This window comes from Pagrus pagrus (genome assembly GCF_965226575.1).
Source record: "Pagrus pagrus genome assembly, chromosome: 4".
In the NCBI taxonomy this organism is placed as follows: Eukaryota; Metazoa; Chordata; class Actinopteri; order Spariformes; family Sparidae; genus Pagrus; species Pagrus pagrus.
In genome coordinates, this window is record NC_140188.1 from 22,004,265 (window position 1) to 22,065,212 (window position 60,948).

General features: G+C 42.4%; 5 protein-coding genes across 7 annotated transcripts in view; 1 reads left to right on the plus strand and 4 right to left on the minus strand.

The window, feature by feature from the left end:
* The window catches only part of kcnab1a (potassium voltage-gated channel subfamily A regulatory beta subunit 1a), a 115,667-nt gene extending 114,425 nt beyond the window's left edge, over positions 1-1,242 (minus strand). Inside the window, exon 1 of the mRNA XM_084351133.1 lies at positions 859-1,242. Within this exon, the coding sequence (XP_084207259.1) occupies positions 859-1,145 (287 nt within the window). The 5' untranslated portion in view covers positions 1,146-1,242. The remainder of the gene's footprint in view (positions 1-858) is intronic.
* Positions 1,243-18,216: 16,974 nt separating this feature from the next.
* vmn2r1 (vomeronasal 2, receptor 1) lies at positions 18,217-25,397 on the minus strand (the record flags this gene model as incomplete). The annotated part of the gene is made up of 14 exons (XM_084350673.1): positions 18,217-19,089; positions 19,571-19,770; positions 19,845-20,089; positions 20,175-20,370; positions 20,452-20,612; positions 21,519-21,642; positions 21,757-21,984; positions 22,070-22,190; positions 23,133-23,317; positions 23,503-23,628; positions 23,755-23,946; positions 24,027-24,269; positions 24,373-24,664; positions 25,174-25,397. 14 exons carry the CDS (start codon positions 25,395-25,397, stop codon positions 18,768-18,770), a joined length of 2,859 nt encoding a protein of 952 aa, XP_084206799.1. The 3' UTR covers positions 18,217-18,767.
* Positions 25,398-27,303: 1,906 nt separating this feature from the next.
* gmps (guanine monophosphate synthase) lies at positions 27,304-39,708 on the minus strand. Of its 2 annotated transcripts, none has more exons than XM_084350927.1 (16): positions 39,434-39,708; positions 37,731-37,903; positions 37,500-37,614; positions 36,914-37,011; positions 36,100-36,203; positions 35,637-35,830; positions 34,738-34,903; positions 34,161-34,312; positions 33,832-34,005; positions 32,744-32,849; positions 32,456-32,571; positions 31,566-31,691; positions 30,428-30,543; positions 30,166-30,296; positions 29,484-29,656; positions 27,304-29,364 (listed from the first exon to the last, which is right to left on the minus strand). In XM_084350927.1, exons 1-16 carry the CDS (start codon positions 39,458-39,460, stop codon positions 29,263-29,265), a joined length of 2,073 nt encoding a protein of 690 aa, XP_084207053.1. In that variant the 5' UTR covers positions 39,461-39,708; the 3' UTR covers positions 27,304-29,262. The 2 variants fall into 2 exon arrangements, with proteins under 2 accessions (XP_084207053.1, XP_084207052.1); XM_084350926.1 differs by lacking the exon at positions 39,434-39,708 and adding an exon at positions 38,700-39,024.
* A 4,270-nt stretch (positions 39,709-43,978) lies between these two features.
* On the plus strand, positions 43,979-51,039 carry slc33a1 (solute carrier family 33 member 1). Of its 2 annotated transcripts, none has more exons than XM_084351880.1 (9): positions 43,979-44,061; positions 45,297-45,739; positions 45,836-45,989; positions 46,070-46,265; positions 46,355-46,557; positions 46,648-46,832; positions 46,913-47,030; positions 48,180-48,395; positions 48,483-51,039. In XM_084351880.1, exons 2-9 carry the CDS (start codon positions 45,339-45,341, stop codon positions 48,648-48,650), a joined length of 1,641 nt encoding a protein of 546 aa, XP_084208006.1. In that variant the 5' UTR covers positions 43,979-44,061; positions 45,297-45,338; the 3' UTR covers positions 48,651-51,039. The 2 variants fall into 2 exon arrangements, with proteins under 2 accessions (XP_084208006.1, XP_084208007.1); XM_084351881.1 differs by having other exon boundaries at positions 44,004-44,214.
* Positions 51,040-51,085: 46 nt separating this feature from the next.
* rps6kb1b (ribosomal protein S6 kinase b, polypeptide 1b) lies at positions 51,086-60,110 on the minus strand. The gene is made up of 15 exons (XM_084351882.1): positions 59,915-60,110; positions 58,374-58,417; positions 58,154-58,274; positions 57,941-58,009; positions 56,464-56,611; positions 56,233-56,290; positions 55,872-55,972; positions 55,168-55,258; positions 54,966-55,056; positions 54,759-54,866; positions 54,593-54,655; positions 54,160-54,237; positions 53,812-53,919; positions 53,195-53,307; positions 51,086-52,465 (listed from the first exon to the last, which is right to left on the minus strand). Exons 1-15 carry the CDS (start codon positions 59,981-59,983, stop codon positions 52,210-52,212), a joined length of 1,518 nt encoding a protein of 505 aa, XP_084208008.1. The 5' UTR covers positions 59,984-60,110; the 3' UTR covers positions 51,086-52,209.
* Between the last annotated feature and the right edge of the window lie 838 nt (positions 60,111-60,948).

Sequence of the window (60,948 nt, forward strand, 5' to 3'; positions counted from 1 at the left end):
GTGCATGCATTTGTTCTGATTTTGCATGACCATGGTGTACTGAGGTCAGTTACTGGCATATTGTCCAAGATAATGCAGACAGGTCAAGCACCCTAGCTTGTGCCTTTTGATTTTAAAACTAAAATTCAAGTTTGTGTGCATATGTTATGAAAACGTGTTCAAGTTGATTTTGGACTTCATGCAGTTTGTTGACATTTAACGGCATTCAACAATTTGTCCAGCAAAAGTGTGTTTTTCTTCTTGTTCCTCCAACTGAATGTGTAGAATGATGTACTGTATGTGCAGAGTTTGACACTGGAGGGCTGTTTTAACATTCAAACAGATGCCTTCAGAGGGAGATCAGTCAACTGGTGAGTTTCACATTGAGATCAATTGTCCCCATGCTGCAATCGCCGTTGCATAATGTAAAAAGGCTGACCCTAAAATTGATGGAAACAAAGTGGGCAAACGTGCTGGTCTGGATTTGAGATCAAAACTTCTCTTAGGGCTTTTTTAACACCTCCGATTTCCATTGTGCTACTATTCAAGTTACACAGGTGCAAACTTTTTCTATCTCCGACAAAACAAGAAAAATGTAAACGTAACATCCAGTAAACAAAATGAAATCATACAAACATCGCAAACAAACAGTGGTCAAACAACTACAAGCCCCACAACCAACACATCATCTAAATAACCAGAGCAACAAATCCCTGATCCACAACAGGTAGAAACAACATCTATCCCTCTGAGCAGTGATGCTGTCAGGGTTGCCATGGCAACAAATTAGCCCGTAGATGTGAGCCTTAGAGTACTGCCACAGAAAGTCTTCAGGAGCGTCCTACAAACATTCCCACACTCACACACCAGTGAGGTTACCTGTAGAGCATGCCTGTCTGACTCTTCACCGTGTCGTGCAGCGACAGCGAGTGGAAGTTGAGGAACTCCTCCAGCTGTTTGAGCTCCGCCACACTGTTGTTTTTGTTTGCCGTCCACAGCATCACAGGAGCATAGGGCCGTGGCCCCGTCCCTGTAGACATCTGCCTGTTGAGCCTCCCCTGGCCCAGGCCTTGGGCCTGGACCCCACCGTGACCTCCTCCCTGACCTCTGGTCCCCTTCTGCTTCGGGTTGGGGATGTCCGGGCATGTTGCTTTGTACAGGTACATCTTCCTACTCTCCGCTTCCTCACTTTATCCTCTCTTTCAGTCTCTCCCGTCTTCTGTGAGTCTGTCCCACAAACATGTACGCTCAGAGTAATCCAGGTAGGCCCCCTCGCCCACGCAGCGCTACACGGAGCAGTGTGTGATTAAAGCTCAAAGGAAAGTGAAGTATTCCTCTGGATAAAACTCCACATAAAGCATATTCCTCTTGTTCAAAAAAACAAAAAAAAGGAAATGCAGGAAAATCCGACTTAATTTGAAGAGAGAAAAAACGGCATTCAGGAGTCCAATCTGTCTGCAGGCTGCACATCCACGCAGAAAAACAGGCTTTTTTTTCTCTTTACATGTTCTCCTCCATGTGGGCTGTGCCTCATATGTTGTCTGTACACATACACACATGCAGATAGAAAGAGAGAGAGAAACATACACACAGATATCTCCCTCTCTCTCTCTCTCTCTCTCTCACTCCCCCTCTCGCCTCTGCTCTCTCTCTCTCACACACACACACACATTAACGCTGTCACTTTGCCCCCTGCTCAGCCAGTCTACATTATAAGCTCAGTTTGGTTTTGCTCCCTATTAAATGGCATGGGAATCTGGGACATTTTTCCCGCCCTCCCTCCCTCTCTGTGTCTGTTTCTCTCTCTCTCTCTCTTCCTCCTTTTACCCCTTTTTCTCTCCAACTCCCTCTTATCCTTTCTCTCACTTTCTCCATCATCCCTCCTTTGTCTCTCAGTATTCCCCTTGTGACAAGCCCTTTTACTTACTACTTACAACTGATTTCCTCTCTTGTCTCTTTTCCAGCGTTTACGTCTCCTGCTCTTATTTTTTTGTATCCGACGCAGATACACGCATCACACTGTGCATGCTTCATGTTACTTTGCTCACTTTCCCTCCCCAACCCCCCTTTAAAAAGCCCTTTGAACCTCTTTTGTCTTTCATTTCTTACCCTGCCCTCTCTTTTCTCCTCCGTCTCTCTCTAAACAAAGTGTACTCTGGAGTTTTGCCCGTAACAAACACCTAAAATAAACACACACTCTCTCTCTCTCTCTCTCACTCACACACACACACACACACAGATGCACACAGCCAACAGCATGTTATGCACAATTGCACCCGGTCTGAAGGCAGTGTTTTTGTAATGAAGTGAACCACAAAATAAAACTGGGATGCCTCTTTCTCTGCTCTGTTTTCTCTCTTTCTCCTTCCATCATCATCATCATCACACACACACACACACACACACACACACACACACGCACACACGCACACACACACACGCACACACACACACATATGATGTCTCACCTCTGGCCTCCTCTTGGGAGCTTTCAATGACATCACGTCTGGTCCTCCAGTGGATTGTGGGAATCATGAGGAATGCCATTCTACCATATCGGGAAATTTGAGTTTAGACACACACTGTCACTCTTTCTACAAACACACACACACATGCACACACGCATACACACATAGATGTTGAACTTGGATCTCCATTCCTCCATTCATCTTTGGTATTCAGCAAATCATTTTTGGCAGCTGCTTCTTGGCTACAATACCCAAACGCAGATGTGTCCACCATGTACACACAAACTGAGCCCAAGTGAACTATGAAACCCAAAATATTTGCCCATTACAGTAATTTGCCCTCACCCAATTGCCAGAATGAATGTTGGTCATGTATGTTTTCATAAACCACTGATGTGCTGAAACTTTAAATTTTTTTAGGTTCAATTTTAGATTCTATGTTGGGACAACACTGTGCCTATGATCTGGTTAGGTTTAGGCCCAGAAAACAACATGTTTTGGCTTGAAATACCTGCTTTTGTCCCCACAAACCAGGCTGGAAACCTTCCCAAGATTTAGTTTCTTTCTTCTCTCCTGCAGGTATCAGGTACCGACTGCTTGGTCAGTCTTTGTTTCTAAAACTTTGGGTCCAAACCCAAATCTATCTATGCTATGAGAGTCCCAGCCTGACAAGAGTGCTACTTCATGACTTTGTTCAAGTGGGACATTTTCCCAGAGCTGACCACTGTCAGACTCCCATACAAAGTTGACTGACGTTTTGCAACTTACAGCAGAAGCTCATTAGATTAATGCAAAAAAAAAAAACGACTGTGTACATGCACACACACCCAAAGACATAGACTTGGGGGGGCAGGTTTGCAGAGGGGCAGCTGTGTCCATTGTCCGGCAGGATGGGTGGAAAAACTGATCCTGCCTGGCAGCAGGAATGTCAGCTGAGCTTATGCAACGGCAGAGTGTGTTTTTACAATGTATTTATAGACACTGGACGCACACACATAGCTCATACATGCACACACATTTTATACATACATATGTTTGCTGTAAGATTCACTAATAATTTTAGAGTTGTGTAACTTTTCTCTCTTTCACTTTTGTGCTATTTTTTCTCTTTTATTTTGGCCTCTGGTGTTGAGAACACTCACATTCTCCTTTGAGCCGCTCAGCATGTGGGCAGGTGAGTTACCGACAAGAATAAATACAAAAAAAAGAGGGAGAGGAGAGATGATGTTAAGCTTTCACCTAATTTTTATTCTCGACTTTTACCATCAGCTTCACGCTCCCTGAGACTAATTAGCCATCTTTTTCTATCTTTAATTCTGCCCCCACACACACCCCTTCCTGTGAGTGAGTCCCTATATAATGATTTCATATGTCTGATAATTATCCAGCGTGATAGAAACAGAACAAGTAGAGCAGCATTTCAAACCACAACACTATAAACCTTTATTGTGGATCATTTTTTTATAAAGATTAGATGACTGAGGTTTGTTTCTACGTTGTAGCCTCTCACTTGCAATCTTCAGTGCATAAAACAATATATGAGCATTGTTTACTTGATGGAGGAAGCCCGTTCTGTGCCATCTGACTCTATGGCAGCAATAATTATGCCAGTGATCAGTCCCCAGCCCTCAGGGACTGTCCTGCTCCTGTTTAACACCAGTGTGTTGGCCTACATTTTCTACTAAATCCCATTGTTATTATCATTGAAAATCTAAACCCTGCTTAAAGCTGAAGGGTGAGAGCAAAGAGAGGATGATAACATTATATTACATTAACTGTGTAAAATATATGGACATTATAGCTGTCCTAAGGCTCCTCTCTTTTTAAATCCTGCTGTTCTTGCATTCATCTAAAAGGTTTTAAAAGATGAACGAAGAAAAGAAAACACTATTCAACAGCGTCATCTGTAGGAAATTGACATAATTCAAAGGTAGCTCCAAAAACATAGGGGGAATGAACCCAGTGGCCCCAGAGTTTGCCTGGACCAAGACCTCGGATCACAGGGTGAGTTTTAGCTAGCTGGATGGGGCCAAGATGAGTTAAATAACAGGAGAAACAGTATGGAGGTGATTTACAGTGGCTCTGACCAAGACTCGGACTTCAGACAGATAAACTGAGGAATTCTTTCGACAAACCAGAGGTGATTGCGGAAAGACAAACTAGGACTGTTTTAATTAAGTGTGTTTTATGATGTGTTAATGAGGCAAATTAAGCTCGTCTTACTTCAGAAAAAGGGAAACTTGAATTCAGAAGGTTTACAGGTAAATTTTTCTTTTCATTTCTTGACATTTTGTGAGATTATTTGTTCCTTTATGACACTCTCAGCTGGCATATATCTCCCAGCTGAAACTACGGGGGCTTTAAGACTATTGTCTCTTGCCGGTACAAAGTGGTATTACTAGACAAGACAGGATGTGGCTAGCTGGTTAGCATGCTAACCGCAGTAGACATATCTGCAACACAATACATAGACACATTCGACATAATGTCAACACTGTTGTATCTCCGTACTCTCTTGATGAAGTTAGTTCATTTTTTGAATGTTTTAAACTAAAATTCTGGCCATGTCTTACACATTGCTCCTTTAATATTACAATATTTAATTTAGTGAGGGTTAGTGGATACTTCTAGCATGTGAAGAGTGGCTGTGAATCAAGCCGTCTATCTTGGCAGCATCCCCATGGTTCACCCATCCATCAAGCTCTAATGGAACATGTGTTTTTGTTCTCCACGCAATAGTGTCATGTTGCCACGCCTTTGTCCCTGGTGCCAATGAGTGTGAGGAAATGTAAAACCAATACCTGGTTAGAGAGGGGCAGTGATACTGTTGGCTGTCATCGTTTCAACCAATCAAGTTTCCTTATCTGCTTACTTGTTGTAGGGGGAAAAAAACACTTAAAGTGACTATTTTTTAATAACTGTGTGTAACAATTCTTACCATGTCTCCAGAGAATATGAGAATAACAGAAGATTAGATAAACAAATACAGCAAGAAGATCCCAAGACAGCACACGATACCATACATACAGTAATAAGCACCATCTAAAGGAAAATGCACAGAGATTTGTATTATTTGGCAATACAGCTAGAAAGACAGTGGTGTAAATGTTCAGTACCTGCATAATGGCAATTAAGAGGAGTAGTTTAAATGCTCTGTCTCTATTGAAAAAGCATTAGCATTACATTAATTTGTAGCAATGAAAAAAAAAAAAAAAAAAAAGGTTATTTTTAGCGTGGTTTTAAAAGCCGGGGTTTTCTGTGGTCATATTCTGCCCCAGTTTTTATGCAGGATCACTGGAGAGCTAAAAATCGTAGCAATTGCTTTGATTCAAATGAGAGGGGGAGATATCCAGCCATCGCATGCTGTTTGGCATCCACGACAGGGGCTCAGAGAGCAGAGCTGGCAGACAGCGTGTGTGTGTGTGTGCCTGAGAATGTGTGTGTGTGTATGTGCGTGTGTGTGTGTGTGAGGCACGAGATGGCTGATTGGTGAGACTTTTGGAGGGGTTCATCTCATGCTCACATCTTTTCTAGGTCAGAGTTGATCGTTGATGATGATGATGATCAGTATTGACTTTTTACAGGGAATGAATTGTAAAATGCGTGGTCTGTGTGTGCGAGGACAACATGGTATCAAGGCAGTTCGTCAGATTGTTATGAAACAATTGTTATTTCAGCATGAAAGGGGTTGGATGGCCTGCAAAGTGCAGGACCGCCATCAGTCAATGGTTCGATTTAGGCAACAAAAACACTTTGGTTAATAATTTCAGTTTGTAAAACAGTCATGACATTCAAACTATTGGTTAAGTTAACCTGTGACAGATGGACACAAAATTTCCATTTTAAACACTTCATCTTTACCTGACAATCTGTCCTGATACTGGATCTGTGAGTGTGTGTATGTATGAAGGTTGTGCTAATCTTACAGTGATTCACACATTGTAGTCTTTTTTTTATTGTCGGTCCATTGAGCTCATCACTTTGGAAACATATACCTGTTAAACACACTCACACACTTCCTCACCCTCCACATGCACCTGTCAATCTGTTCGTCAAACCACGAGAAGCTCTCATCGCATCTTTATGAGCCTGTAAATAAAAAGCATGTGAAGTGCGCAGCTCTTAAATGGCATTAGAAGCCACGTCTGAAATAACAACCTGAGTACAGTATTTGACACGTGTTTTGATTTAGAAAAGAGAGACCACACTTGGTAAGAAGTCTCTCTCATCAGTTTTCAGTTAAAATGTAGCTCACCATTCTGTGGATTTAACATAGCTAAGGTGTTCATGCTAAAGCTTCGTGGCTTGTTACCCATTAAAAATACATGACAAGGATTAGGGGAGATTTGAAGGATACAAAGGGGAGGACGTGGTTTATAGAAGGATTTTGTGGCACTACAGTCCAACGCGGTTCAGGCTAAGTGGTGATTGTTAGGTAGAGAAAGGTATGGAGGCAAACACTACAGTGCCGTGATGCGATCAAAGTGCTGTATTGATCGTATGCCTTTCCTTACTGCTCAAATTAGTATTCAGGACAAATAAAAATACATTTACCCAAACCTAAAAAATTCAAACAAACTCAGAAATTAGCCCCCTAGATTAGTAATTGTAGCTAAACGCTCGTGGGGCAACCAGCCAGCTAACCAAATTAGCTGATAAGCCTGCTGGTTGGTTGGGCAGCTAGCAACCAATCTGTTGTTTCTATATCTGCAAGTTTCTCGGAGAGGTTACTCGCAGTGAATATTGACACTGTACAAGTCATTGGAAAGTGGTTCCAGAGGTGCTACAGAGATTATAAAACTACAGTGGCGATACACACAGCAGCACAAGCCAAGCACCTTTTTTAAGTGGCTGTGTGACACAATGTATCTGATGTAACCTGATGTATTTTAGACACACGATGACCACCATCACTTTTAAAGATAACTTTTTAAATGTCGAGGATATCTTGGACATACATTCTGTTACCTCTGATTGAAACAAGGCAGCAAAAAGAGCTCACGCAGCCCATTGTAGCTGCCAGAAAGCAAAAGTTACATGAAACATGTGTAACAAAAATATACTTCAGTTCACAGCTGAGCTGCACATACAGTGATTCTGCGACCGTCTGCCAAATACATTTTCTCTGAGTGGTGAACAAACAAATTGGGATTATAAAAATCCCTTTGAATTGTGAAATCTTCTGCCTTGTTGCTCTATGAAATGAAGGGATCCATAAACATTTGGTAGACCTCGACAATTTGTCTCCACACTGCGCCCTCGGTTCTCAGTCATCCTCGTCTCTGGTCTCGGCTCTGCTTTGTTTTTCTAAATTAGAGAGCGAACAGAGCCAAGACCAGCAGGGAGGCTGGAGAGTAAAGACCGAGGGAAGAAGAGAGGAGAGGAGATAAGAGGAGAGGAGAAAGGCTGGACTACAGACCCATGAATGTGGAGCTTTGGGCTTGAATGATTGGAATGGGACACAGACGGATTAGGCAGAGTAAAGCGATGAGAGGGAAAACATGAAAAGGGAAGGAGGGGGTGTAACCCTACACTGAAAATATCCATGTGTGAGAAAAAGGAGACGCGGGATGAGACAGATGGGAAAACAAGATCAACACCACTTCCTGCACTAATATTCTTACTTCCAAAAGTGGAAATGGTCACACACTCCACAGCCTGGAAACCAACGACACTGGTGCTCGCTGTCTATCAGTCACACAGACAGGAATCAAAACACTCCCTCCTGCCTCCATATGTTTTGTCACCATGGTGTTAGAAGATGTCAACACAGTCTAATGCAGCAAGACAGATGCTGGCTATTAGCATTACGGCCAGATCAGGTGACACGACTGTAAGCCGGTGGTCGTTATGAGCAGCGTGACTCCTGTGACACACAGCTCACAAATGAAATGACAGGACAGGAGGGGGAACCACTTGTCATCGGATGGCTCTGATGGTCCAGCCCAAAAATAACTGAATATTCAATCTGTGCACAAGGACCATGTATACATAATGGTATGTTGCACACACATACACACCAATTTACTGATCCTAGTGCTAATGATGTGAAGCAGCAGCCCATAAAGTTCCCATGGAATGACTAATGGAGCGATATTTGCTTCAGCATATTTATGTGTTTTCTATCAAAACAATGCTAGAAATCCGCAAACTCTGCCCGGATTGGCAGCTTCCAGGGAAAACAGGCTGGGACAGAACAACACGGCTGCAGATGGAAGATGGAGGCCAGCATGACAACAGGGAATACAGTATTGATGTGGTTTTCCTGCCAGGTTTGTCTCCTTATCCGCCCATCAGGAAACTCAATAAATCACCTCAGTTCTGCAACAACTGGCCGCAGTCGTAGGCGTAGGGCCCCATTCTGGAGGTGTTCATTTGGAGAGTGCTGGTTAGCACAAGTTAGCAGCTGCTTTAGCAACATGTAAAACTGTCTGTCAAGAGCTGAGGTAAAACAGCCTGAAGACATCAGAAGGACAACCAGAAAGTATTTTCTCTATAAAAATATAATCACCAAATCAGTGATTCAAGTTATAAAGTTGTGTTTTTCTACAGTAATTCATCAGAGCTGGCCCCCAGAAATGCAGCCTCCTTCTTTTCATCTGTGGCAGAGTTGTAAAAACAAGAGAGCATTTATTTAACAATTTAAGTAATTGGTATACACCCCCATGTGCAGGGTGAGTCATCAACATATTTTTATCATTTTCCAGGAAAATACAAACTCTAAAATACCATTAGTACCTACAAAACAACTTTTTGCCATTGTTTCGCCTGATACCAGTTTATAGGTGAAGTAGAGCAAGACACGATGTTAATATTTAGACTTCATGGGAACTTAAATACTGCTGTGTGTGTGTGTGTGTGTGTGTGTGTGTGTGTGTGTGTGTGTGTGTGTGTGTGTGTGTGTGTAGGGGTCAATGAGCACTTCTCAGGTACATTTGTCCATGGAGCCAAATGATTTTGTTCATCAACAAGCAGCTCCGCACAACACATTAGGCCTCCAATCTGTTTGCACTGTGTCAAGTGTGGCTGCATGGGCACCATTTAAGCTCTCTCTCTCACACACACACACACACACACACACACACACTTGCACACTCACAGGGCTTAACTGACCTGTAGGGCATGCCAGTCTTTTGCGCGACTGTGTCCTCTTTGCCCAGTCCAAACATTTTAAGGTACCAGCTGGTCTCCAACTCTCTGATCAGCTCCGCCTTGTGTCGGTGCTGCGCCCCCTGCTTCCCGGATGAGGCGTTGCGCTTGGCATCCTGGGAGTTGCTGCGATGGGTTCTCGTCCCGCTGAGAGAGGCCACCGATTGTTTGCGGTGCGCATGGTGCGGTGGGTGTCCACCCCCGACGCCCCCTCCGCTGCTCCGGGCGGCTAGCATGGCCCCCGAGGGTGCCCCGCTCCCCTCAAGGGCACAGTTCAGAGAGCAAGGTGAAGAGGAGGGGTCTCAGGTTTCCAAGTGTTTCCTTCTTTTACCCCTCTGACTGATCACTCCAGCTTCAGAGAGGGATGCATGTCTGAGATAGGCTGGTTTTGACTGACTGTCAGACTCTTGTCTCTCTACTTTTTGGCCATCTGCAGCTCTCAAACTCGTTTGCTTGTTTGTTAAGTCTGGTTCCTGTCTGTTTATTCTGAGCTCTTTATGTCTCTCTGTCTTTCTGTCTGTCTGTCTGTGCGGTGTGCTCGCTGGTCTCTTATAGCCTCATCCACCCTGAAACAGGATCCTGGTTTCCTTGTCTCGTCACTGCCTGCCCTGGCCTAAAAACAGGGAGCTAAACATGCCAGTGTCGACAATGCGTACACACTCGCACACAAACACACACCACACGTACATGAAAGGTGTACACAAGGAAGTGCTAAAATTACATACGAGAAATGATGTAGATACACACTCAAACTGCACATGCGAGAGCACAGACGCACAAAGCACGCTGACAGACAAACGTAAAGTGTGGCAGTAACTCGAGATTAGAATAAAGACTAGTAATAAACACAGTGGAAACTGTTTGAAGCAGAGCTATTAACAATTATTAGCACACACCACATGTACACTGGCTCACACAGATTGCTTCTTTTTATCTTCAGGGTTGGTACCAGTGACAACTCTATATTTACACTCCCCCTGGAGCTTTTCAGAGTCTTGGAGTCTTAACACCATTCTTTGTGTCATAGGACTCCAAGCTGGTGCGGCAGAAACACAAATTTACACCTTTGTCAGGCCTAACAATGAGGAAACGCAGACAAAATATGTGAGCGCAGATGGTAATAAATTGTAGTGTTATGTAGTATTGTTGTCCTACCATTATAAAATTATTTTTGGAGCCAGATTAGCACTGTAGTCTAGTTTTGAAGTATATTAACATGTACTGTACATTCACATACAGTATAGAGGCCTTGTGTGAGGGTTTGTGTTTCACTGTTTCCATTTGTGTGTGTTTGCTCCACTGCAAGTTCAGAGTTCAGCCTTTACGGATCCCCTCCCGACAACTTCCAAGCTAACTATTTTGCAAACTTCCTCTGACCACAGAAGTGTGCAACCAGGCATACACTTTATTTTTTGCCTGAACGCACCTCATAGAGGGACACGAAACAGCGAAGCAGCCCTGTGCAAAGAGCTGGAAAGTATATTAAGTGAAGGTGAGCGGAAGGACCCAGGAGACGCATGCGTTCAATCATCATTTGCATGGTGGTGGAGAAGAAAAAGAAGGAGAAGAAGGCTTGCATGCTGATGAGATGCTAGTTCACGTCAGGTACTGCAGGAGAGCAGGGGGCTGCTGTGGCCCATTACCACCTGACTCAACACAAGCTCAGTCAAATGCACAGAGAAGCTCAAAGTCAGTCTGCTTATAAGGAAAAGAGGAGGATGGGTAAAGGAGGAAGGAGAGAGCTGAGCCAGAGAGAGAATTTGGACCCGGCATGGACTTCATTTATTATGAAGGCTGGCTAAGTAAAGTGCTGGCTCACTTGTCCAAACTTAAGGAGGACAGCCAGCTTTGTTGGAAGTGAAACAGCGAGTGCTGCATTTTAAGTCCGGCCATCAATAAAATGTTTGAGCAGATCGATGTGAGTAGATCAAATAAAGACAGTTTAAATGGTTTAATTACACATCTGTCATGTTTAAGTGCAAAGACGATCAGGCTTTCAGCTAATGCAATCTACTCTAATGTTTAATAAGTAGTCATAAATGCATATTTCAGATTTTCTTTAGAGCAATAGATCTTTGACCTCTGACAGACGTAGAAAAAAGTAGCAACAACTGTTGCAACAACAGCTGCAAGTTGCAAACATGTCGAAACAGAACGTGAATAAAACTTTGAAACTTTGTCATCACGCAGATAAATTCAGCAGTGGTGGTTGTTTAACAATGAAGACAGCAACTCCCATGATCCTATGCATGCTTATGTCTCACGGCAGAAATTACATAGTGTGTGTTTAATGCACTTCTGGACGGTCGTCAGCATCTTTCTTGCATTGGGGGGTAAAGCCAGTCAGTCCAATTAGGACAAATCTGAGATGATTCATTCGAATGCGACCTTGGCTAGCTGCTTATAACTTCACGTACATACTTTTGTTTGTATTTCATAACCGTAACTGGCTACCGTAACTCTATCTAACAGGTTCAGCTGGGATCTCTGGAGTGCAAATCCGGTAAGGGCAGGACAGAGCTGTCAACATTAGCTAAAACTGCTGATAGCCGTCATGACCGGCTCCTACACTGTGGGGAATTACGATAAAGTTGATGATGTGCTGGTCGTCATAGGGCTTTTTTTATGTAACATGTTACCCCAACTGACAGAGCTAGAGGTGTTAGACCTGTGTGCACTCGTCCATTAAATGTGTCCATGTGGTCAAGCTGTGTGGTCCGAGGATTCCTCTTGATATCCAAGCAGATACCTAGAGACTGGTGTCCTGAGAGGTCAAGTGAATAGATCAGCGATGGAGTGTCAGCCCTGAATTATTCAGCTGGGTAACGAGACCCTGATAGCTCGCTCGACGTGTCTGAGGGGCCTCGGGGGGGAAAGGTTGGGGTCAGTGCTGACTGCACAGAGTGAGGGAGGGACCTTTGTCTGTGTCTGTGGTCAGCAGCTCATTTGTGTTAGAAATAGGAAGGTTCTGCAGTTTGCTGCAGGGTCATGCATCGTCTTTTAAGACCACATACTGATAGGCAACACTTGAGTGAGATTTTAATAGATATCCTAAATTATGTTGCTCATTAGTTTTGCCATAAAGAATAATTGAATTGAATTGTAAGTTATTTAATTCAACAGATAACAGTAAAAGACATTCCCATCTCAATATGTATTTACAGTAGAGTTTTCTTAATTCAGAATCCAGAAAATGAAGCACATTAAAATATAGCAATGTCATGATGTGAAATTTCATGATAGATAACATAATTGTATCCATATTGGTCATCTAATAAGAAGGCTGCAGTTATTATTCTATAGTATGTCAGTTTGACAGGTCTTGCACGCCTCACAGTTTTAACACTTTCCAGTGTTAGGGGTTAATTTCCTACCAGGTTATATGCAATGCACTGACTGTAAGTCTCTTTGGGTAAGACCGCATATGTCATATTTGACATGGCTCACACAGGCTTGCTCACAGCACTTCGACTGGATGACCTGCTGTCCCTCAAGGTTGCTGCCCGAGGAGACTCCTCTGTGGTGACCTCGGCGCAGAGAGAGAAATTCTAGCATGGACGAAATCCGTCATTCAAGTCGTTTATCCTAAAGCCCCACTGAGACGCAAACTGATACAGTGTACGACACACACACACACACACACACACACACACACACACACACACACACACACACAAAGGCTTGCACAGTACACCCAACTCTTTCTCTTAATATGCTAGATACAGGTCAATTAGTCTAATTATGACTATGCAGTTTGCCTGGTGACAGCCTGTCTTTTTATCTGAGCTGTAGCTGTTTCACTACAGTCACAGGTCAAGTTGTGCACAGCAGAGGTGATTATACATCTACAGTGGCGTTCGATTATATTATGCATCATTTTATTTGCATAAAGTTAGTCTGAGATAATTAGCTTTAAAGTTTACAGCACCCATTTAGTTAATTAGTGGATGGATGGACAGGTAAAACTAAACGGGTGGTAATAGGTGCGTGTCGGGTTTTGACAGAAAAGCAGACACAACCTCTTAACTTCAAGGTCGCTACAAGGCAGAGTCGTGAATGTCATCAACATTTATTCATTTAATTTGTGTAGATGGTTTATTACAGGTGAGAGCAACTTTTCTACAGTACATATGAGCAGCATACAGACAACAACACACACAGTCAAATATTCCATATCCCTGTCTGGGAAAGCATGATAAATCACTGCACACTTATTTCTTAAGTGCCCTTATCCGGCCCAGATGAGCTATACATCTTTTATAAACTGGATGTACAGGAAGCATATTTTACTCTTGAATATATTCTAACACTCCAGTGAAATTATTTCAACCTTAAATCTTCCATGAATAATTACTTCTTTTTTTTCTCATTTGCATGAAATGTGTTTCACAGTTAGAGGATGATTAATCCTTCATGAGCCGACTTTACTTACCTTTGAAGAGCACGCATGAGTAGTAGGATTGTGCAAATTGAATCTTTTTGAACCATTAACTAAAAATCGTTCCTGTTCATTCATTTGTTTGAAAGAGTGTTTGGACTCCGTGCTGTTTTCTACTCTCCGGCACAAAAGAAATAAAGGAGGGGGAAAGTGGAAATGGTTTCAGATATTAAGGTGGTTTATAACTAGTCCAGGTTTCTGAGAGAGAGGCAATGAAGCAACAGCGGGAGGGTGATGATGGATATAGATGAGAGAGGGGAACTTGGTAGCATCAGAGCGGTAAACCAGAGACACATACACACACATGCACACACTACAAACTGTATGGAGTGAATAGGAACAGCTGCTCCCTCCGGTATTAGATTAGGAGGAGCAAACTTCTGCACCTCTCTGTAGTCTCCATGTTAACCAGCACACTTCTCAGTTATTAGACAGTCGTTAAGCAGCCGTGACATTCATTAATTTAATGAGAAATTACAACGTACAGTTAAGTTTTTCTCATGCCCTTTCAGCTCTGACCTAGAAAAGTGAAAAAGTTTGTAGGAAAGAAGAATGCTTTCAGTCCAAAGCAAGAAAAAAAAGCAAGAAAAAAGAAAACAATATGGTTACTGTTACTGTTACTGACAGTTTATTCCTCCCCTCAAACTCTACGTCTCTGCACTGACAAGAGCAATTTCTGATCTCTTTGAAGTTCTGTTTCACCGAAAAACTTATTTTGCATTGAGGACTTATATTATACAACAACGTATGTATTGTTTTTTTCATTTTTTTCTTCAGAGCAGAGAATATGTCACTGTGAATTAGACCAAATCGCCTCAGGAAACTTGATACAGTCTTGTAAAGTACACACACACACACACAGATACACGCGCGTGCGCTCTGTGTGACTGGGTGATGAGAGGTCCATGATAGTGTTTACTGTTTACAGCAATCTCCCTGTGACACCAGCGTGGATGACCTCAACTGGAGCACTTACAAATGAGTCACAAACTAAAGGAAAGAAACATAAGAAATGCAGTTGCTTCCGTAGAGGGCACAAAGGTCACTGGATGGTTTTGTATAAAGTATAAAAAAATCGTAGGTTATGACCCTCACAGTCAACAGACCTCAACCAAGTTGAACTGCTGTGGGAGGCTCTGGAGTGACGACAGTGCCCTGAACCCTTAAAGACTAAGCTGATGTCACCTGTTAAGTGTTTGAGTGTGACAGGCTGCAAGGGGCTGAAATGTGCAGCCTATAAATCAGAATGTGAGAGCACTTTGTGATATTTCACTTAACCTTGTGGGTTTGGGACTTTTTATTTAATGATTTAAAATCTATAATAATAAAAACAGAAACAAAAGAGTGCATATTCAGTCGGAGGTTCGAGGGGAAAAGGCTCCATAATGTTTTGAAAGCTTATTATGTTTATTGTTGTTTAATAAACTGAGTGATTTCAGATCATTTCTAAAAAAAAAAAAAACAGTCAGATGTTAGCTGGTAGTGATTTAGAATCAGATATTCAAGAGCGCCATCATCTGGATTATCACTGTGTTTTTAAGCATTTTCAGGCATCCCGTGGTAACCCTGTGTTCAGGTGCACTTCGGTATGTACCTCAGCAAGTGAACGCATCACTATTCATGCAGCTTTAGTGCTGATTAGTTTGCTGCCGGTTCACCACAAAGACGCTGTGTTGGTTTTCCCTTTAATTTGTCACTGTTTTCATCACTGATCCATGTTTAGTCCGAGGCCCTTATATAAAACATGTCCAAGACTTCCTGTAGCAGCATCAGAATCACTTCACAATCCACTCTGCAGGTAGGTGTTGTGCTTGCTAATTTTATTTCAGTCTGGAAATGAAGCTTTAACACATTTGCAAACACATACACCCAAACATCTACACATAAAGCAGCAAGGCTTCAAATTAGTGGCACCTTTTTCTATAAATCATTATGAGTAACAGCCCATCAGCCGCCCACACACACTACAATGATGAATCACTGGAGCAGGACAGTGTCGTCTTGATGATTAGCGACGCTTCTCTCTCCATCTCTTCAGAGTTTCTGTCTCCGGCGATTAGAAGTTGATCAATTCCTCTTCCTCCGCTCAATAGCAGGCCGTCAACAGCCCTCAGTAAACACAGCTCACTTTTGGGGACGTTAGCAGGTCGGTCATTCAGGGGAAAAAAAACAAATGACACTGTGGCTCATTTGGATTGTGTCAAACTCACTTAGTTCTTTATCAATCACATGGTTACTGTGGAAGAGAAGGCAGTCAGGCGTAAAATGTGGATCACTTCTCAAAATGAATCACAAACGTGGTCGTGAATCAGTGTAGTCCCAGTAGTTGTGCTGGCGCTCATGATCAAAATGTGTGTGATGCTTTCCATAAAGTGAAAATAGAAATGGTTAGGTGTTATTTAAAGCAGACACGTGTCATGAAGGAACGCATTCGACTATTTTGCACTTGGACTTGCAAAATCAGAGTTAATTTCACTTAAATAAATTTCGAATTTCAATTAAACTGCAGATAGAACCTATTGACTTTACAAAGTGATCAAATCCAGTGTTCCTGATAACTCCTGCAAGTTAACATTAGTGCATGAGTGGACACACACTCAGACACATGTAAAATAAAGTGAGCACACACACACGCAGAGATGCACGTGCACACATTTTGTCTTGATTTAGCACTACTGCTCCTGTCCGCTCTCGTCAGCTGACAATAAATTATAAACACATTCCTTCAGCCCTCTGTCACCAGGACAGTTTGTTACCGTCCACAACGACAGCTTCGGTTGGACACAGTTCACGGCTTCACAGATTCCTGGAAAGCCTCGTGCTCACGAGTGAGTGCAACACACACTGATGCACAATACACAGACAGTCTATCACAAACAATACTTTCAATGAAGCCCATGTCTATAATGCATTATAACACATTATGAACATACTGTCAATGCGTTATAATGCAACGATGGCGCTATATAATCACAGTTATAAGCACTCATGAATATTCATAATGCGCTATAGCAATAATCATAACTTATTATGACCCCAATGCCTATAATGCATTAATAAATTACTTATAATGTGCTTTAGTTTGCCAATACTTTTAGGCAATCATAAACATTCAGAACACTTTTATACCTTATATAACAATAATTATATATTATAAAGCATTTTATGATGATGATCAGATCAAGTATCAATACTTTATAATTGCTGGTCACACTATTTTTGCATGGATCATAATGTGTTAAAAATCATACATCATAATAATTTTTAAACACATATAAATCATAATTTTAACAGCTTTATTTTTCACTTGATATATAATATATATACTGTATATATCATACATTTTACTGTGATTATAATTACTGTAATCCCTGGATTATTGACAGATGAGATGATAATTATAATTATAGGCACATTATAATGCATTACATGTATGTTCATAATGCGTTATAATGCATCATACACATGGGCTTCATAGTCAAACACACACACATGGATGATAGGGTCTGCTGCTTACTGATGCAAAATGTTTTGAAATGTACAAAATATACAGATACAATGTGAGGTTAGCAAAGCTCACCATGATTTAAGAGACGCTCAACACACTTTCTGCGTTGTTGCTGTTCAGTAAGATACTACTTTTCACTGTTTGATAAGCTTCGTCTCATCTCGTTATCTTTTCAACACTAAGTCACCCATCAGATGGATTCAAGCATATTTTTCCCTCCAACTGAAAATTCGTAAGTTTTATATTACCTACACTTCTAATCACTTTCTACACTCAGCAAAAACAGCAGAAGCGTGAGAAGAATCTCAATATCAAAAGATCCCGGCAACAGAAAAGAGGCGGCAACATAGTCAGCAGAGCAACCAAGATGTTTGCTCCCACATCAACTGCCTCCTCCAGCTCCCTCTGCTGGATCACTCTGGCCACTGTACAAATGCATCTCTAGCCTGTCCTGGCTCATCCTCACACTCCACTGAACAACAGGACAACGTCCTTTTCCACTTCAGAGTTTGCAGTTATGTAGCACACTGCAATATATATCTCATGGATGACACTAAAAGTACTGCACCAAAATGAGCTTAAAATGAACTTTAACAAGAAAAACACATATTAAAGTGACTGAAAATAATATTTATTATATTGGTAGGAAAGGTATTTTACCAACAGAGTTGCAGAATAATGTTTTACATTGGCAGGTTATTATAGTAAAAGAAATGGAAGTCTGCAGTTTAAATGTTTTCTACAAATATTTTGACAATTTTGAAAATTGACAGATGTGTTGGAAACTGATTTTCGACTAGAAGTACAGCAGTATAATATCTGAGGTAAACGTTGCCTTAATTGTAATCCCACTAGCATGACTGAAACAACAGCAGCTTTGACAGTAACAGTCTGAACTTGTTAAAATATGTTTTAGCAGAATTATTTGTAAAATGCAGTTTTTGAGACTAATTGTTGAGGTAGCAGTTTTCTTTCCTCATTGCTTCTTGAAATCAAACCTATGTTATGCATGTAATAGGTACAGTTGACTTGAGCTTGAAATATTCAGACAAATATTTTGTAAACGACATAGTTTGTCTATGAATTAAGACCAAACATGATGACTGTAATATAAATGTGAATAATAATCACCCTAATCAGCTGGACTAGTTGCCAAACGAAGCAGTGGCACATCCTCCGTCTACGTTCAGTAATGTGGCTCAAAGCAGTTCTTAGCAATGCTCCACTAATCATCAATCCCAGCGGATGCCGTCGTAGCTTGGACCTCAGTAGCAGTTGTAGCGAGCGAGGCCGAGGTTCCAGTCGAGGTGCCGTCTCGTGGTTTGGCCTGTGGCCTCATCATCTCCTCTGTGTTGCGTTCAGGTTTGACCAGGAGGACGTAACACTTGGGCAGGAAGATGCAGGTCAGCAGGCCGAAGCTGGAAGCCAGGATGGCAAAAATCTGGACGGCGACCATGAACTTGCCCCGCGTGCTGAGGTAAGCCGGGACAAAGGAGATCCAGACTATGAAGAAGACCAGCATACCGAAGGTAAAACACTTCCCCTCGCTGTAAGAGAGAATAAGAAACATCATGCATTGTGTCTCTGAAGTGTCAAAATGTTCTTGACACCAAAATGTCTCAGCAACAGTAGGATTAATGCCCTAAATCTCAGATGACAGTTGAAAAAGTTAAACTACAAAAGTTTTTTGATAAATTTTTTGATTTGATAATCTACGCCAAATTAACACAGATGTTTTGTGTGTACGTGCCAGCTGTCTATTTTTACATAATTCCTGTTAGTGTCAGATTCATTTCTTCTAAGGTGGAAGAATCTTTTTTTCTTGACAAAGGTCATTTTAAGATCAGTAAAAATGATGGCAAACATCACAAAAAGTTCTGGGAATGTCTAAACTTGACTTAAAAAATAAATAATTCTAACCATAATGCAGAAATATTATATTAAGTGTACTGAATACTCCCACTCTGCCACAAAGTGAAACATACTCTAAATATTCCTGTTTTCCCTGAAACCTTATGCGTTCCCTACTTGAAGTAGTCCTCCAGTTTGCGGGCGATGAAGGCAAAGACGAAGGCCACCAGAGCCAGCAGGATGTCATAGCCGAAGATACAACAGATGAAGACCACAGAGCCTTCATCACACTCGAGGATGATCTTTATATTCTGGGCCGAGGTGTTCTTGATCGCGTGAGGAGGGAGGATGATGAGCCACACTGTGCACGCTATAGCCTGTGTAGAAGAGTGAAAATGTCACAAATATTACAGAGTAAGTCAGAGTAAGGTGCAAGCTCCGGTGCATTTACCTGTATCAATGTTGCCACAGCAGCTATCGCCCTCTGGTGGCCAAAGGTGAGAGAGTCAACTTCAGGGTTTGCACCGACGTTGGCGTCATTGTTGTTGTTTGCGTTTGTGTTTGTTACAATGACATCAGGATTGCCGCTGTTGGCTGCTGCCTCAGCTGCAGCCTTTGCAGCTTTGGCAGCTGCTTTGCTTCGGGCACGAGCCTTTTTCAGAGCCTGAGCTCTCAGCATCAACACTGCTGCCTTACCTGAAGTACAAAAACACCAAAACAAAGAGTTCATTTTGTTATCGCTGCTTAAAGAATAGTACAGTTATAGGCTTACTCTACTCACCCATGATAGAAGAAAGGCAGAGAGCAAAGCCCAGGGCCAGGCCTACTTGGCTGGTCATGCAGCTCCAGTTTTGGGGCTCTCCGAGGAAGACGATGGAGGAGAGGAAGGTCACCACCAGTGAGAAGAGCAGCGAGAAACTCAACAGAGGATCATTGGCTTTCACCAGAGGAGTGCTAAGGTTCACCATAAATACCGCCTGGGAAATAAAACAGCGCAGGTAAATAAACCATTTTTAGCTTCTCAATCTCCATCATCGGGTAAGTTGTCCCAGTCTCACCATGACTGCGATAGTGATGAGAGCTCCGACGGCCGAGATGACAATGAGAGTGATCCCCAGGGGCTCTCCAAAGGCCAGGAACTCGATGATTTTTGGCACACAGACGTCATGAGCACTGTTGGACCAGTCATCTTCACTGCACAGGATACATTCACGAGCATCTGCCAGAGAGAGACGGAGAGAGGGGACGATAAGAAAGCTGCAGGGGCGCGTTTATCTAAGGTTGTTTAGAGGGGAACACCAGGCCAGTTGTCCTGAGCCCTCTAAGACTTAAAACAATCTGCTGGAGGGCCTTTGAAGATCATCTGTATAGCAGACCATCAATAGTAAAACTATTGATGGTCCTCAATACAACTGCAAAATAATAGCTGTTTTCTTTTGTACTGTCTTATTTGCTCACTATGGTAATTGGCACTTATTTCCGTAATGCATGTTATGGCTTTTTAAGGTGTCATTATCAAATAACTTCATTATATATCTGCATTTAGCACAGATACTAGTAGTATACCACAGCTAAAGCTGAAGTTACATAAGATAAGTGAAGTTAAACTGGGTCCCGACGTCAACCAACTGAATACCCCATGCCTCACCCTCCCAGGAGAAAAACGGGGAAAACGCAAAAATACTCTCAAGAGTAAGTGTTTTATTTGTCCACTCTGGGCTACTGTAGAAACATGGGCTCCCACTACCTTTGTAGATGTGAAAGGATCATTCTAAGGTAACAAAAACACAACTTTTTTTAGTGTCACTTCATGAAAACAATTGTGTTTTAATTATTATACATAATTATGAATATTATATTAAACTTCTGCCAATACATCCCCCTAACTCCTACACTCTAGGACTACAGGTAATGTTAAGTGATAAAATAAAACAGCAATATTTTCCCCTGACAGATTCACTAAGATAAGGCCAACTGTCCATTGGTCCGTCCTCTTGTAGTTTTGTTTAATTAGAATAAGATTTACTCACTTTATTCACTAAGGTTTATATTTCAACAGAAGCTCAGACTTTGCAGCAGGATAACATCATGTCTATTAGATGCAGTCTGAAAACTGTATACTGACTGGTTGAATTGCTGATCTCTCCATCAGCACACGGGATACAGTCAAAGCAGCAGACCGGCTCTCCCTGCCGGATTCCCTTCCTGGTGCCCGGCTGGCAGTTCTCACTGCACACTGACCGAGGAGGCTGCAAACACACACACAAATACATAGATTGATTGAGTGTAATAACTCACAAGTACGGAGAAAGTAAACTTGGATATACTATATCAACACGTCTCAATCAATGTATGCAGCTGACCTCCAACATGTCATTGTTCCACACAATGGAGTCATTCATGATGGTCATCCTGTCCTCTAGGGCTGCTGAGCCATTGTAGCGTCCCACAGTGACGTAGGATATCTCTCCGTTACTGTTGAACTGCCAGTTGATGATGTCATAGAAGCCTTTTACATCTCCGTCATCGAAGTAGATCTCTTCGCCCGTGTGCGGCACATTGTAACGCACGTTTTTCATGTAGTACATCAGCTGAGGAAGAGAGCCACACCTGAGTCAAACACATGCATATAAAAACAGTTGTACTCTCTCTCATACACTCTCACACAGGGCTCACCTGCCATGGCTCAAAGTCGGTGATGTCAGCACAGTCTTTCCCGTTGAATGGCCCCCGTCCCGGTTCACAGTGCTCCAGGTTGTGCAAGGCGTGGGCAACAGCGTACACCGCTTTGTACACACTGTGAGGAGACAATATCATCTTTTATTATAATCAATCACAACATCATCCAGATTTCTATTGGTTTGACTTCATCAGTGAAGGCTTAGTTCACCCAAATTATACAAACACAATGGAGGTGTGTATAATAATGGAGGTCTTTTTCAGGAATAACGTCTTCAGTACTCTGGAAATACTTTCTATCAAAGAAATGTGTGGTACACATATCTACCATTAATTAGTTGCTTAATAGCATATCAGTACTTTAACCCACTCAAAATACTAATGAAATAGTAATGAGCAAGACCTTAATTCAGAATGTGGAACATACCCTGAGTTAGACTTCATTTAAAGTTATTTGGACGATATCAACAAATGGAATACAACATTTTTATAAAGTGTAATGATATATGTGATATATTTAATGCTGTGACTGTTTGATGTGCTCTGTATGTCTAAAAATATTTGTCATATTTGTGACTGTATGTTTAACCTGTGAGTAAATGTCTTGAACAGCACTGCCCAAAGATACAAAATGAATTTCGGTGTAAAATGACAATAAAGTCATATTGTATCGTATCGTATCGTATTGTATCGTATCGTATCGTATTGTATCGACTGCAAAGCTTTTCTGTCCTCCCTGGTGATGAAATCATGATTATCTAGGACAGTTTCTCTGGAGGGATACATTGCTCTTGAGTTTTTCAAACATATGTTTTCATTGCTTTGTGCAGCACAAATTAGATCCCATTCACCTTCAATATATCAGTGGCAGCACAAGTTTTACATGTAAAATTTAGGCACATAAACCAAAACTATCCACAGCCAGACACATAGTGAGTGGTGTTATGTCCTTAGTGGTGGAGGTGTTGTGGAGGCAGTTCCAGTAGCATAACGATAAACGGGATTTGGTTGCATTAGTGACATTACTTGATTCAGCACTACATGAGTGGCGGGAACTGACCTGTAAGTGATTCGTAACTGGGATACATCAGAGTATGTGTTATTGAGCTGTGCCACAGACTCACGCCCTGTACACAGCCCATCAGGGACCGCCCTCGCTGCCCTTGACAGTGTGCCGTTCGTCTCCTTGGCTCTTTGTCTGGCCTGCTTCAGAGCTTTGCTGTAGTCCAACGTGCAGTTAAACAACTACAAGACAAAAATAAGGACGCAAAATGTTGCCACTGAATATTCATCGTCATAGGCTTTTATTCTATTGTCCTAGAAATTGTCGGTCCAAGCTATGATGTGTGATTACTGCGTTTTAGTCAAAATCTGATTTTGCATGTGGCCAGTATGAGGACAGATCAATTTAGTCAACTTATTAAACACACCGTCTCCCAGAATTCCTCAGTGAGCGGGTCATCATAGGGGTCCAGATTCAGTAGATGGCGCCACAGACCAGGGATCTGAGCCCTTTTCACCCCAAAGCCCAGGGTACCACCCAGCAACGAGCTCACCTGGATAAAACATGCACATTATCAACTGCAGCTCAAACTGTGATTCACATTTAAGTGCTCAGACTAGTTAGAACCTCTGGAACATCTGTAAGTGTGATACCAGTCGATCAATCAATGAGCACTCACCCCTGGCTCCAGTATGAGAGAGGAGGTGACCCAGGCTTCGCTGGCAATCCAGGTACGGTTGGTCACATTGTGCCGGAGCAGCTCAGTGATGAGAGGACTGAGGTCCACATCTGATGAGAAGATCACAATGATCTTGGCTGTGGACTCGTCTACAGTTTGAACAATGCGCTGGATGTCCTCTGGAGAGTTCACCTGAAGGTTGTGACAAAAAGGCATGAACTCTCATACATCTCTAGAAAAGACAGACACGATGTGATGGACCAACTGGTTACCTTGGGCAGGGTCTCAGAGAAGGAGATGCAGACACCAGCTTCCTCCACCTGCTCCTTGAAGTCTTTGATGCCATACTTGCCGTAATCGTCGTCGGCAGCTATGGTGCCCACCCAAGTCCAACCGAAGTGAAGCACCAGCTTGGCCATGGCTGTAGACTGGTGCTTGTCATTGGGAATGGTCCTGAGGAAGGTGGGGAACTGGAACTTACTTTCCAAGGCGGAGCAAGATGAGAAATAGCTGACCTAAAGTTGACAAAGGAGAGGAGACATAATACATTTTCTCTTCTTTCTTCTCTCTTCAATCTGTTCATTGTTCCTTGCCTTTGTCCACTGTTGTATAACTCACCTGAGGGAAGTGATAGAGTCCAAGAATCCTAGCGGTGGCGATTGAAAGATCGGAGCCCCCGGCACCCACTAGAGCAGCCAGAGGCGGCCCGGACCCACAGCGGTAGTTGGGTACGGCCTCGTCTTGGCCCGTCAGGTAGGTGAGGGTGCCCTCCACGGCTTTGGAGATGGTGAAGCAGGAGTCGTAGATGACGTAGCCCAGGTCGGTGTTGGGCAGCAGATCTTGCCTCTTGTTGATTTCGTCGATGGCGAACAGCATGGTCTGGGTCCAGCGGAAGGTACGGAAGTTAAACCTGGAGGATGACATAACATATCACACAGTACAAAATCTTGTGTTTAGCTGTTGTTGATATTGTCTTTGACTTCAAGATTAGAAAGAACAAAAAAAACTCAGATCCACATTTAGTATAACACTTGATGACTGGAAGTTATGCACAGACTATTTCAGTCTCTGATGTTATGACCTAAATTGGCCACAAGAGGACAGTTCACAGGCTAGCTGATTATTGTTGCATACTACACTGTAATGGCCTGTCTCCATAATAAAACGTCTACTGTGGCTAATTGGCCCCAGAGGTCCTCCACTGCTCTGTCTTATTTTTTGTAGTAATATTATGAGGTTAAATACACAATGGTTGAAATCAGGTTAAAATATTTCTCACGTAAGGGCTAAAATATTAAATAATTTAATGTTAACAGGCCTGTGAGTCATCTTTGATTAGTGTAATACATTCTTACAACTTAAGCTGAAAGAAACTAAGCCAACACTAATCAAAATAGACATAAGAGCAGATCAACTCACCCTTCACACCCCGAGGAGACAGGCAGCCTCGAAGTGTTGCCATCGGTGGAGGCGATACGCATGTGAACGGGAAACATCCCACCGACCACCACCTTCTTCTTCTCCACATTCTTGTAGCCGCTCAGGTTGAACTTGGCCTTCAGCTTGCACGTGGACTCTGCTGAAACAGATCCGTGAAAGAAGAAAAAGGCACACAATCCAAGCAAACAGCGTCCGATTTCCATGCTACGGAGACGCAGGAGAGCTCTCGCTGTGGCAGACAGAGAAGGAAGCAGCACAAGTGTGACAGGTGTCTTATCTGTCCTCAAGGGAGATGTGCTACACAGGGTAACCTGAGAACTGATTCAACAGAGCAGAAGTGTAGAGCAGGACACTGGATTACACTGACTGACTGAGGGCACATTGATCTTTATTCCATGAAAGGTAAAAACAAGAAAGGACTTTAATTTTAGTGAACACCAAAGCATTATGACCCCGTTAATAGTGTGTACATGAAGTTCGGTTAAAAAAGGTGTTTCACAGGTTGTGTCTCCATCCGACAGCACAAACTGGACACTGGATCACCAAAATTACACAAACACTTCAAAGTCAAATATATTCAAAGAAACATCCAGTCATTCCGTTTCTTTCCTGTGAATACAGATCAGTGTACTCGTCTGTACTCGGGTCAGCTGCAGCAGATAAACTGCCACAGGCCAGGAGTTAATTGGCAGCTGCATGTGGTGACTTGTACACTATATGCAACATTACGGAGCAGCTACTGTTAAAAAAATCGTGCCTCGTCCCCTGAGTGTGGCTCTGCCGTGTGTTGATGTGTGACTGAACTTGTCTGCTCTTGTCTCTCAGTCAGCGGGGACCAACGCACACCTGAACCCCCCGGCACACACAGGGACCTCTGCTGGGTAACAAGGGCCGGCTGCACACAAATAGGCTCTTCATAAAATCTAATTAGAGTCGAAACTTCTCTCAACACTATGGCTGTTTACAGTGGTTGTATGTCACTATTGTTACATGACATTAAAGTCAAGGAAAGTTGTCGCATGGAAAGCAAAAAATTAGGATATCTAGATGTAGTTCTCGTGTAGTTGCTGATGAATGATTAACATCTGAGTGTGTGCGTGAGTGTGACTGTGCCCTTGTGATCCGTCTCAGGCACATGAGAGACGTCTGACTAATACTGATGAGTTCTGCGAGAAATCAATTATGCACAGTCATTAACAGCAAACCGCTGCTCCGTGCAGACATTTCTAAAGAGGCAAGGAGTTAAAGGGATATTCCCCAACACAGAAAGTTTTTCTGTATTTTCCAATATACTAAAAAGAAAATGAATCAACAACTAAAAATTTTGATTGAATAATGATTGTTTTGAGAAAAACTACTCACAATACTTAGATTTTGCACCAAATTAATAGTTATATACATAATTCAAGTGTGAATTCGCTTATATAGGTTTAAAATAGTTAAGTTGAATCAACTATTAATTAGAAAGCTTTAATTTATTTAATTCATTTCAAAAATGATTTTGACTTCTGAATTATTATACTTACAGCCTTTCCAATATCTTGGGGTGTATAGTGTTTAATTGGTTGGAAAGATATCAGGACAGCTTTCCACTTAGTTATTTTAAAATATATATATAAGAATTTTTGTTTAAAACATTAAAGTTATCCACAGAATGTGATGAAATAACAGTTCTGAAGTTATGCCAAAGACGGCTATGTATTGTGTCGCAGAGATATAACTTGCTACTGGAGTTAGCATGCTAACGAGCTAGCCCCAGGCCTAAAAAAAACTCTCAGCAGTCAAAGCTCCTGTACTAGTGTTGTAAACACCAACACTCCCCCAGTACTCCAGCTAGCTACATGGCTAACTAAGCTAACAAGCCAACAATAACTACAGTCATGGAAGTATAAACAGAACACAGTTAGCAGCAGTTAGCAGTTACTCTGGCAACATGGACGAGTATGAATTACATAAGTGGCTAAATCTTACATACTATACCTTTAAGCCAAAAAGTGCACCAAAAAATAACTGTTAAAAAAATAAATAAGTAATTTTTACAAATGAAGTGGTCAGAAAAGTAAACGATACAGATGACAGATGACAGATGAGATGATAAGCAGTTCGATATAGAAGTGAGAAGTTTCAACATGGAGATCTTTATTAAAGCTCAGTTTTCCATTGTACAAATGTCATCATAGTTGAAACTGCATGCAGTGGCTTGGTTTGAGGCACGTTACTAAGGAGAATGAGCGTTGTTGAACAAAAACAAAATAAAAAAATAAAACAAAAAAAACATCAGACATTAAATTGCATAACTTAATCTTATTGATATTGCAATTAAACTGAACTACAAAATTATATGTCCATTACTATCAAGCTGTTTTTCTAACGGAGACATGTGTAACAAAAAAATACCCACGTATAAAAGGCAGAACAGAGGGAGAAACACTAAAAGCAGTTAAGACAAGTCAGGAAAACCATTCATTTTGCATTAGGAGTATTTTGCCACTAAAGTCGAAGGGTTGAACAGAGGACGAGAGGCACAAAGACAAATTCTGGAGGCATGAGAACCTTCACGTCTGGGTGAAATGTCTCTATCGGGGTACAATACACTTTTTAAAACTCAGTTAAACCTGAGAGCACTGTATCCACTGAGGTCTAAATGAAATGACTGAAGACTAGAGATTATGAAGTGCTGAATGGTTTGAGAGAACAGAAAAATGAAGCAGTAATGCCTTTCTGAGACACAGTGACCTTTTGTTAAGAGATGGCAACAGACGGCACTCTTACCCTGACCTTTGACACTACAGAGTGGCACACTTAGTACAGTGAAGTCCCCGCTCGATGTGTGATTCTATTATGCTGATAAAGCACCGAGGCTTTATGGGTGAAGACAAGACGAAATGTGCAAAAAATGTGCCCCCTGCGCAACAAAAGAGCAGCCGAATAATCATGAAACAGCAATTTACACGATGTGGTTATAAACTCTACGGTACTTATAATTTTTGTTATTAGTTAGTCCTCTTGTCATGTTTATTCTTCATAAAAAGCATACATATTGCAGCATGAGGAGAAACAGTGTTATATCCTCCTTTCTGGAAAAACATCAGAGTCCAGGTCGGGTCACGCACACCAAAGAATTAAACAAAAACAATAGAACAGGCACATACAAAGTTACCCATCATGTTGGCCTCCTGCACAGCTGCACACTAGTCATCATACTGAAGCTAATCTTGGTTTTGACTGCCGTCCACGATGGGTACAGCAGCAAGTCAAGATCAACACATAGTTTGGAGAGGATCGTCAGAGGAGCCCACAATGTTATATATCACCACAGCATAATTCTACTTTTGGCAAAAGAAAAAGCTTAAAAATTATTGATTGGTCACATAGGTCGTCTGTTCAGTTTGAGACAGACGGCCGTCTTCATAGCACAGTATACAGGCAGGAAGTGAAATTGAACAAATAGAGAGGATAGTCTTAGGTTGAGAACATTCTGACCTACAACAGTAAGACGAAAACATCTGACAAAAAAGGCAGAAAACAAGTGAAGATTTCCAAACTCTCTTCCTGCTGTTCTATCTCTTCACAACACTACTCGTTTTCATGTTCAGCTATTTCCACAATGCAACCTGAGGCACGACATCAAAGTCCACTTTCTGGACTTTCACAGCTTCTCGCCACTCGCCTTTAAAGGTCGACCTCACAAAAAAGGAAGCAGCAATTCACCTTTTCATTATAGAGAGGAAATACACTGTTGTACATGGATCAAAAACAATATATTATCAATAACCAACATTAATCAATCCCTATCGCCAAAAAATATTAAAAACCAGGGAGGAGTCGTGGGGGAGAGCAGAGGAGTAGCGCCTTTGCATGTGCGCCCGTCACAGTACGGTCTGCCTTCCGTGGGAATGTTGAAGAGAGGTTTGGGGGTACAAGAGGGAGGTGGGGGGGAGGAAAGCAGGGAGGGAGGAAGGAGGACAGAAAAGGAGAGGAGTTCACCAGCCCTCTCTGGGATCTGTTGAGCGTGTTTGTGCATTGTGTGTGAGTGCGTGTCCTGTTGTTATGACGTCATGTTGTGTTTTATTCCCACTCTGTGGTGCCAGGTGGTTTGGAGGTCAGATCATACATGACTCTGGAGATGCCCGGGATCTTCTTGATCTCATTCACCATCTTCAGCACCACCTGGAGAAACAGATAAGACAAATAATTCAGAGAGAGAGAAAAAGACAGAGATGCTCCTGAACTTAGTATCCATGGTAAGATGATACAAAGTTATTTGAGAGGTTGAAATATAGTGTTACCTCCTCTGGGATATGGTTGCCCGGCATGGCAGGGATGCCGGTCATGAAATCACTGGTGATGAAGGTGCGGACCACCACAGAGCGCCGGCAGGACGGCTGCTTTTGGAGTGGGTCACGGTCAAAGTGCAGGGGGGTCAGTATGACGGGCATCTGGCTGATCTTACCGGAATAGCCTGGAAAAAAAGGAAGAAAAAGTTCTTATTGCTGCCAGAAGCAAACATTAAAATTCGCCTCACTGTCTGAGAGTGTCGGCGGATTATGGCGATCTAAAGAAGTTTAAAAAAATTCTTCCCTTCTTTGCGTTTAGAGATATTTATCAAGTTTGTCTCATTATATCTGTCTATTTGACAATGCCAAAATGTCTCACGGTCAAGAAACTCCAGACATATTACAGGAGAAATTTCAACTCAGTGGCAAACATTGAAAGAAGTATGTGTTTTGCCTCTGGGGAAATGTTAAATTCCCCATGTGGACGCAAGAATGCAGACCTGTATGCTATTCTGGACACGTATGAGGGCATGTTGATGCCAGGATTTGTAAAAGGACTCAATTACTCTACAGAAACTGTTCTTTGAGATGGTCCTGTGGTTGCATCCTTTTTAGTTTCAGATAAATACTGACCAAGTATACATCTTCCCCAATAATCTATAATGCTTCAATACATAAAGGTTAACACACTTACCAGACTCTCTGAGGATGGAGTGAGCTACAAAGTCAGCCTGTCTGAGCGTGCTCAGAACACCTGTGGTCAGGAAGGTCGGGGTGATGTCTGTTGGCGGCTCTTTCACATGGGACCCAAACACATACACAACTCTGGAAAAAGGAGACACGAATGAATAAATGAATGAATGAATGAATGAATGAATGAATGATTGATTGAGTGTCTGCGTGTCCTGCAGGTCATTGACAGATGAAGAGTAAAGCTGTGAAGATGTGTGCGTTACCTATTGATGTTATGGCACATGCGAGGGATGAGTCTTGCCAGGAACATCAGAGATTCCCAGTGTGGAGATTCTTTACTCGTGACACTGCACACGTAACTGTAGGACCGGCAGTCACCCTGAGACAGACAGAAAATACATTTTTAAAGCTACTAACAACAAGACTAAATATTAAGTTTTAGACAGAGCATCAAGTAGAATAACACAAATCCAAAAATAATAGATAATGTAAACATTTTCTAAAAATAGAGCATCTGTTTTCACTTCCAACAAATACGCCTTACATAAAAAGCTGCTTGTGTTTGTCTACTGTCTGCCCCACAGTTTGAGGTTTAGGGTTAAATTTAAAAGCTCTGGCGTCAAACAGGATGTAATAAGACACACCTACACACACACACACACACACACACACACACACACACAGTCACAGACTGACTGAAGTATTTTTGTGAGGAAATAAGTCATGACCATCATTCTCTCCAAGTAATGCTGAAGGTCAGTATAAACAAGTGGAAAGTGATGTTAACTACTTCTGCAGAACACACCCTTTGTGTGTGTCAGAGACTAAAATCAGAGGAGCTGAGAATAACAGAAATGTGTCACAATAGTTACAACGGATCCTTCCCTTGGCTAGACAGAGACAGAGTCCAAAGTAAAGAACTGAGAAGCTTTGTGTGGGTGGGCGGGTTTCGTGGTTAACCACTAAATTATAGTGGTGACGCAGCGAGACAAACAGGAAAAGTGAGACACTGTTTCAAGATTCCCCTGCTTCTGGATAGTCCCAAACACATCTGAATCCTCCACATACAAGTATATCAAAAAGCTCCAAAACAAAAACATTACTGTGTTTGGCCTTACCTACAAAATGACCTTGACTTGGGCCTTTAAAAAGCTACATTAGCAAGTCTCCTAAAACTATTTTGACTGCATGCTGATACATTTGGGCTGCAAGTCAGTAAAAGATATAAAATCATTCAACTTGTAAGACAATCCTACAAGGCTTGTATAAATCTTGGAGGAATCATATTGAAATAAGCAAGTTTGTTATTTTAGATTAGGTTTTGTTCACTGATTTAACTGGACAGTTACCAGACACAACAGAAATACAGAGTGATCGATTGGGTTTGATGAACTGGATTACCTGGACGCCGACAGTTTTGATGGGCAGCAGGAAGGCATTGAGTGAATGAAGGCTGGTGATCTGCATGAGCTTCTCTTCCTCCTCGTCTGATATGCATGACTTGACTCTCTGCAGCAAGGCATGGGGCTGGAGAGGAGACAGATACACTTTTAAAAAGGCGTATATAAAATTGGAAGTCAAAGGACAGACACCTCAGTTTTACAGGTAAAGTCTGGCTATGTTATGACTACTTTTAACTCAGACACACAAGAACTAAAGGGACTTTTTAATATGCTCAACGAGCCACAAAACCCTGATTCACAAGTAGAAATCACCAAAAACACTGACCAAAGAAAAACTAGATGCAAAACCTCTTTCAATCATCCGAATTATTTTGTGCAATGTGGCCAGCCAGCCAGCAGAGGCTGCACATTATTAACTCTATAATGAACCTGTCAAAACAAAAATGTCTTCTCATTTCCTATGTGAACAGAGCTTCAACTGCATGGCAAACAGCCAGGACTGACAACTTGTCATCTTCATAGATTTTGTGACTTTTTCTTTGTTTTATTTATTTCTTAGTAGTAATGGCCAAAAACTTCAGGAAAACTGCTGAAGGATCAGAGCATAGCAATAATGGAGTCCACACACAGCTCATGCTTTTAATGATCATGTATTTCACAGGTAGTTTGTGATGCTTTGTGGAGCCTCTGAGGGATACAGCAGCTCATCATGTCACACATGAGTAGAAACTTCCACTTCGCGCAGTCCTGCATCTGTCTTGGATTTGTTTGGATCTGCATACTAATATTTGACATCAGGATATTCACAGTGACAGTACTCGCTCAGACGGGTGTTGTCAGTAGGCAGGAATTAAATTAGTGCTCAAAAAGAGTGGCGTTTGTTCTGACCTTTTTGACGCTCGCAGAGAAGTCTGTGATGATTTTGAGGATGTTGTTCGTTTCGGCAAAGTCCTTACAGACGTAGGGCTCCTCTGCACAAATCACTCTGATGGACAAACCGGGACCTAAAAGTGCACGAGAGAGGAGGTGTAATGTGAGGGCAGTTTAAAGTCAGTTTGATTGAATAAGTAAATGGGGACACAGAGGAAACAGACACATCAAGAAATGACACAATGGCAGAAAGAACATAACTAAGCAGTACTTTTGTACATGACAGACGTGTGTTTATGTACTTGCCAGGGAAAGGGTGTCGGGAGACAATCTCCTCTGGCAGGCCCAGCTCTCTCCCCAGTGCTCTGACTTCATCTTTATGGAAATCTTTCAGCGGTTCGATTACTTTTCCCTGCAGGATCACAATAGAGTGGAATCAGCATTGCAACAGTGAGGCAGTGTGGGGTACGCTTAGGTGTTGCACAGTTGTGCTGAGCACAACAACAGAAACGCAGAATGATATTTGAGCACTAAACAGCAAATAATGTGTGAATGTTACAGTGCTCCTTTGAGTGGAGTAATGCTGCTGAAGGAAAAGAGCCTCTTTGGGGGATGAAGGATGATGCAGAAATACATTTTCAATAAAAAGTTAATGATGTTTAGGTGTTTGGGAAACTTGAGACCATCAGCGGATGTTTTACAGTGAGTCAGGAGTGCTGTGTGAGAGCTCTGCTTTTGTGACTTTCATCATCTCTGCTCTAAACTGCAGCAGCAGATACTCTTTCTACACAGACTGATGCTATTCAGCAGAGGTTAATGTTACTTTTCCATCATGCAGTCCTTCAAAGCATTATGAGATACACAACAGTGCAGTCTGATAATCTGTCTGTACAAATGGAGAAACAAATGGTTTGTCTGGTGGAGGCTGAAAAAAACTATAAGCGTCTCAAGTCATTTGCACAAAGTGTCTGCTTTCACCATTTAAGGTACTTGAGTTTCAGACAAACTAAGGTTTTTCCCAAACACTAGTCATGGTTGTCACATCTGTTTTCTCCTATTGTTAATGCTGGGAGGTGGCGTCTTGTTGGCCACAGGGGTTGTGAAAAGTTTTCCAGTGAAGAATCAGTGTGCACCTGTTAGTAAAAGATTCAGATAATTTTGTAACCTGTGCACTTTACCGTCAGGTGTCTTGGTGCTATGAAGTCAATAACAAGCCATTTTAAGTTGAATGACAAATAGCACTATGTTCCTCAAGTGTTGAATGTAAGCATTCACAATTCTCAAAGGTAAAGCTGATCTATATCTTTACTGGATTTACTGCCCGTACTGTGAGGCAGCAGTATGTATCAGGGAAAAGAATGATGTTAGTGTTTGTGTGTGTACGTGTAAAGTACCTCATCTCGGAGTTTGCGGATGAGCTCAGTGTCGTTGTGGTGTGTTTTGATAACCTCTGCCTTGCCGCTGGCAAGATGAGAGGCACTCTCAATGAGATCGGGCCGCAAGGTACCCTGGGCCAAGAAAACCTCTTCTGGCTTCAGATTCATCTCTCCGATCACTTCATTTGCCACCTGTGAGGCAGCACGAGTCAGATACAACAGTTAACCAGTGAATTAAAGACAAACAATAAAGCAAAAGTGCAACAAAGAATTCAGCTGAACCAACAATGCGATACGTGACGATGCACTGCGTAGCAACCAAGGCTGTTGGGTAGACAAGTGCTCACTTTGACAAATGTGTCTCCAATGATTTTCCTTTTCTCCTCTGGGTTGGTAGTCATATTCAAAGTCTTGCTGATGCGTTTTCGTGGCGTCCTGTCCTCGTCAGAGATGGGGAGGGTTGTTGTCCCGTTGTAGAAGGTGTGAGCTGCATTTACCACTGGATAGAGCAACATTTTAGAGGAGAGAGAGGAAGACAAAAGACACAATTAAATAATAATAATGCTCCCTTCCAAGATCACATCAAAGACACTTCAGTATTGTGTTATATCCGGACATCAACTTTATTCCGACTTTTTCATTACCGATGAGCCATTTAGTCTATAAAATGCAAAAAAGGAATGAAAATGACATAGTGCAATTATAAGTTAAGCTTTTAAATAGTGCTCTCTTCTATCACTTCATTACGTGCTTCTATGAGATTACAATTTCTGCAAGAAAAGTTTATCACAAGAACTAACTTTATTAAAATGATCCTCATGATACTATTCTACTGCAAATAAGTTCATGAAGGTGGTGATTTTTCAGACAGTTATGGCCTTATTCTACCATTCCTACTTTTTTAGTGTATTTTTAACTGCCTACCCTTGAGTTTGATGCCCAGCTTGGTGAGGGCCTCCTCCACACTCTGACTCTCTCTCTTCCTCATGAAGCCGTTGTCGATGTGAACCGCTATCACCTGGTCCTGGTTCAGAGCTTTGTTGAGGAGAGCCGTGCAAACTGTTGAGTCCACCCCGCCACTCAGCAGCACCTGAAGAATTAATCAGCAAAAAGTCACAATTGTCCGGAAAGACATTTAAGTAGCCTTTGCTCTCGTCGACTGCATGTCCAATTTCAGTTTGTGTTAGCCTCCCATTATATTCGTCATGTTGTCTTTGGCAGTATTTCGTGTTTTGTGTCCTCGCAGGATGCAAAATATTAAGCACACTCTCAATCAAAACGGAAGAGATGAATGCAGCCTCGACACTTCTTTACTTATAATTGGCTGACTACCAATTCTTGGGACTCACACACACTGATAATACCACAATTGCCAAACAGGAGCAAGCTACAACAGAGTAAAAACAGTGAAATATGTATCCTTCAGACTGTAGCAGAGGAAGAAACAGAGTCTGCACGTTGTCCTTTAAATATAAATCCTGTGCTTTGAGTCGGTTTCCTACACTCATTTATCGCCTTCACACTCCCCAGAGATGGAGCCCAGTTTGAAAGCGCTCAGGGAGTCGACTACCTCTTTTCAGATAAAACAGGGTTTAATTTGAGAGTTTAATTGGTTCTACTTAACTTCCCACCACTGCTGCTGTCACCACTTACTGAGCAGCTACCACCACTCTGCAGCCCAGCTTTACACTTTTGGTCAAATTGTGCTGAGGATTTCTTTTTTTTTTTTTGTCTCGTTTAAAATCGTCTCTCTGCCCTAAAAATGAAACTAACACACACACACACACACACACACTCATGAATCTTTGTGCAGCTTCACTCACCAGCACTTTAGACTTGTCTACTTTTTCTCTGATCTCGTTGATGCAGGACTGTTGGCGGTTCTGTACGGTGAAGTTACTCGTGCATCCTGCGATCTCGAACAGGAAGGTCCGCAGCATCTCCATGCCTCTCTCCGTCAGGTCGACTTCAGGGTGAAACTGCATCCCATACAGCTTCTTCTGTTCGTTGGCAATCCCTTAAGGAGAAAAAACAGACGTGATGAAGGACTCTTCACATTGGGATTTGTCCTCTCAAAACTAGTATAGCAAAAACACAAAATTAGGATTTCACATAGATTCTTAAAATACAGATTAAACATTGCGCTCAGGGGCTGCGTCAGATGTAAATATGTAGTCTGAGGCTTTTCTTACACAAACAAACATTACAGCCGTTTTTTTAGGACATGCATGACCACAGTCTAATTTTAGATAATCAGGGTCACAGTCTATCCTGCGTGCTGCTCACCGGCAATGATGTTCCCTGATTGGGCCACCACTTTAAAGCCATCAGCCACTTTATCCACACTATCTCCGTGGGTCAGCAGAACCAGTTCCTCCTTCTGAAGGCCTCTGATGACACACACACACACACACGATGTATGGTACAACATCACACATAACAGCTATATGCTTACAGGGCCTGCTTCACTGTGTACATGTGAGCTAAGTGTGAGAGGCAGACAGTAATAAAAGACTGCAGCCATCCATTTTAGACTCTGCAGTATTTGTGTAACAACCAGGGAAAATATGTGACAGCTGGAATGCTCCTGCAGTTTATGTAGTAAACACAGCGCAGGGACGAACCCTGTCGAGCAGCATTTGTAAAACCATTGAGCTTCAGGTAGAGAACGTCATCTAAATGTCTTACAAAGCATAATGAGCTCACTTCTACAGTGTTTCACTGAGGCTTTTCAAGAGATACTGGATGTTCAATTTGAGGCCTTTTCCAGCCATTAATTGCAGCATACACATCCCGGTCTCCCTCTCCTGAAGCTGCACGCACCGACAAACACCAGCTGACGCTGACCAGTCAAAAAAAATCTTCTCTATTGTCAAGCCCTAGTTTTTCTGTAGAGAGATACTGTCTCCCATCTTCTAATTTTCTCTCTACACTGTATCAGGTCATGCTGCTCTTGCACAAAGTGATCATGAAGTTAAGAATGCAAGCATGTGTAAAGACGTGAAGCATCAAGAAGCCAAATGAACTAGTGTTAATACTCAGACATATCTTTAATAAAATAATAAGACATCAGAGAAGATGTTCTGGTGATCCATATTACCTGAAGAGAGAACAAGTGTTGTCCAGACCAATACTGAACACTCCATCTTCCCTTACACTCTTTTTGTGTACAGTGCCGCCAAAAACTTTATTCATCATCTGTAAGAAAGAAACACACACACACACACACACACACACACACACACACACACACACACACACACACACACACACACACACACACACACACACACACAGAGTTAACACTCGGACACAAAGACCACATTTTAGTGTGATTCCAAAGATCCTACAGCTGCCTGCTGTTGGAGGAAATGTGCCAAAGAATGGACGGCTGCTGGTTTCAATTTCCAGACTGGCTGGGAAAATTGAGTGAGTGATGCTCTCGTCTCCCTCAGCTAGTGACAAAGTGTCCTTGAAGAAGGCGGTGAAGTCCCAGCTGGCCCAGAAGAGCTGAACAGCAGCCTGGAGCCGAGGGATAGTAATGTGTAGCTAGTCGGAGTGCATGTGTTAAACACAATCGTTCCCTTGAACAAAGGCATTGTGGGTGAAGGATGGGCTACCTAATCCCTACAAAAGCCTCCCAGCACAGAATTTGATTGTGTGTATGCATGCATGTGCAAACCTACCTGCATCCCATAGCAAATCCCGAGGACAGGCTTTCCTATAGTGAATATGGCGGGGTCGAACCAGGGGGCATCTTCTGCATACACAGAGGCTGGACCGCCTGAAATGATTATTGCCCTAGGAACAGGTAGAGAGAGACAACAATCAAGTCAAGATGGATTGATAGAACAGTGTAGTAACAAGGCTATAAGGACAAAAACAATCATCGCTGGTTAAATGCTTGTCATGCTTACCTGTAGCCCTGCTCTCTGAGAGCAAAGGCTGGGGTCTCTAAGGGGAGGATCTCAGAGCGTACGCACAGCTCTCGTACCCGTCTGTCAATCACCTTGCCATACTGGGCCCCAGCATCCAGGATCGCCACCGCCCCCTCACATGACCCATTCTGCTCTGCACTGCTGATCTCCAGCTGTGGAAACACACATTCAGAAAAAACACACATTGTCTTGTTGAAAGTGCTTGCATAGTTTGTGCTGATCTGAGCGGATGGAAAAGCCCACATCCACACGAGTGTTTGCTACGTGACGAGCACGCAAATAGATACAGTCTTAGTGCTGCATTTATCGTGGATATTTTGGTTGTGGTTCTGGCGAGGGGTGGTGTAAGGTAACCCACTCCTCTTAGACTTAACTACGAATTGCCCGTGCAAAATGTGATTCAATCATGGCTAACAAAATTATGGACATGTGAGCTCCAACACAGACGGTCATTCTCGTGAAACGTGCTGTAACCATTCAGCCCATCAGCAGAATCACATGAAACCCACAAGTTAGTTAAAGATTATTAGTGCGAAGGGCCTTGGATCTTTTTTCAAGCTTGCTCAAACTCTAGTAGGATTTTCTGTTTCCCCCCAACGTTTTGGCTCAACTCTGTATGTCTGGGTGTTATTTTTATAAACATATGTGCACATCAAAGTCTGGGAAACGAAACTTAGCACAAGAAGAAGAGAGAAGGCAGATCACTGACATCTCAATAATCTCCATAAACAACAAAACTGGGTAGATGAGAAACATGATCCCACGTGGTTAGTAGAAACACTTCCGCCGTGTATGTGTCTAAAAAAACAACTTGCACTGAGCATACTACCCATCACCTCTGATTTGTTATCTACAAAGTACACTGAGGTGCTATCGTTAAAACGATCGCAGCAGCTCCAGCAGTATATTCAGAAGAAAAACAGTCGACAGTTTAGCAGCAAACTTTACCAAATCAGCTGGAAACAGAGCAGCAGCGGCTCCAGTTGTCAGACCGGTAACCGCAAGTTGGCTCATCCTAGCTTAGATGTTAGCAAACCTGTCAGTTAACGCAACGTTAGCTTCAAGTGAGTGACAGCAGGCGTGTGAAATACATTAGTTTGCCACAAGCTCGATGTCACTTTACAAAATGAACGCCAGAGCTAACACAATACAATACTTTCGGTTAGTAGCACAGAACATTACACATTCTGGCTGCCCGGCTAAAGCTAGCTAACGAATTACCGATGTAGCATGCTAGCTCACGGATAGTATAAACAGCAGCTAGTAATCAGCGTTAGCATTCGGCTGGCTAAGTTAGCGGGGCTATGCTAAAACCCACGCGGTGCTTGGAGGTAACGGGTCTTGGTGGGGGAGAATCCATCATAAGAAGGCAGCCACGCTTATTGGCTAAACATGATAAAGATGTTATTTATGCTACACATCATAGAGACACCCTGTGCGGCTCGTTAGCAGCTACGAGCAACATGTTAATGTAACACTGCAACAGGCATACATACAACAGCGTACTCGTTGCTCGTCAGTAAACTGGTGGTATCGTTACATGCTGCCTAACTTTCCCCCCCGAGGTACACACAGGCCGTAATTAACCGGGGGAGGGGGGCTACACCAGCAACCGGGGTCCTAACACCGAGTCGACCGGGCTACCCGGTAGCGGAGGAGCGGGTACTCCCCGCTCCACTGACCTTGCTGTCTCCGTTGCACAGAGCCATGGAGGACTGCCGTGTTGTGGAATGAGCTCTCCCCTTCGCCTCGGTGTCCCAGGTCTCACACAGAGGGAGCTACTGGTTAGCTCCTGGCTCAGCACGCCGACTACTGTTTCAACAGCAGATTGGGTTGTTGGTTTGAAGATGGGCTGTCACAGTCTCCCCTCCTCCGTCTGGGGTATAACTTTCACACAGGGAACAGACTCAATAAATGTGTCTGTGTGTGGAGGGTGGAGCACAAAGTTGAATCCAAAAAAAAAAAAAATGAGAGTGGCCTCGCGGGGGCTGGACTTAAGACTAGTCCGAGGAGAAATGATGGGTTGTCACCGGCTGCTTATTTTATATTCACATGAGAGGCTGTCTAAAGCAAAATGAGAATTAAATGTGTTTTAATTTGTGACATTTTGTATTGTAGGATCAATATTTATAATGATATACAACATTTTATGGAAAATAAGTAGGAAAAAAAATCAAAAATGAACATTTAACAGTCCATCTGATTTATTTGCAGCGATGCAGACAATGACCTGATAAAAACAGGAGGTATTAAAGAGATTAATCTAGTCTTGAGGTATATGATGTCATATCACCGAGCGCCAGTGATGGAATGTAACTGACAAGCTCATAATTTTAATATTTACAATTTTAATTTCTTCCATAAGTGAATAAACAAGCTGTTGTCAGAGGAAAATAAGGTCCCCACAACACTGTTTGAAGCTAGAAAGGTGGCAGGGTCCGCCACATGTAAACAAAGTAAAACAGTGTGTAGTTGTGTTGTCCTTTTAGGTCATTATGTTTATTCAGGCATGATGATTAAGAGTTTGTTTATTTAATTTAGAGATCTCTCCTTCTGATTAAAATGTCCTCCCTAAAACTACACTGTGCACCTTTTGAGGTGACCATTTTTTAGGTACTTGTACTTTACTTGAGTAATTTTCTGGTACGTTATACTTCCACTAAATAATGTACTTTTTACTCACTACTTCAATTTAATAACTTCAGGTGCTTTTCATATTACACGCTGCATCAGAGGCAAATGAGTGCATTTTTAAATGAACTTATTTTATTGACTATTGAAAACTGAAACTTAAGTACACTTAATATCAGATACTTTAAGACTTTGACTCAAGTCCTTCTTGTACGAGTGAGTTTCACTTTTACCAAAGTAATATTTGAACGGGATGACTTTTGGGTACTTTATCTAACACTGCTGCACATTGTAAAAAAGTCCAATGATGAAGAGGGCTCGGCTGATACACAATCTGTAAATACAATGAATACTACAGAGCGTCGTACCTCAGACTCTGTCAGGCAGCAAGTACGTGAGAAGGGGCCTCTGTACTTTAACACACCTACTCTACTGTATGTTCCACGTGGGCCACTATACATTGAGGACTTTTATTTTTTTCCATGTGTTTTTCCCAAATCACAACATAAGTTGCACATATTTTTAGTTTTTTTAATAATGAAGGTGCAGTCTCAATATTTTCTTGACATAAAAAGTTTAGTACACGCTTCAACCTTGAAATCCCTGAAAGTTAAAGAGGACTGTCACAGCAGAGACTCAGTAAGTTAGATGTCACATTTCACTGTGTGAAAGTCTGATGTTCTTAGTTTAATCAGTAAATGTTTGAAACTTGTTCATCAGTCTGGGAATGGATAGTGAAAAGTAGGTAAAAAATGACCTTTTTCAAAGCTTAATGTGGACCAGTCACACACGATTTATTACATCATTAAGTGCTTCACAGCAATAACTGCTGTAACAAAGCCATCGCTGATGTTAATAGCTCCAGCTGTGCTGAGCCGGTCCATGCAATGACAAATCAAACTGTTTGCTGTGAACACAATTCTCATTTATTTAGTAAAAATAAAGAAACATGACTGCTCTGATGTCAGCAAGGCTTTCAAGGCTAGATGACTCTTTTCTAACATTTATTGAGAGAGGGCTTGACCAGAAACACTGGGAGAGGATAGTCAGACGTGACAATACCAGCACCATCCTGTGGAAAATGTAATGAATAACACTTTGCAAAACAGACAATCATTACCATGATGGCAAGAATGGGAACAAAATACTCATTTCTGATTCTGATTGGCTGGTAGGTGTCCAATAAAACCAGTCAAAGTCTAACCATTGTCCTAAACCAGTGCACAAAGAACATTTATCTACCCATAGCAGCAGTACTTCCTGTTCAGTTCAAACAGACTGAAACATTAGTGTGGCTGGATTAATCCAGTTCCCGTTGACTTTCGGCCCCTGTCAACCCTATGTTTATGGTGTTTAATTTAACGAATATGAACCATGTATATTTTGAAACGAAGCCCCTCCATAGCACAGACAGACAAGGCAAGTGATAATGCAGGCCCCTGTAATAAAATGTATGATTGTGCTTTTACTGGTGACTGTTCAGATACAGATTTGCAAATAATCAGATTACAAAAAAACTAACCGAGACGTAAGTACAGGGTCTTCTGGGGACCAAAGCAGATGCCTACTTTTCCCAGCTGGTAATTCAGCCTTGAGAATAAGTTAAATAAATTAAAAAACGTAAGTTAATTCTTATAAGTTCAATAGTATCCTCTGTTCTGAAATAGAGAAACATTAAGCTTTATTATTTTCCTAAATCGGGACACTTTGTCACTTGCATGGTTACAACTGCAGCTTCACAGTGCTCCTGCTATCACATGCTGATCAACCCAAATATGCCTGTGTGTTGTCACATGCCATCAGTGTGGATAAATGGCTTCACATGCACTTATAAGCAACCACAAGACAGAGCGTGCCGTTATTCATTACCTCTGGATAAAATGTAGTGTAATGTGCGCGTCATGACCCTTTGCCAAGGATCTTGAGAAGGTTTCTGAAGGGTTTTCAAAGATATCTTAGTTAGTTACAAACTAACACCTTCAAGTCACAAGTCACACTGTAGTGCTTCACTACACTATTACTAAAATAATAGCCTATAACACTAGAGCCAAATAGGTATATTTCCAGTATTGATACATATCATTTCTGTGTAAGCAGGTAAAGGGCTTTTGTCACGCCAATCATTTGACAAGGAAGTCGAACTGGTACTTGTAGTCTTTAGCTGGAAATCTCAGGTATCTGATATCATTCCTGTCTTAGTTTGCACAACTCGATCGTTTTATAACGACTCATGATTAAAAAAAACACAAGACGTGATCACAGTCATAGACTTTAAAGGTGCTATACACAGCATTCAGCAACATCTATAGCAATTTCAACAAAACAAATTCACAATGTCTGTAACAACTAGTTAACTAACATGCCTACACCAGCCTGTAAGGTTATGTACCTATCAAGTTACTTGCTCGTTGAGATGAGGAAAAACCAGCTCAGAGTCAGGTTGGAGGCCTTTAGCAGCTTGTAGCACATAACTCACATGCACTAACATGCACGTGTGGCCAGCTACCAAGACAAAGAAGAGAGACGCTTGGATCAGAACACACACAAAGGATGTTTGACTTTATTCTCTGACAGGATGCCATTACTCCACTACACCTTTATAGAGCAAATAGTTGTGTGCTGGTTGAATAATGCTGTAAATCTCATCTGATGAACCTTTCATTGATAGAAGAAGAAGAAGAAGAAGAAGAAGAAGAAGAAGAAGAAGGCATACTTTATTAATGGGGAAATTGGAAAATGTTGTTTTTTTACACACACGCACAACAGGGACCTAGACACATGCATTAATGTATGGAGAAGTGTCAGAGCAAGGGAGCTCCGAGCAATTGGGGATTCGGGGCCTTGCTCAAGGGCACTCCGGCAGTGCCAAGGAGATGATTTAGCACCTCTCCAGCTTCCAGTCCACGCTCCGTAATGTCTGGCCTGAGTGGGTCTTGAGCCAGCTACGCTCCCGTCTCCAAGACAAGGCCCCACTGTCAAGCTACTGCCATCCCAAATAATGAATAAATAATAACAGATAGATAGATAGATAGATAGATAGATAGATAGATCTAGTCCTATTTTCAAGTACCATCATACCATACCAGTGAAAGGATGCAGTGTATCAGTGTATCTGTGAAGTCATGACACTGTTTTAATTGAGCTGGTTAATTGGGCGTTACCTGGAACTGATGTTATTATTGGTGTAATATTTCCAGCCTCTAAGAAAACAGCCTCCATTAATCATGACCCAAAGGATCATCATCACTTGTCACTTATTTATTTGTGTGTGTGTGTGTGTGTGTGTGTGTCACGCGCGTGTGTTTGCATGTGAGGACCATTTTTTAACAGCCCACTGCTGTTGTGTGGACATTTGACTTACTTGTGAGGACATTTTTGCCCAGGTCTGAAATTGTGTGATATGGCCTTAAAAGTGCATTTTCTTTTATGTATTTTCTATGAGTATTAAATTGTTGTATCCCAACAGCAGTTTCTACTTGATATTGTCCGTCTAGTATTTATTACAAGATTATTGCGCTTTCTTCCTGTATGACTGCGCACTTGCACAGAAGCGGAACCCCATTCAATCGCTTTTGACACGTCAGCTGTGGGTGCCGGACACATTTAGACGACGCACACGCCGAGCTTCCTGGTTCTTCAGTGTTGATGTTCGCCGATGTAATCTAATTGAAGTCATACGGTAGTACTTTTCTTGTGTTTCTCACCGTTATTAAGGTGCCACCTGTGTGTAATTGAATGAACATCGAATAAAATCGATTTTCTCGTTGATTGTTTCTGTAATTGAGCCGTTTGTGAGCTGTTGTTTGATTCGGCATGCTGTCATCTTCACCAGGTATGCATGAATCCACCCGCTGCTCGTGCGATTTAACTTTGCCTTTTCACCTCATGCACGTCCTCTGTGTATCTTAATATTAACCCCAATTAATCGACTGAAATGTATTTATTTTTTGTCGTATTGTTAATTTAAGTGTTTATCGTCATTGTGTCTGGGCTGACGGAGCAGTGACAGGTGCTAACTACAGTGGTTCTCAAACTTGGAGGCCATTGAGCCACAGAAGGGGGTCGTGGATGACCAGGGGATATAATATGAAGTGAAACTAAAGTGAATGAATTGGATATATGTAGGGAGAACAAGCAAACAAGAGTTTGTCTGTTCCATCGTGCTGACCTTAATTTCACGTGGACCCTTATTTGTCAGCTGCTTCCCCTGCCATTGTTAATGATTAATAAACATTGTGAGGTCAGAAATGTGAACTTCTTTTGGCTCCTAAAGAAAAAGTTTGAAAACCACTAAGTTAACACATTCATTGATTCATCTGCTCCATAGCTAACCTTAATTGCTTTCTGACTGATGGTGTCAGTGAGCCAAACAGTGACTGGACACATTTGATTAGTAAATCATTTGTTTCACACAATGGACACTCAGTTTGTACAGTTTGAACTACAAAGTTCTCTAAATCCTGGGACTTCTAAAATGAACACAATCCTGGATTTGTTTTGGGCCATTGGATGTCTCACAATCACCTTTCACCCAAATAATGAGTAATTGCCACAGTTTTTGATTTGGCACAAACTAACTGCAGTGTGCATTGCACATATTACACATGTCTGCCACTCATTATTCTAGTCAGTCAGAAACTCACTTGGTCATTTGAAAATTAGTCGATATTTCAGATAGCTCACTGAATGTTTATGTATCAAATATTAGATTGTACTTTATACTTTTATTTGATAGTATCTTTATTCTTGCGCTGAGCCACCTGTTTGTCCGTAACTTTGTTTTAAATTGTTGCCATTATGATGTTGCTTTCCAGAAAACAAAAAAAAACAAAAAAATCTGAACTGAATTCAAGTGATTGAAAATATGAATCTTCAGTTTAGCTGTTTCAATAGTTCTCGCTAATTTTCCTGCAGATTTGCTGAGGGCACAGCAGGTTTGATGCCCACTGCTCCAACATGGAGCACCCAGATGTGATTACACACAAGAACGGGCGGCAGAGGAAGCTGGCTGGTGCCACCATCGCGAGGAACTTGGACAGGGGAGAGACGAGCTCTTCTGAGCCAGAAGTGGAAGAGGAAGCAGAGGGTCTCATCAGAGGGTCAGACTCTGAGGACAGGAGGCACAGAGTCCGGCCTGGGGTCCGAGGAGAGTTGGGGAACATTTTGCTTCTTCTTTTCCTCTATGTGCTGCAGGGGATTCCTCTGGGACTGGCTGGTAGCATACCGCTTATCTTACAGAGTAAGAGCGTCAGCTACAAAGAGCAAGCCTTCTTCAGCTTCGTCTTCTGGCCGTTCAGCCTGAAGCTCCTCTGGGCACCACTGGTGGATGCTCTCTACTTCAGCAAGTTTGGTAGAAGGTAAGAAATACATGTGCACTGTTTATGCTGATGATTCCCTCTGTGTGGATTAGTTTCCTGATCATTTCTAATTCCACCTCTCACCTGATTCTGCAGAAAGTCCTGGCTGGTACCCACACAGTACCTGCTGGGCCTCTTCATGCTCTACCTTTCTACGTCAGTCAATTCAATGCTGCAGGGTGAGGGAGGACCGAAAATTGTAACCCTTACCTCAGTCTTCTTTATGCTGGCCTTCCTGGCAGCCACACAGGTAGATGCTCATTAACACTGACATGAAAACACACTCAGGAAGAGAAGTTCTTCAATGGCTGTATGTTCCCTTCCCCTCAGGACATAGCTGTGGATGGCTGGGCCCTGACTATGTTATCCAGGGAGAATGTGGGCTATGCTTCTACATGCAACTCTGTGGGCCAGACAGCTGGCTACTTCCTAGGGAATGTGCTTTTTCTGGCTCTGGAGTCTGCAGACTTCTGCAACAAATACCTCAGAATAGAGCCCAAGGACACGGGCATCGTCACCTTGTCAGGTATTACAATTCCCTGACAAGAAAAAATATCTTTTTTGTGATGCTTTACAACAGAACCGTAATTTGTGCTTTCTGTACTTCTGCTGCAGACTTCTTGTTCTTTTGGGGAGTGGTGTTCCTGGTTTCCACAACATTGGTGGCCATCATGAAAAGGGAAAACGATCACGGCAGAGGAAAGAGGAGAGTCCAACAGGAGGAGACACAGGGCGTCATGGAAACCTACAAGCTGCTGTTCTCCATCATCAAGATGCCCACAGTCTTCACCTTTTGTTCCCTGCTCCTCACTGCTAAAGTACTTCACCGTGGCTTGATGAATATTTGGTTTACCTCTGAAGTATAACTTGTTTGCACCATGAATTAAAGATGTATCCATGTGTTTCAGATGGGCTTCTCTGCAGCAGATGCAGTGACAGGTCTGAAGCTGGTGGAGGCTGGAGTTCCCAAGGAGCAGCTGGCATTGCTGGCAGTGCCCATGGTGCCTCTACAGATCCTACTACCTGTGATCATCAGTAAATACACAGCAGGGCCCAGACCTCTCGATGTCTTCTACAAGGCTTTCCCTTTCAGGTTGTGACACACACATACAAACACAGAAAACACACATTTCCTCAATGAACTAAAGGCTAATAGTTGTTTTGCGATTGCAGGTTGCTCATAGGACTGGAGTATGCTCTGCTGGTGTGGTGGACCCCCAGTGTGAAACAAGAAGGAGGGTTTCCTGTTTACTATTACGCCATAGTGCTGCTCAGCTACGCATTGCATCAGGTTTGGTTTTTCTGTTACTCTCTTTAATGTCTCCTTCTTCTCATCATTTCTGATTGTCGCCCAGCCATTATCGTAGCTTTTACGGGTGACAGCAACATACAGACAGTGCCAGACTGCTTCTAAGAAAGAGCTGTTGACCCCCTGTGTAGCATGTCAATGTCTGCTCATAGGATGGTTAATGGAAACTGGCTGAAATGCGCTAAAATGAGCTTGAGCACAAAAGGCAATTGGTTGCAAATTGTCCTTTTTAGTCTTGCTTAATGGCTTTAGGGAAAAAAATGCCTCATAAAAAGCAATTGATCTATGTAATTATGTTATCTAGAGCTGAACTGATATAGGTCAGTCAATTTTATCAGCCGATATTGTCCTACCGCAGACATATCGATATCAGCATACTGTATATGTTGTCCGATATATGTCGATAAGTGAACCCTTTTTTTTTTAACAGAACATATTGCAGAGAAAGACGTTTCGGATAATTTATTATTATTAAATTCCCAGTGAAATTTGCTGTTTCGGTGTCACTTTTAGTTTATTGTTAAATCGTAAAATATCCTGCCTCCTTGACACAGTTTGGTGTTTTGATAACCACGTATGAGGGATCAACTCTGAGGGATCTATATATACAACATCATGGGAGATATAATATATATAGAATATCAGCCAATATATTGTTATAATCATTTCTTACCCTCATATTGGTGTGGCATTGGCTCCATAAATCCAGTAATGGTCAGGTTCTAATGTAATCATTATTAACATGCCTGTTAATGAGTGTGTTGTAGAGGATATTTACACATACATGAAGGCCGTCAAGTGTTAACATGATTTGCTTTTTCTCCTCACAACCATGTCTCACTTCCTGTCTTTGCCCCCAGATGTCACTGTTTAACAAGAAAATCTAAAATGCCAGGGACAGGAAAATAATTTTCTTTTTTTTTTTTAATTTATCTTTTAATATGTCATGAAAATCATTGTGACAGAGATGTAGTGCTTTGGCTGAGGAATAATTGATAATAAATATTTTTCAGAACCTTGGATTCTTGTTCATAAAAACAAAAAATGATGAGATCTGAATGAAATCTATAAATGTCACAAGTTCAGGAATGGCTCATCTTCAACAAATGTTCCTCCATGTTGCCAACCCAGGTGGCGTTGTACAGCATGTATGTGGCCTGCATGGCCTTCCATGCCAAAGTGAGCGACCCCCTAATCGGCGGGACCTACATGACGCTGCTGAACACCGTCACTAACCTCGGTGGGAACTGGCCCTCCACTGTGGCTCTGTGGATGGTGGATCCACTCACCTCTAAGGAGTGTCAGGGGGCTGTCGGGCAGAGCTGCGGCTCTCCAGTGGAGGCAGGGGTGAGTAAGCACAGTGCGGGAGAAAGTGGTGCATGCGATTATCTAGACTTGAGTAACTGACAGCCCCTTTTTTGTTCCCATCTCCAGCTGTGCGTTAAGGAGGGCGGCGCTTGTGTGACGACGTTGGACGGCTACTACGTGGAGTCAGTGGTGTGTGTTGTGATTGGTTTAGCCTGGTGGGTGTGGTTAGGGAAGAAAATGAGGCGACTGCAGGAACAGAGCCCCGCTGCATGGAGTTGCAGAGTTAATCAGTGAGGACACTCTGATCATCATCAGCGCCACAGACTTTGTTTCCTTTGCACCTCTGCGTACGCTGCTCCAACAACGACTGAAAGGAGGACATGCTGTGACTCCACTCTCATCCGTCTGGTTTAGTCCCTCTGGTCCTTCTCTAGCTCATACATTCAAAAAAACTCACACTGTCTCACATTGAAGTACATTAATGTGATGAAGGACACCGTTGTCTCTCCGGATGTAAAAATCCTTCTCATCGTTTCTCGTGCTAACTGTAACAGTTTCCTCAAAACTGAAACTACCGGTCAGACTAGCTAAAACCTTTTGTAGATGTTTCTTTTTTTTTTCTGAATCTATATTCTGCTGCTTGAAACAGTCAAACCAAACCAGAGCTGAGTCAAAGAGTATGTTCAAGTAACTTCCTGGGTTTGTTTTAACCTGCTTGGATCCAGATTGTTGAGTTTACTGTATGTGAGAATTACAAGTGAGCTGTACAGCTTAGTGAACGCAGCACTTCAGACCTTCCTGGCCAGTCACCATTTAATGCATATTAAAAGGATACTTAAGGGAAAAGACAGGCAAAACAGACGAAGCTGTTAATTCAAGTGAGTTAAACCCAGAGTGAAGAATATCTTTCAATACCATTATCATTCATTGTTTGACTCAAATCTGAACCAATGTTTTTTAATGATTATTTAAATATATATTTCATCTGAAGTAATTTGTGCCTTGTTTATTTTTTTTTTAGTTCTTGTTTAACAATTCAAAACCAACCTTTGTTAGAGCTGTAGTAAAATAATCAAGGCAGGGAACATGACAGTGACTTGAAGATGAAGTTGTTAAATTGATGAATACTCATAGTAACATGTCTGATTTCTTTACTTCTGTTACTTCTGTTGTACGCATTCCTTATGACGACTTTAATTTTGTACGGTGGCTTTGAATGTTTTGGGGTTTTTTTGGAGCAGTCTTTCATTTTCCAAACTTTTCCTTAAACCTGATCAGTTTCAACCATTAAAGCACCAACTCAAATCTTTAACAGCAATATTAGACCGTGCAGCTTTTAACTGTTGGACATATTTGTTATTAATAGCGCCTGGTTGGTTCAAGTTCAAAGAAGAATATCTCAAATATTTCTATATATACATATATGCTTATTTCTTTTTTATCAGCCAGGCCCTCGTGTATCTTGCAGCATTTTCCAGTTTTATAGATGCATCATTATTGAGACACAGTGTATGTGAAAGACCAATATACTGTATATTAATAATCACTGCAATAATTTAATACAGGAGTCCTGATGTAGTCAAGTTTTGCGGTGTAAATCACAGTTCCTTTTGGCAGATGGACATCAACACCAGCCTGAAAACAAACACTTAATTTCTTGCCCCCAAAACAGTTCAGGTCTCAGACCAGCAGCCTTGTTCAGAAACTTGACAGGCAACACCTCGTTTATGTATTGCATATTGTACATAGAACTGAATGTTACAGTATTTTCTCTAAAGCCAGCACTGAAAGTCCCACTGCTCTGTCAAATGTAAAGGTTGAAGCACACAATCAGGGTTCAAGGATAGAGACTCATTTTTAACTCAATTTGCATCATTTGTGATTTCTTCTGCTTTGTGAACTCGATGTAAAAGGTCAAACAGTTTATGGATTACTATTACATGGCCGATGATTTTGGCCAGCGATCCCTCTGAAATGCTCAGAAGCACTGTATACACTACCTTTAACTCACAAGTTCTGTCAGCATGTCACTGCAATGTGAGGATACTCCATCCTGAGAGCCTTTTTGTCTTAACAGGGTACCGTTTGTTGTTTTGAGTTTGTTTGACATTCAGCTCGGATTCCAAAAAAGTGCAGACGCTGTGTGAAACGTATAAAACCGAATGCAAAGATTTGCAAATCTTTCTTCAGAATATAGTCAATTGAATGCAGTACAACGACCAAATGTTCAACAGACTTGTGAGAGCCGCAGTGTCACACTTTTTTGAAATCAGGGTTTTAATATTAGTTTGTGTTCATTTCTGCAATATATGCATTATCTTTTATATTTTAAACTGTGGTTAGTTATTTTAGTCTAACTGGCTTTTAGGTGGTGAACTGTGAGAAATTTAATTTGTCTCACAATGTGACCTCATATCCCTGTTTTTTTAAATTAAAATCAGTGATTTTGTTTTTTTTAATTTGCACAGCTTTTGTGTACAATGAGTCCAAATCCCCAATCATACACGGGACAAAGAAAGCACAGGATGACGGTATAATCTGAAGGTTCAATCTGCTAGCAGCAGCAGCAGCATCTATAATGTTCTGATGATGAACGTGACGAACTTTGACATTCATACGATGAAACGTTGATGAGATTTGAAACGAATCTTATGTAATTAAAAGAAACAAGCATACTCGTGAAGTCTTGAATCGTCTTCCCTGAAACACAAAAGACACGACGCACTCTGTGTTTTTAACATTTTATTATAATTTTCCTTGCTTTTCAGGATTTCTAAAATTCCCCTCCTAAACAAGTGAACGCTGATGCAACAGAGTGTAAATGTTGCCCCATGTGTATTTGGAGCTTTAAACCCCCACAGCTGCAGACTGTCCAGATCAACTGGTGCCACAGTCTCCAGTATGAAGTTAGACGGGCTCTGACTTCCTGTCACCGCTGAGGCCCGCAGTCTCTTGGAGAGGCCAGAGTGGGGTCACAACAAAGCAGCACCGAGGATCAGTTTGATGGTTTGGGGGAGTGATGGTGATCAAGCTGAATTATGTCGGGTGGTGACGCGTCAACTAATCCAGTGATACATCCCGTGGTGTAGTACGCCTGAAGAGCAGATAATTGAAGTATGGTTCCCACATCAAATAAGCCATTCCACAAGTCATCCACAACACCAACGCCCAAAGAATATAAAAAGTCAACGTGTTTTTTTTCTTGTTTAATTTAGGCTGTCTGATTCATCATTGATGTATAGCAGTTAATGCATCCATTCTGTAAAACATTGTTAAGACATAAAGCTATATTCATCAACACCAGAACCTCTGCTTGTCCGCGGCTCACAATGATTTCTTTGATCTTTTTCAATAATAAACCAAATTCATGTAATTTCATTCAGAGCCAGGAAGCATTTTTGTCTAAGAAGAACCGTCAGAATCTCCCGGTGGAAGCAACTCCCTCGCTGGCGTTCATTCAAACAGCACAAAGCACTTTGGACGTCATCTTGTACTGAAGACCGACTGCATTTTAAATCGCTTGCATACTGTGTTTACACCGCCTTTGATTTCCCGCTTTCTCCTCAAAAGATTTCCAGTCCAGTTCATAAAGTGAGGATCAGAAGACGAAAGGTCATGAGACCTGAGGTGTCGGAGGAGAAGTGGTGAGACGGTGATGTCGTCGGTAGCACTTGCTGGAGTCCCAGACCCGCGCACAAACTCCAGGCTGTGACAGTATATGTAGTGTGCGGATGTGCAATTTTGGATTTTAATTGTCTCTAACATCCATATCTTTTTGCTTTGTTTCTTAAAAAATATCAACAAAAAGAAAAAAAGAGTCAAGAAATAAACTCTCCTAAAGAGGCGCGGCGGGTCATAGGTTCATACGTAGATGCTCGGGTCGCTTGGCCGCCACAGGATAGGCCTGCTGCTTCATCTGACCCAGGTTGACGCCGGTAGGCTGACGGATGGGGAGAGGGGCCGAGGCCTCGGAGCTCGTTGTGACATCCATCTGCTCTGGTGTGGACAGCTCCATGGCCTGGTCCTGAGGTGACTGGAGGACGCTTGGTCCTCCGCCGGGGAGGAGGGGGCTCCGGGCCCAGCAGTCGCCCGCTGAGAACTTGACTGGGCTGAAAAAGACAGGAAGAGAGGAGGCGTTCGGAAGATTTATTATTTATTTTCATGTGTATTTTTGCTATATTCTTGTCTATTTTAACAGTCATTCAGCCACCATGACCAGAGATGTGTGAACATTTTGGAAAACAGACTTAGAGCTGCAATGATTAATGGATTTATTGTCAACTAATAAACTAATCAGCAACTTTTTTGTTAATCAATTAATTGGTTTGAGTACTTAAAAAAAAAAGGTAAAAATTCTCTGATTCCAGCTTCTTAAATGTGAACATTTTCTGGTTTCTTCACTCCTCTCTGACAGTAAACTGAATACCGTCGGGTTCTGGATAAAACAAGACATTTAAGGTCATCTTGAGCTTTTCTGACTTTTCTGGCTGAACAACTAATCGATTAATCAAGAAAATGATCGATTCTCATTCTGTGCAGCCTTACTGGGTTTTATCTATCGGTCTCTATGATAAAGAAAGCCAAAGTTTAATCTTATTATTGATCTGACAACACGTACAATGATATCTTTATAATGTGGATTTAATACACCAGAAGCTGCTGTTATTAAACATGTAGTTTGGAGGGAAACTTTACAATCTTTAATTCAAAAATATAAAACAAGATTTGGCTGCTCAATGAGGAATATCAGGAATTAGACAAGGCCTCACTGTGGAAATATGGGTAGTAGAACGTAATTAGACGTGTTTGTCTCTATGTGCCCGCTGCAGATGACGTACCTGAGAGGTGTTCTCGGGCTGCCCATGATCCGTCGAGGGGAGCGGATTTTTGGCTCAAATGAGAACCTTTCTTTGATGTTTTCCAGGACTGATGGAGCAACGTATGTGAATCCCTACAAGAACAAAGACATCAGAGACAAAACAGAGGCACGGTTGGTGCACAGACACAGATGAGAGGCAGGTTGGTGGGAAGAGCAAGAACGAGGAAGAAATGATTGATTGACTGCGGTCAGAAGCAGCGGCACGGATCCAGATCCAACAGAGCTCCACCTGACTGATGTGGTTTCTAGTTATTTGTGCTGCACTGTGATGCACTATGAGCACAACAGGGTTGTCTTTTAAATACACAAAGTGCAAATACACTGACATTTTCAAATTTTCGTAACATTTTTCCTTATTCAAAAGACTGTTGAACCACCTTTGACTTATTTGTTGTATCTTTTAAAGAAAATCAACTTTGTCTACCATTGAAGAAATGATGAGTATGTAAACTCAAAACAATGTCTTGAGAGTTTTTGGGCGTTTCCTTCACATACTAAACATGGTTCCATATTCCAAATAGTTTCCAAACTCAACAAAACAAACAAACGATGAGGAATTGTAGCCTGAGAGGTTACCAGGAAGGCTTGATTGGCACTCTCGCTGAGGGTTGAGTCATCGGGGCTGTCGACTGGTGTCTGACTGGTGAACTTCGAGTCAAACTGACTCACGTCTTCGGCTGATTGCTGCAGAGATAGACGAGAGGGCAAACACAGGTGAGGAGGAGCGGCAACGTGAGAAGATGTGTCGACTAACAACACTGTCTGAAACACGAGACGACCTAAGTTCAATCCCACAAGCGTGCTCAGTTGGTTCAACCCGATCTTGTGAATTGACAGTGAACCGTTTTAAACATTTAACAATTTTCTCTAAATCACATAGTATCAAATGTAGGCTTCCCTGTGGTCTGCTCCTCCGATACTCACCAGGAAAGGTTTGAAGGGAGGCTCCACTTTCCGAGCCAGCAAATCCTCCCAGTTGATGTGTCGAAAGAAGGGATGAGCCTAGAAAATATCAGAGCGTTGCTATAAACGACAGAGGGCCACAAAACATCGCTTCTCAGTCTGGAAAGATTTAAACAAATTGCCAGTCATGCAGCCACGGATTTTTCCAGTGTAAAATAGAGGGCTTTTAGGCCAAGGCCTCTGCATATTAGATGTCTTCTTGAACCAAAGCCAGGCCAATTATAGTCTCTGTAACTATGTATGATCTGCAGCAGTGCAGGCAGAGTATATGTTCTGAAGCAATCTACATAAGTTACCCATACTCCTTAGGGCATGTTCATTTCTGCATTTGATATAAAAGCAGTATATTGCTGTTTAGGGGTCAGCAGTAGAGCCGGCGTGTCTGTATTCTCACCTGCACCTCCGTGGCGTCTCCTGCGCCCGCTCCCAGTCGTGATGAGGCGTTTCTCTTCAGCAGCTGCACAACCATCAGTCACATGTTAGAAGAATGCTTGCACAACAATTTCATGCTTGTTTTGGATAAACACAAGTAGTGTGAACTTTACACAAACAGCATGTACCCGTTTCAGGAGATCTCTAGCTTCTTGTGTGAGGTAGGGCGGCAGGCTGAGCTTACACTTCAGGATCTTGTCAATCGTCTTTTTCCGGTTCTCACCGGTGAACGGCGGCTAGAAAGAGGGGAGGAAGGGGTTACTCAAACGTTTCCAATTACGATTCGTATTTCATGACGGCGCTTTGATGAGAGTGAAGCAGAAATCTTAACTGACCGCTCCTGTGAGCATGTCGTACATCAGAGCGCCCAGACTCCACCAGTCTACGGCTCTGTTGTGTCCGCTTCTCATCAAGATCTCTGGGGCCCTGCAACGACATCAGGGCGCATTTTTCACTAATTAACTCAAGTTAATGAGCAAGCATGTGAGGAGAAGGAGAGCGAGCGCACGAGAAGGGAAATGAGAGAGCTCGACTTACATGTATTCGATGGTGCCGCAGAACGTGTGGGTGACCGTGCCGTCGTGGATCGACTCTTTGCAAAGACCGAAGTCTGTCAACTTTACATGGCCTGGAAGGAAGTCACACATATTCACATGCAGTTATTTACAATCCTCATCATACGTTTGCATTTAAACTTTATTTACTTATATACTGTTGTTTATAATGTAATTATTTGTGGGACCTAAACGCACCTAATTCAACACTTCTAACATTAGCCAGGTTTGCATCCACATGCAGCGCAATTTTTTACTGAATTTGCAGAAATCTGGTAAAAGAAAATCCAAAATAACGTGCGTTTCCATCCACTACTATTAGACAAATATGATAAATTGAGCACCTTGAGATAAACAGTTCAAGTAGCACTAATACTCCACTCAGATGCCATTAAACTGGGGCTGCGCAATGAAATGAAATATAATGGAAATCGCGATATGGATTTGTGTCAAATCTAAATGGCATGAAGCCGCAATTATTTGATAAAGGTAAAAAGACGGCAGCATAATGAAGAACTGTAGCGCTGCACAGTTTAACTGGCCGATGCATCTTGAGCACCAGTCAAAGCTCAAACAGCAGAAAACAACGTGGAGTGACGGAAACATGACATTTTGTCTGATTTCAAAACACTTATGGTTACTTAAAAATAATAATTGTCATCTATACACACACACACGCACACACACCTTGGCTGTTGAGCATGATGTTCTCAGGCTTTAGGTCTCTGTAGATGATACCCTTCTGGTGCAGGTGGCCCAGAGCCATGGAGATCTCTGCCAGGTAGAAACTAGAGAGAAAAACAAAGAAAACCTCTCACTTAATACAACAAACAACTTCAGGTAATCCTAAATAAGGATCCAGCAGTCTGTTATACGTGTGGTATTAATATACAATATGTCTGTACCAGCTTAATCCACAGTTGATTTTACTGGTGAGCTTTGACTTGTCATAAACATGAAGCATATTCCCTGCAGTTAACAGAACTAAACTATGTTTGGGTTAATCACAACAGACAGTCTGCCAACATGTCTGCGTATCAGTGCTCACCAGGCTGTGTCTTCCATGAAGATGCCCTCCCTCTCCAGCTGCATGAACAGTTCTCCTCCTGCACAGGTGAACACATGTTTACGCCGTTAACATGGGTGACACACATAAACAACACTACCGTCTCCAAAGGTTTATACATGATTGAACATAAAAGCATTTCAACACTGACATTGCATGCGTTCACACTCCTGCACAATGTGCGTTTGTGTGTGTGCATCATCTTGTACTGACCACTCAGGTACTCCAGGATGAGATACAGCTTCCCTCCTGTCTGGAAGGCGTAGATGAGATCCACAATGAAGGGATGCTTCACCTCTTCCAGGATGTTCCTCTCTGCCTTGGTGTGGGCCGTGTCCTTGGCGTTGCGTACAATCATAGCCTGGTGGCCCCCGCCCCGAACAAGCACATCAACATTAGTCAACGTCCAGCGCTGCTGAGACTAGTGAAAACTGTGAAATTAACCAAACATCTGACTACATGTCACAGCCTTACGAGCTGCTAATAGAGAGAAGTATTCCACTATATAACAGCTGACTGTGCTTTAAAATACACGGTATATATTTGGATTACAGTTCTCCAGAGTATAATGATGTCAGTAGCACAATTGTGCACAGTCAGTCCCTTCTGTTCCTCTCCACACTCTTCCTCTGCTCTCTGCTGCTCCTGCTCCTGTTTATGTTTGCTAACCACTTCTGTCAGAGAGCTAAAGAGCCGCCTGTCAGCGGCAACAGTGTTGCCTCAGCTTTGTGTGTGAGAACTGCGACAACAGATGGAGCTCAAGCAGGCGGATCGAGGCTGTGACGAGCCCTCCGATTACCCGCCTGCTGACCGTGAAGTCGTTCTTGACCCTCTCTATTTGTTCAGATGAAGGATTTGAACTTGCTTGCTTTTGTTCACTTTACTAGACAACAGACTCAAAATTAACTAATTGTCGTCCATACGGCAGAGCTAGCCTGGCTGCTGGCCAATACTTCAGTTGTATAATCTGGCCCTGTGTTTCTCAAGCATCTCAGAATCAATGTAGTTATTGATGAGTGTTCTCTCTCACACACGCGTGCACACACACACACACTTAATAATGACTTCCTGCAGTTTTTAAATGTTCTCTCTTATCACTGTCCACCTGCTGGGAACTCCTAACAGGTGGGACCAGTTCTGCAGCTCTCTGGAAATTACATGACTGACGTCCTCGGGTCAGATAGCTGATAGGACTGCATATGCGTCACTCTGAGAATTTTGGGCAAGTCAGGACTTATTTTGCACTCTGAGATGCTTCACTAACACGGCCCCGGGCCTACAGGACTTTATCAAAGCTGTGCTGCACATAAACGCTCGCCCCTTTTCAGCTTAACAACCATAACGACCGGCTGAAATCTGGCATGTCTTCAGCGGGTCACTGGGGTCATTTTAGCCGTTTGAGCAGAAGCAGCGTGAGCATCAAGCAGAGTCTAACGGGCTGAGGCAGAGAGTTTTAGGTGCCAATGCTGCAGCAGCGGAGATGGCAATCTACCAACTAGCAGTGAAATCTTACCCCACCGCCGGCTTCAAGGACAGCCAATATTTGCAGACAGAGGCACAATAATGTTTATTTGTAATAACAAGCGTGCAATCATTACGTTCACAGGACACAGACTGAGAGCAGCTGCACGTCACTCTAAGTGAAGTGATTTAAGCAGGATTGTGTTTCAGTATTAAATATAAAATGTACCTTTTTTAAAACTTTCATGGCAAATATTTTGCCCGCGGCTGCGCCAACGACTTTTTTGACTTGGAAAACCTGCGCGGAAGAGAAAAGAAGAAAATATTTAAAATAATCACATCAACAGTTGAAAGAATCAGAGTCAATATAATGCAGAGCTTCACATTATAGAGGGAATATGATCCGCAGGGTTAAGTGCCCATTCTCGTGAACCACAGGTACCTTTCCATAGCCGCCTTTCCCCAGGACTCGCAGCAGCTCGAAGCACTCCGGTCTGATGTTCTCCGTCCCCTGGTTGACGTTGTCCTCTGATATCTCAATCTTCTCACAGTCGTCCATGTTGCTGCAGAGACAACATTTAATACATATTGTTTCATCGATTCAATTGCAAAAAGTGGTACATGAACACGCACGCGCACAGGCGGACATGTTGAATACTTACAACTCAAATCCACTGCACTGGTCCATGATATCATTGAGCTGAACCTGGAAAGAGAAGAAGAAAATCACAAGTTAATAAGCTTTTTTTTCTAACAATGAACTGGAGAAGAACTTGCTTCAGAACGTCCACATGACATCAGAGATTATAGTTTTATTTATTGACTTTTAATTTCTACTTTAACCTTATGAGAAAATTTCTGCATTTCCCTTTCTTTATTGTGTTTTAAACTTTAAGTGCATTAAGTAAGTTGATGTAAAGCACGACACTTTACATCCTATACAAATAAATTACTATAAGCACGATGATGGCGGCAATTAAATATAGAATCAAGCTTATTCAAATCTAAATAATAAATAAAAGTACTTTCGATGACATCATATAACAACTGAGATTATAACTGCTTACATTTAGATCAGCAACCAGTAACTGTTTAGTGATGAACAGGAAATTAATTAGCAGCTATTTAAATATTCAGTTATCATTTTAGTTATCTTTTAAGCAAAAATGCAAAACATTTTCTTGTTCCAGCTTCTCATGATTGAGGATTTGCTGCTTTACTCTGTACTGAGATCACTGTCAACAGACTATTACTGTGTTGTCTGAAACAAAACAAGTCATTTGAAGGCATCATCTCTGATCCAGGAAACTGTGAAGGGCATTTTCTTTTGCTTTATTCTCTCATTTCATAGACCAAACAACTAATCACTTCACAGAGACACTGTCAGATGAACCGATAATGAAAACAACCTTTAGTTGTATCTTAACTTTACATGATATCCTACTGTACAATAAGTTTAGCCAACAAATGTGTGTTCACAGAAGCTGTGATGTGATACCCTGAAAACAAGAGCTGCAGTGATGAAAGTGTTGCCCAATCTATGAACATCAACATGAGGCAAGACATTTAGCAAGACTTGTTTATCTTAATGAAATATATGTATGTGCACATAATTACTGTACTTTGTACTGTATGTGCTCTTCAGTCACTGCACTACTCCTTCAACAGCAGGTGATCATGTTTTGGTGTGATAAGAGACTCTGACACGTGCATTAAGCAGTATTTACACATTATCTGAGTGGTTATTACTAAATGCAAATGGTGTTGTGCTGTTGTATTTTAGACTCGATGGGATCCGACACTCTGTAACAGGCTTGCCAAAATAAACTGTTGCACACCGAGCCACATTTATCACTGCAGCACCTTTGGCCAAGTAAGGCTCTGCTTGCTCAACTCCAACATGACAGCGGTGGTTTTTCAACGTGACAGCGCCAACGACGCATGCATTTCATCTCTAGCTATCGCTACTGGTAATATAAAGACAGAAGAGGTGACAGCTCTGTCATGATCGCTGTCAAGCTAACGGTGGCGAGCTAGCATTAGCCTGTGCTAGCCGTGTTTGACAAGGCCCCGGGAGCCCCGGCTGCAGGAGCAGGCCTGCGGTGGCTGGCAGGCTACCAGGCTAACAGCTAGCTGCTGTGCATCAAGAGTTTCTGCTGTCACAACTCTCGCAGTTACGTTTCAACATCTCCCATTAAAGTACCTCCTCGTTCTCATCGTCGGAGACATTTTCCTCCGGCTGGTCCAAATCAATGTCAAACACTGCAGCCATGGCAGCGCTTCGCTTGGATCGCTCTGTCACAGGACGCAAGAATAGCAGGCGTCCCCCACCTCATGGACAAACACACACCGCCGCCATAACCGGCTACTACACTGAGCATGCGCACTGCAACGCTCAACAAAAGGGGCGGTAACCAGAAAAAAAAGATGGAGTGGCAGCCTGTAGAGGAGGGGGGACGGGAGGAAAGATGGAGCGGCAGCCTGTAGAGGAGGGAGGACGGGAGGAAAGATGGAGCAGCAGCCTGTAGAGGAGGGAGGACAGGAGAAAAGTTGGAGCAGAGGAGGGGGGACAGGAGAAAAGATGGAGCAGAGGAGGGGGGGCAGGAGAAAAGATGGAGCAGCAGCCTGTAGAGGAGGGGGGACGGGAGGAAAGATGGAGCGGCAGCCTGTAGAGGAGGGAGGACAGGAGAAAAGTTGGAGCAGAGGAGGGGGGACAGGAGAAAAGATGGAGCAGCAGCCTGTAGAGGAGAGGGGACGGGAGAAAAGATGGAGCAGCAGCCTGTAGAGGAGGGGGGACGGGAGGAAAGATGGAGCAGCAGCCTGTAGAGGAGGGGGGACGGGAGGAAAGATGGAGCAGCAGCCTGTAGAGGAGGGAGGACAGGAGAAAAGTTGGAGCAGAGGAGGGGGGACAGGAGAAAAGATGGAGCAGCAGCCTGTAGAGGAGGGAGGACAGGAGAAAAGATGGAGCAGAGGAGGGGGGGCAGGAGAAAAGATGGAGCAGCAGCCTGTAGAGGAGGGGGGACAGGAGAAAAGATGGAGCAGCAGCCTGTAGAGGAGAGGGGACAGGAGAAAAGATGGAGCAGAGGAGGGGGGCAGGAGAAAAGATGGAGCAGCAGCCTGTAGAGGAGGGGAGACAGGAGAAAAGATGGAGCAGAGGAGGGGGGCAGGAGAAAAGATGGAGCAGAGGAGGGGGGACAGGAGAAAAGATGGAGCAGCAGCCTGTAGAGGAGGGGAGAC

Bases quoted from the DNA above. Each gene is read 5' to 3' on its own strand.
- gmps (XM_084350926.1), bottom strand. From the start codon at position 38,765: ATGAGCCAACTTGCGGTTACCGGTCTGACAACTGGAGCCGCTGCTGCT. The intron at 37,012-37,499 runs GTAGGTTTGCAC...TCTTTCTTACAG, and splicing joins GGATTTGCTATGGGATGCAG to ATGATGAATAAAGTTTTTGG. The intron at 30,544-31,565 runs GTAATCCAGTTC...TGTCTGTCTCAG, and splicing joins TCAAAACTGTCGGCGTCCAG to GGTGACTGCCGGTCCTACAG.
- slc33a1 (XM_084351880.1), top strand. From the start codon at position 45,339: ATGGAGCACCCAGATGTGATTACACACAAGAACGGGCGGCAGAGGAAG. The intron at 45,740-45,835 runs GTAAGAAATACA...CTGATTCTGCAG, and splicing joins TTCAGCAAGTTTGGTAGAAG to AAAGTCCTGGCTGGTACCCA. The intron at 48,396-48,482 runs GTGAGTAAGCAC...TCCCATCTCCAG, and splicing joins GCTCTCCAGTGGAGGCAGGG to CTGTGCGTTAAGGAGGGCGG.
- rps6kb1b (XM_084351882.1), bottom strand. From the start codon at position 59,983: ATGGCTGCAGTGTTTGACATTGATTTGGACCAGCCGGAGGAAAATGTC. The intron at 55,973-56,232 runs GTGAGCACTGAT...TTTTCTCTCTAG, and splicing joins TTCATGGAAGACACAGCCTG to TTTCTACCTGGCAGAGATCT. The intron at 52,466-53,194 runs GTACGTCATCTG...TGTCTTTTTCAG, and splicing joins AGCCCGAGAACACCTCTCAG to CCCAGTCAAGTTCTCAGCGG.